This window comes from Camellia sinensis, chromosome 1 (genome assembly GCF_055761805.1).
Source record: "Camellia sinensis isolate YWXY chromosome 1, ASM5576180v1, whole genome shotgun sequence".
Classification (NCBI taxonomy): domain Eukaryota; kingdom Viridiplantae; phylum Streptophyta; class Magnoliopsida; order Ericales; family Theaceae; genus Camellia; species Camellia sinensis.
In genome coordinates this window covers 237049914-237122002 of record NC_138961.1, presented here as the reverse complement: position 1 = coordinate 237122002, position 72089 = coordinate 237049914, and the positions used below count along the sequence as shown (strand labels likewise).

The window sequence follows — 72089 nt, the reverse complement described above, 5'->3', positions numbered from 1 at the left end:
CCTAAATAGCATCACTACCCCGCTGAGTCCTCGGAAGACCTACAATGAAGTCCATAGTGACATGCTCCCACTTCCATTCGGCAATAGGCAAGGGTTGCAACAAACCCGCTGGCATTTGATGCTCGGCCTTCACTTGCTGACAAGTAAGGCACTTAGACACAAACATTGCCACATATTTCTACATACCCCGCCACCAAAAGTGGCGACCCAAATCATGATACATCTTAGTGCCTCCCGGATGCACCGCAAGACGTAAATGGTGAAACTCTCGGAGTACCTCCTCTCGGCAAGACTCCGGCATAAACAAGCGGTCTCGGTATCTCACACTCAAGTCGGGATACACAACCAAACCCTTTTCAACCTTCCCACTGGAGATCTTCTCTCGGAGGGATTTTACTTCAAGGTCACCTCTCTGTGCCTTTAACACTCGAGTCACAAGTGTAGGCTGCGCAACAACAGAAAACAAGGCCGCAGCCTCAATGGATTCGCCCAGAAGCAAATCAAACTCGCCAAGTGCACCCAACATCTCCCACTCCCGGATGGCTATACAAGTTACATCACTGATGGATTTCCTACTAAGGGCATCGGCTACAACATTGGCCTTTCCCGGAGGATAGTGCAACTCGAAATCATAATCCTTAATGAACTCCATCCACCTCATCTGCTTCAAATTCAAGTCTCTTTGAGTAAACAGGTACTTCAAACTCTTATGGTCTGAGAACACCTCGAACCTCTCACCATAAAGGTTGTGCCTCCGAATCTTTAAGGCAAAGATCACTGCTACTAATTCTAGGTCATGGGCAGGGCAATTCCTCTCGTGTATTTTCAACTGCCGCGAGCCATAGGCTACTACTTTCCCCTCTTGCATCAACACACAACCCAAACCCTCTCATGAGGCATCACAGTACACTGCATAACCCAAACCTCTCTCCGGAATAACCAACACTGGAGCGATAGTAAGTCTAACTTTCAACTCTTGGAACAACTTTTCACAAGTCTCACTCCACACAAATTTGACCCCTTTTCGCGTCAATCTAGTCAATGGCAAAGATAGCCTAGAGAAATCCTTCACAAAACGGCAATAACACCCAGCTAATCCCAGAAAACTACTGTAACGCCCTCAAAATAATACATAAAACCCCATATTCTTGACATGCATTGATAGAAGAAAAATAAACACTTTTCCATTTATCAAAGTAGTCCTTACAAATGTATTACATGTTGACAACAAAAGTAAATGCCCAACGGCTTACAACTTTTCAAGCCAACACTTGATTACACAAAAGAGAGTACTAACTCATATCATATTACGCCTTTGGCTTGAATTTACATGTAATACAACAAAAGATAACAAAACAACAAAAAGAGTCTTCAACTCCCAAAACCTTCCAAGCTATGTCCTTGGAGGTGGCATATCACCTGGACCTGAAAGTGATGTCCCATAAAGGGTTGAGCCACAGCTAGTAGAGATTTACTAAACCAAATATAAGCAATGACTAAAACAATAACATTTGATAGATGGTTAACACTCATAAAACCAATTATATCACAATACAGTTCCATGACACTTGTGTCCATGTTACATTTCACTTTACTTTACTTATCAACTCATTTCATAAATGTGGCTCAGAACCTGGCCAGATAATTTAATAACAACTCGTATTAAACACTTCTTATTTCACAATAGATACACATAATCGCTATACCAATCTCAAACAAAACACTTCCATACTTCATATATGATATACAAATTTGCTATATCAATACTTCAATAGATACACATATTTGCTGTATCAATGGAGTACATCCCCTATCTCCTCCCAAACAATGTCCGGTTTAGGAGTCCATCCCCCATCTTCCCCTAAACCGTGGAGTACATCCCTATCTCCTCCCACACAACACAATGTCTATAAACACATATCATATACAAGGACAATCAATACATAAATTTGATGTATTATTCCAACTGTCACATTCGATGACATATTCAATGTGATTAGTTTCGGTTTTCCCTAATCAGCATGCAGTGTCTACAACAATCAAGACTATCCTCCACCGATAGCCCAAAGTAGATATTTCTAAATAGAACATAAATACAACAATAGATATAATATCAACATTTTTCATAGGTGAGTGATAAATTAATCCAACTACACCATTCAATCCCATAATGTCCCAATTTCATTATTCTCAATTCAATTTCACATTTCCCCAAATTAATTATACAAATTAATTATTCATTACAATTAGGACATTTTCTCAATTTTTCCAATAATAGCCCCAAGGCTCATTTTTCATCCATAATCCATAAACAACCTCCATTTCAAGTCTATAACACAAATATGATTCAAACATGGAAAACCCCTCTTTTAGAAATTACAAAGCAAACCCTAACTTTCTCAATATTACCCAACATCACCAACTAATCCAAATGACCAAAATTAAAGGCAAAACTCATAAGATGAAGTAGGTTATCCCTACCTCGAAATGAAGAGCTCAAATGGAGAAGATGGTGAAAACTCAAAGTGCTCCAAATCCAAGATTTTTCAGATTAGAATGTAGCTCACACAACCCTCTACCTCTCTTACAAAGAACTTAGGGTAGAAACACACTCTATGTAGATCAATCCCTAGAGAGAAGATATGTATAGAGAGAGAGAGAGAGAGTCGATTCTAGGGTTTGTATAATGAAGGAGATGAAAAAGTGATGTTCAATCCCGTTGCTGCCTACTGATATAACACAGGCTCGCTCGAGCGAAGGATTGGTCGCTCGAGTGACCAGACACAAAGAACCCTCGTTCGAGCAAAGAAAGTCTCGCTCGAGCCAACAATTCGAAGCTTCAGATCTGCAACCCAGAAGCACGCTCGAGTGACAGAATGCTCGCTTGAGCAAAGAAACTCAAAACATACACCTCGCTCACTCGAGCGAAGAAAAGCTCGCTCGAGCCAAGAAATGCATCTCTCAGGTCCAGAACCAGACGCAGACGCAGACGCAAGCTCGAGCGAAGGACCTCTCGCTCGAGCCACCAGATACAAAACTCAACTCTCGCTCGAGCAAAGGAACCCTGGCTCGAGCGAAGGATCTAAAACAAAGAGCTCGCTCGAGTGACAAAGTCCTCGCTCGAGCGAAGACACCAAAATCTGGGCAGCAATCATTTGCTTCCAAGCACACCAAACCTGTAACAAACCTACCCAATACATCCCATAACTCAAAAATAAGGAATTAAAGGATGACAACAATATATATACAACAACAAGCTCCACAGAACCTAAGTCCGGATACAACAACCAAATGGGGAAAGACCGGGATCGCTATAACTGCGGATCTCAAAAACACTCTTAGGCTGTGCCCAATCCTGCACTGCCTCTATCTTGGATGTATCAACAGACACCCCTTCCCCGGAGACTACATGGCCTAAGAACTTAATCTCTTTTAGCCAGAACTCACACTTCCCAAACTTGGCATATAGCTTATGGGCTCTAAGTAATTCAAGCACCACTCTCAAGTGTTCCTCGTGCTCCTCCTCCAAAGGTGAATAAATCAGAATGTCGTCCACGAAGACGACCACAAAACGATCTAAGAATTCCCAGAATATCCAATTCATCAAATCCATAAATATTGCCGGTGCATTGGTGAGCCTAAATGGCATCACAAGAAACTCATGGTGGCCATACCGCATATGGAATGCCGTCTTCGGAATATCCTCCTTCCTGATCCTCAACTGGTGGTAACCCGGTCTCAAATCTATCTTAGAGAAATAACGGGACCCCTTCAACTGGTCAAACAAATCATCTATACGGGACATAGGGTATTTATTCTTAACCGTAGCACGATTCAACTTCCGGTAATCGATACAAAGTCTCAAGGCACCATCTTTTTTTTTAGCAAAGAGGGCCGGTGCTCCCCACGGCGAAACACTAGGGCGGACAAAACCCTTATCTAGCAACTCCTGGAGTTGAATCTTCAACTCACTCAACTCGAGTAGGGCAAAACGATAAGGTGCCATAGAAATCGGCGCCGTGCCGGGCACTAAATCAATGGAAAACTCCACCTCTGGATGTGGTGACAAACTAACAAGATCCTCGGAAAAAACGTCCGAGTACTCACAAACCACTCTCGGCAATACAGTCTGGGTCTCATCACACTCACTACTCATAAAGCTAGCGATGAGACCACTAAGCTCACTCTGCCCTCGCGGATCATACACTGGTGGCAACACACTACCAACCCGATCTCCCAAGAAATGGAAACAATCCTCGGTCAAGGTACATACCGTGACCCTCTGGCGGTAACAATCAATAACAGCCCGGTATGACGATAACCAGTCCATACCCAAAATCACATCAAAACCCGACATAGCCATAACTACAAAAGAGAATGGAAGACGGCGGTCGGCGACCTCTATGTCACAACCTCTACATCCTTGTTTCAAAATTAATTTGCCCCCAACAGGCGATACAACACATATAGGAGATGCTAACTGTGCCAACTCCAACCCCAAAATAGATGCGAATGCAGCAGATATAAAGGAATGGGATGCACCCGTATCAATCAACACATTGGCAACCGAGTTGCAAAACAAAAAGGTACCTCTCACAACAGATGGAGCCGGTACAAGATCCTGCGCGGTAACAGCATACACGCGCCCAGTAGGTCTCTGGTCAACCTGCTCACCTCTCAAAGCAAAAGACTGCTGCACAGACTGAGACGATGAAGCCCCCTGATTGGCCCTCAAGGCCTGAACAAACTGTGCTGGCTGAGGATTTTGCATCTGTCTCGAACCAGACGCACCGGGTGTGCTACCCAACTGTGGGCAGAACCTCTTCAGGTGCCCCGCCTGACCACACTGGTAATAAGAGGACGACTGGCCTCTGCCCTGACACTGGTTCTAAGGTTGAGCCGAAGATGAAGCTGCTCTCTGACCTCCTCCCCTCTGCGGGCAAGCTGGAGACTTGTGGCCCAGCTGACTACATTTGAAACAGGTAAAGTTTCCCTGGCTGCCTCTCCCAGAACCTGAACTTGGCACTGGAAGGATAGATCTCGCTAAAGTGCCCTGGGACTGCTGAGGGTTAGAACCCCTCTGCCTCCTGCCATCTCCCTGGCCATCCTGACTCCTCTTGGAGCCCCTCATTCTCTCATCTTCCTCCTGCATCATAGTCTCCATATAGGCCGCGGCATGTACAAGACGCCCGTACTCCCAGGTCATGGATCTCCCAACTCTGGTCTTGAGCCCGTATCTCAGCTTCTTCTTGAACTCAAGACAACGACGTTCCTCAGATGCCACAAGCTCAGGTGCAAACCTAGATAAACTGGTAAAAGTGGCCTCAAACTCGGCCACTGGCATACTCAGCTGCTTAAGCTGACAAAACTGATCCCTCAGCTTTTTCCTGACAGCTGGAGATAAGAACTTCTCCTGGAAAGCATCTACAAAGGCCTCCTATGTGCCACCTATACGACCACTCATGAACTTCCACCACTGACCCGCATCCCTCTTAAGCTGGAAAGATGCCAAGGTCACCTTCAATGCCCCGTCTTCGATGCCAAGCATCTCAAACGTCTTAGTCATCTGTTCCAACTACTCATCAGCCTTAAGTGGCTCTTTCGAATCACCGACATACTCATCTGGATTTGACCGAAAAAACTCCCTCTTTAGAAAAGAAGGCCCTGCATCAACAACTTAGGCCGGGACTTGATTCTCAGCTCTGAGAATGCCCATGGATTCCCTCAAAGCTCCTGCTATCTCGCGGGTTAAGGCGCCCATGGCCTGCTGACCTACTGGCTCAACCACATTGACTTGACCTACACCCTCCTGCTGCGCCGGAATCTCATCCGGTATAGGCATCTCTTGCCTCCTAGGCCTACCTCGCCTCCCTCCACGTCCTCGTCCTAACATCTTAATAAAGGTAACACAGAACATTAGCACATTCACAAATGTGTCGAAGCTATGACACTCGCGTCCTAATACATTGGACAACTGTAACTTATTCCACATAAGCACATAATCATATAAGCACTTACGAATTTCATTTCCGAATAAAGTCCCCAGACGTTACTAGAGTTCTGGTTAGAAACAGCATTGATCAAGTGCTTTTCCAACAAGACTCACAGAAACCCAAGGATTCAGTCAACATCCTAGAAATTAAATCTCATACCCAAGTAGTTACATAAACATGTTATCACATAAGCACATAACATTATATCTAAGTCTCTAACAAACGAGACGAACACATTGTGATACTAATCACTTCCCGCGTGCTCAAAGTATTCGAACCCGGTACGCTCTGATACCAAGTTGTAGCGCCCTCAAAATAAACCATAAATCATACATTCTTAACATGATTAAACATAAGAGAGTAAAGCATTATTTCATTCATCAGAATATTCATTTCAAAAGTATTACATGTTGACATCAAAAGTAAATACCCTACGGGCTTACAACTTTCCAAACCAACACTTGGTTACAAAAGAAGAGTACTAACTCTTAATACAAAATAAGCCCTTGGCTTGATTTACATGTAATACACAATTAATCACAAAAAAGAAGCCTTCAGCTCCCATAACCTCCCAAACTACATCCTTGGAGGCGGCATGTCGCCTGTACCTGAAAATAATGTCCTATATAGGGTGAGCCAACGCCCAGTAGAGATATACCAAACATAATATGGGCAATAACTAAAACATTAACATTTGATAAATGTTTAACTAATAAAAACCAACATATAGTACAATCCAGTTCCATAATCCTTTACTTATCCAGTTCTCAACTTATAGACACGGCTCAGAACCTGGCCAAACAACTTAAATGAGACTACATCTCATGCCAACAATACTTCAAACTGCTATTTTACGGAGATTGCATCCGCAGGATTTGGCACCCATGTATAATTATTTTCTAGTTGCCATTTTACGAAAATTCCGTCTGCGGGACTCGGCACCCATGTATAAATATTTTCGAATTTGCTATTTTACATAAATTTCATCCGTGGGACTCGGCACCCATGTCTAATATTTTCAAATTTGCCATTTTACAGAAATTTCATCTGCGGGGCTCGGCACCCATGTCTAATATTTTCAAATTTGCCATTTTAAGAAAATTTCATCCGCAGGACTTGGCACCAATGTCTAATATTTTCAAATTTTCCATTTTACGAAAATTTCAGCTGTGGGACTCAGCACCCATGTATTCGGATACATATCATATACAATGACCAATCAATACACATATTCACTGTATTATTCCAACTGTCATACTCAATGACATACTCAGATTGATTAGTTTTAATTCACCTAATCATCATGTAATGTCTACAATAATCAAGACAATCCTCCACCGATAGCCCAAAACAGTTATTTCTAAATAGATAATAAATGCATCAAGAGATAAAATTATCAACAATTCTCAAAAGTGAGTGATTATTAAATCCAACTCCACCATTCTACTACATAATGAGCCAATTTCATTATTCCAACTTAATTTCATATTTCCATAACATTCCCAAATTAATTATATAAATTAATTCATAACAAAAATTAGGGTTTTCTCCCATCTTTCTCAACATTGACCAAAAGGCTCAAATATCAACAATGACCTCATTTGAGACCCAAAATACACATGTAATGGCCCAAAGAACAAAACCCCTCTTTAAACAATTGCAACCCTAACACCCAAAGTTACCCAACTTCAACATCATATCAAAATGACTAAAAGTTTATATCAAAGACCATAAAAATGAGTAGTTATCCCTACCTCAAATTCGGAGCTCAAAAGAGGAGATGAAGAAATTTGAAAGTGCTCCAAACCCCAATATTTTAGGATCAAAATGTAGCCCTCAACAAGCTCCACACTTTTTACAAAGGCCCAAGGATAGAAGATCACTCCTACTAGATCAAACCCTAGAGAGAAGTTAGAGTTTTAGAGTGAGGTGCTCCCCAATGGAGGTTTTGAAAAAGTAGGAGAGAGAAAGAAAGTCAAAAAGTGATCCAAAATGTCACTTTTTGGACTGATATAAGAGTCGCCCCGCTCGAGCGTCAGACACAGACTCACGCTCGAGAGTGAAAAGCACCGCTCGAGCATCGATTGCACACTTTCAGAAGTTTTACAGACATGGTCCCCGCTCGAGCGTCAGACTCCCTGCTCGAGCGGAGGAACAAAATCAAAAGGGCACGCTCGAGCGTCAAAACTCCCGCTCAATCGTACGACGACCTGTAGAGAAAAATACTTGGAGATGAATATTCACGCTCGAGCGTCAAAACGCCGCTCGAGCGGAGAAGCAAAAATAAAGGGTCCGCTTGAGTGTTAAAAGCCTCGCTCGAGCGTGAAGGCCAAAATCTGGGTAACAACCTTGGGTTTCTAAATACAACCAACCTGTTCCAAACCTGCCTGACACAACCCAAGACTCAAATACAAAGAGTAAAGGATGAAAATGAGAATAAGACAACAACATCACCACAGAATCCAAACCTGCCCAACATCACCGCTCAAGCATGAAGGCCAAAATCCTATCAACAGAGTCTCCAACCCAGTTGGAATCAAAATAGGCCTGAAGAGCAAAGAAGATGGGTGTATAGGTGAGGCCCTCAGAAAGAGTTCCTTAAGATACCTAAGCAACCTTTTTACGCCAGCAAAATGGCCAATAGTAGGATTATGCATATGCTGACAGAGTTGATTGACTGCATAAGACAGGTCAGGCCTGGTAATTGTTAAGTACTGCAATGCCCCAACTATACTTCTATAGAAAAAAGGATTATGAAAAGGAACATCAAAATTGTGAGGCAACCCAGGCTTAACAAATATAGGTGAATCACATGGCTTACAATCCAACATGCCAGCCTTAGTAAGAACATCATGAGCATACTTTTTCTGAGAAAGCACATAGGTGGAGCTAAAGGTTTCAATAGATATACCCAGAAAATATAAAAGATTTCCAAGCTCTTTCATAGAAAATGCCTGATGCATTTTAGTAATAAAAAGCTAAATGTGTGTAACATTATTTCCAGTGAGTAGAATATCATCCACATGAACAAGAAGAGCAATGAAGACTGAATCATGCTGATATATGAAAAGAAAAAAGTCATATTTGCTATTCTTGAACCCTTGAGAGAGCAAAAAAGCTGAAAAAGTAGAGTACCATGCTCTTAGTGCTTGTTTAAGACCATACAAAGCTTTGTGTAGCTTACAAACCTGTTGTGGTTAAGAAGAATGCTCAAATCCTGGTGGTTGCAACTTATAGACTTCTTCCTCAAGAATGCAATGCAGCAAAGTAATAGAGATATCTAGTTGCTTGATAGGCCAATGGTGATGGAGAGCAAGACATAAAAAAAATGCGAATGGTGGGCAATTTAACAACAGGAGTAAAAGTTTCCTAAAAGTCAATGCCTTCTTGTTGAAGATAGCCTTTGGCCACTAATCTGGCTTTATGCCTAGCAATAGTCCCATCAGAATTTCTCTTAACCTTAAACACCCATTTACAACCTATGGCATGCTTCCCAGGAGGAAGAGAAATCTGGGCTTGAAGAGCTTGAAATTCTTCAAACATAACCTGTTTCGAAATAGGGATAACCAAGGCCTCATTGTGAGAGGGAGGTTCAACATCATGAGAAGAAAGAGAAGCAGGTTTAAGAGTGATAAGAGCTGTTTTAGACCTAGTAAGCATAGGATGACAATTAGAAGAAGGCGGCACAGAAGGAAGTGAAACAGAAGTAGAAGGAAAAGGCAAGTGAATAGAAATGGAATTAATAGGTATAGGAGAATAAATGGGAAGAGAAATAAGTGAAAGAGAAGACTGAGCTGAAGAGGTACTGAGAGGTAAACCAACATAATTTGGCAGAAAAGAAGAACTAGATGCTGGTGAAGCAGAGGTAGTGGGTACAGACAAAGACTATAAAGGTATCGAAGAAAAATGAGAAGACCAAAAGAAAGATTGAAGGAAATTGAGCTATAATAAAGAAGAGGACGAGGAGAAAGAAGCTTGACAGGCAAAATGAAACACCTGTTCATGAAACACTACATGACGAGAAAGATAAATAGTTCCAGTTTTGAGATCAAGACACCTATATCCTTTTGCAAAAAAATGATAGCCTAAGAAGACACACTCAACTGATTTAGGTTGCAATTTGGTAGGATGATAAGGCTTGAGCCAAGGAAAACATTGGTAACCAAAAACTTTGAGAAAAGAAAAATCTGGAAGTTTCTGAAACAAAGTTTCAAAAGGTGTCTTATAAGCCAATTTGGAGAAAAGCAGTCTATTAATGAGGTAAGTGGCACAAGCAATAGCATCAAACCAATAATGCACAGGAATATAAGAGTGATGAAGTAAAGCAAAAGCAATTTCAGTGAGATGTCTGTGTTTTCGTTCAACTACACCATTTTGAGATGGTGTATGAGGACAAGAATGTTGATGAACAATTCCTTGTGACTCAGTGAGAGCCTTCATTTTGTTATTAAAGAATTCTGTACCACCATTTGTTCGAAGGATCTCAAGTTGAGTATCAAATTGTTTTTCCACATAAGCTTTGAATTCAAGAAACTTGGCATAAACTTCACTCTTTTAAACCAATAGATACAACTAGGTAAACCTACTAAATTCATCCACAAAGAGAACATAGTATTTATAACAAGAAGTGGATGAAAAAGGCCCCCAAACATCACTGTGAATTAAAGCAAGGGTCTTATTTACAGTGGAATTAGACAAATGGAAAGGTAATCTATGACTTTTGGCAATACAACAGTCCACACAAGCTTGAGATGTTATAGAAGTAGAGGCTTTAAGATGCAAGTGTGATCTAAGATACTTAAACTTCAAAGCAATAGGATGCCCTAGCCTATTATACCAAACATTATTAGAAACAGAAGAAGAACTAGAAGCAGAACTAGATAGCTTTTGAGATGCAAAACTTGTGGGAGCTACTAAAGAAGCATGATCAGCAGGTAGTGAAGTGGACGGAAGAAAGTGATACAAGCCATGAAGATTAGATCCTCTGTGAAGAATTTTCTTCATAAGCTTGTCCTGAATGACATATTTAGTATCATCAAAACTGATAATACCGTTAATCATATTGTTTAATTTTGATGATGTCTACTATATTATTTAAAAAAATTAGATTTTTTTTAATATACATATTCTATATTATTTGACACAAAATATTATCTGTTTAAAATATATATTGTATGATATATTTGTTATAAATATTATTTAAATGGAAATATTTTGAAAATATTACTATTCACTTTTTTGAAAAGTGCGGCTAGTCACTATTCACTTTTTGACAAAATTAATATTGATTTGTTGTATTATTTTGACAAATAAAAAATTAGTGAGTTGTCATCTTTTGACAAATTTAATATACTCACATGAGATGGTTGGTTTATAACAAAAATATTTGATTTATATTTTGCATGCAAAGTGAAACATACTCAAGTGGCGTTTGAAAGCAAATCATACTTTATATATATATATATATATATATATATATATATATATATATATATATTATTGTAAAAAGAAAAATATGGGCAAATCATTTGACAGTGGGTTTTGTATCCTTCACACACGCACACACACGCACACACACACACACACATATATATATATATATATATCACTATAATAAATAGAAAAAGTTAGTGCAAAAGTTTGACAAAATCCTTGCATATATATAATATTATATTCAAAAGGTTTTGAATGAATATTCAAAAAGTTGATTTAACTTGCTTGAGTTTGACAAAGAGAAAAAGTATGCTGAGCTACAAGTTGTCTGTAGGAGCGTTTGAGCATGAAAGGAGCGTCTGCTTCTCTTATAACGGATATATTTTTGTATATAAATAGAAATGTTTTGTATAGAGAAAAATTAAGAATTTAAAGAGAAAAAAAATCTGTGTGCTCCAAAATTTTGAGTGTATTGTATTTTGCTTTTTCATTTTCAGATCTAAGTATAATCTTTGTTCTTCACTTTCATATCTACTCTTTGTGAGCAAAGTATTGTAAAAAAGGGTTAAAGTATCTCTTATTTTTATTCATTATTTTGTGAGAGATTTTTGTAAGGGTAAGGCATTTATTATTGAGTGAGGCTCAATAGATAAAAGTAAGACGTGTAAAATTCACAAGCTTGGTGAAGCCTTGGTGGTATATTGATTCATTTTGATGGTAACAAAATTCTCAAAGAGATTCCTTGGAGAGTGGACGTAGGCCCAACGTGTCGAACCACTATAATCCTTAGTGTTTGATTTTCTCTCCCTATCTTTTTTACTTTTATATTGATAATTTTTGTTCTGTTTTTTATTTGTTAAAATTCTGAATTTTGTGTTTATTATTTTTAATATTGTAAATTTTTTAATAATCCAATTCACCCCTCTCTTGGGTTGCCTACCTGGGATAACAATTGGTATCAGAGCCTAGACTCTAGTTTGTGTGACTTAACCATCTTAGAGTAGATCATGTCAATCCCTAGTTATTCTTTACCTAAGGGACAAGCATCCAATAGGCCATCACTGTTTAGCAGTACAAATTTTAGCTATTGGAAAACTAGGATGACCATACATGTTTAATCTAATGATTATAAATACTGGAAAATTATTTGCAATGGTCCAAAAATTCCTACCAAAACCGTAGATGGCCTTAAGTTACCAAAACCTGAAGATGAGTGGAATGAATCAGATACTAAAATGGCCCAAATTAATGTCAAAGCCACAAACATGTTGTATTATGCCTTAGATGCCAACGAGTTCAACAGAATTTCTACATGTAAAACTGCAAAAGAAATTTGGGATAAGCTTATAGTGACTCATGAGGGAACTAAACAAGTTAAAGAATCTAGAGTTAGTTTGCTAGTCCATGATTATGAACTCCTTAAAATGAAGCCTGATAAAACTATTCCTCAAATGTTTACTCGCTTTACCCGATATTATTAATGGTTTAACTTCTCTTGGAAAAATATATACGAATGCTGAAATTGTAAGAAAAGTGCTTAGTTTATTGCCAAAAAGTTAGGAGACAAAAGTTATTTCCATTACCGAAGCCAAGGATTTATCAAAGCCAAGTCTAGATGAGTTAATGTGATCTCTCTTAACTCATGAGCTCATAATACAAGAAGGAAAGGAAAATGAGAACAACAACAAGAAGAAATGAATAACTTTCAAATCCACCTCGAAACATCAAGAGGATGAGGAAGATGATTCGGATGATGATGAGGAAATGACATTCATAACTAGGAAGTTCAAAAGGTTTGTGAAAAAGAAACAAGGTGTGCGGAATTTTTTTAGAAAATGGTTTAACAACAGGGATTTTCAAAGGGGAGAAATTTACAAAAAATCTAAAGTTACCTACTACGAATTCAACAAACCTGAACACTACAAATCAGAATGTCCAGAACTTAAAAAACAATTCAAGAAAGTTAAGAAAAAAAGCCACGATTGTAGCATGGGGAGAAAATAGCGACGAAAGCGACTTAAAAATTGAAGTTTGCAAAAATGAGGTTGCTAACCTATGCTTAATGGCACTTGGAAACGAAGATGAGGTAAATGACGAATCTTTTACGTTTGATGAATTACATGCTGAATTTATGAAACTTGGTTTGAAAAGTAACTGTCAAATGAAAGTGATTTTAAATTTATCAACAAAAAAAAAATGAATCCTTAACTTCCAAGATAAATGCTTTAGAAAATGAAGCCATGAAAATGAACAAGGAAAATGAGATTTTAATTCGAAAAGAGTCTTCAATTTCTGAGAAAAAATTAGTTGTATTGCAAAAAGAAAATGAGTCTTCAAAAAAGGAGCAAATTATTTTGAAAGAAAATATTGAAGACATGAAAAATACTCTTTCAAAATTCACTCAAGGTAGAAAGATTTTAGATAAAATTCTTAAAAATCAAAATCGTACTTTTGGTAGAGCCGGAATTGGATATAAACCTTTTTCAAAAATAAAAACTATAAAAAATGGTTTTGTGTATGCATCTTCCAGTCACTCTCGTCTCACATGTCATTTTTGTAGTACAAAAGGTCATATTTTACCTTCATGTCCTGTTAAAAGAAATCATTTTGCTAAAATAAAAAAAATGTGAGTTCCTAAGGACATTTTAAGAGTGTCAAATTCTAACTTTTATGAACCTATGAAAATATGGGTACCAATAGAAAAATCAAAATTTTGTAGGTATGTTTCAAGACAAAATCTAGTAATGATAGATGGTATCTCGACAGTGCATGTTCGAGGCACATGACCAGAAATAAAGTTATATTCGCCACACTCCAATCAAAGGATGGCGAATATGTGACTTTCGGCGACAATAGCAAGGGTAAAATCATTGGTGTAAGAAATATTGGTAAAAATTCTTCTCCCATTATTGAAAATGTTTTACTTGTTGAAGGTTTAAAATATAACTTGCTTAGCATTAATCAATTATGTGACCAAAGTTATAAAGTTATTTTTGAGAAAACTCATTGCACTATTGAAAACACCCTAGAAAATAAAACTTTATTTGTAAGTTATAAGCATGAAAATGTATATGTGTTTGATTTTGTCTTCTCATTTTGATTTTAAATGTTTATCTGTAATAAATGAAACTAGTTGGTTATGGCATAGAAGATTAGGACATACTCATTTAGTTTTAATTTCAAAACTTTTAAAAAATGAGTTAGTAATTGGTTTGCCCAAAATTAGTTATGAAAAATGCAAACTTTGTGATGCATGCCAACATGGAACACAAATTAGAATTTCTTTTAAATTCAAAAATATCATTTCAACTACTAGACCGCTTCAACTCTTGCATGTTGATTTATTCGGACCTTCTAGAACATTAAGTTTAGGAGGAAAATCGTATGCTCTTGTTTGTGTTAATGATTATACTAGATATACATGGGTATTATTTTTAACACATAAAAATGAAGCTTTTTATAATTTCTCAAAACTATGTAAAAGAATTCAAAACGAAAAAGTCTTAATATTTGTAGTATTAGAAGTGATCATGGTAGAAAATTTGAAAATGATGATTTTATTATGTTTTATGATGACTTAGGAGTAAATCATAATTTCTTAGCCTCGAGAACTCTTCAACAAAATAGTATAGTTGAAAGAAAAAATAGAACTTTTGAAAAATGGTTTGTACTATGCTTTGTGAGAATAATTTACCTAGATATTTTTGGGCTGAAGCTGTTTTTACTGCATGCTATGTTGTAAACCGTGCTATGATTAGGCCTATTCTTAAGAAAACCCCTAATGAACTTTGAAAATGTAGAAAGCCTAATATTAGCCACTTGCGTACTTTTGGTTGTAAATGCTTTGTATTAAATAACAATAAAGATAACTTAAGAAAATTTGATGCTAAATCGGATGAAACTGTATTTCTTGGTTATTCGAATTCTAGTAAAGCTTATAGAGTATTCAACAAAAGAACGTTACTTGTTGAAGAATCTGTACACGTTGCCTTTGATGAATCTAACCACGTTGTCTCCAAGAATTTTGTAAGTGATGACACTACAGAAACACATCCAAGAATAGACAACATTTACATAACAAATGAAGAAAATCCATCTCTTGAACAAAAAAGGAAATCACAATGAAAATTTTTCAAGAAGAATATGATTGTCTAGAAAACGAATCAAATCTACCAAAGGAATGGAAGTTTGCTCATGGCCACCCTAAAGACCTTATCATAGGTGATGCAGCGGAAGGTGTAAAAACTTATTCCTCTATTAGAAATGTTTGTGGTAACTTAGCATTTGTTTCACAAATGGAACCAAAATTGTTTTTAGATGCTGAAAATGATAAAAATTGGATTTTAGCAATGCAAAAAGATTTAAATCAATTTGAAAGAAATGAAATTTGGTTTTTGACACCTCGGCCTAAGGATCATCCAGTTATTGGAATAAAATGGGTTTTTCGAAACAAAATGGATGAATACGGAATTGTTACTAGAAATAAAGCTAGATTGGTAGCCCAATGTTATAATTAAGAAGTTAGGCATTGATTTTGACGAAACTTTTGCACTGGTTGTAGACTTGAAACTATTAGAATGTTACTTGCTTTTGCATGTTTTGAAATTTTCAAATTGTATCAAATGGATGTTAAAAGTGCTTTCTTAAATAGGTACATTTCGGAAGAAGTTTATGATGAACAACCTCCCGATTTTGAAAATCATAAATACCCGGATCATGTTTTTAAACTTTCAAAAGCCCTATAAGGTTTAAAATAAGCTCCTAGAGCATGGTATAAAAGATTAAACAATTTTCTACTTGACAAAGGATTTTTTAGACGAAAAATTGATACAACATTTTTTATAAAAATAAAAAAGGAAGATATACTAATTGTTCAAATTTATGTTGATGATATTATTTTTGGTGCTACTAATAAAAATTTGTGCAAAGAGTTTGCTAAAGATATGCAGGATGAATTTGAAATGAGTATGATGGGAGAGTTAAATTACTTCCTTGGTTTACAAATTAAACAAACTAATGATAGAATTCATTTAAATCAAACGAAATATATCAAGAATCTACTTAAAAGGTTTGAAATGGAATCGTCAAAGCCTACAATAACTCTAATGAGCACATCAATAAAAATCGACAAAGATGAGCAAGGTAAACGTATAGATGAAAAGAAATATCGAGGTATAATTGGTTCCTTATTTACTGTCACGACCCGCTCCTCGTACCCAAGGGTTAAGCATTGTGATGGCCAGTAACTGAACTTACCTCCGGCCAATTCATAAACAAATAAATAAACACGAGCGGAAGTAATATTTAAGTAAGGGTACCAAAATAATCACTGGAGCTTCTATTTTTATTACAAAATTTATTGACCAAAAAAGTCGATATTTACATAAAAAAATATTAGAAAACTGTTGTGTGTGTCTATTCCGTAACCTCGCATCTAAGACTCCCCAAAAGCTATTTCTGAATTGTATTGTGTCCTGAAAATTGATAAACAACTATAAGCATATGGCAGAGTGAGAAATATTATACTAAGAGTATAAGGGACACGAAATAACCATGGATAGTTAGTTAGGCCAAAACATTTAAGATAACTTAGTCGGAATAAATAATCCTTTAAGTAGCCAAAACCATAACCATGGTAATTTGGTAAACAAATCATTTAAGTAGCAGAAACTGAAATACAGAAATTATGTAAATATATAACCATAACCACGGTACTGAATAGAACAGAACAGAGGTCACAGGTGTGACAATCAGAATAGAGGTACGAATTCAAGAGGTGGCTCCCACAATAGTGTAGCACTTAGCTCCGCACAGAACAGAAGTACAGATTCAAGAGGTGGCTCGTACGGATTCTAGAGGTGGCTCCCACAATAGTGTAGCGCTTAGCTCCGCACAACACTTTGCTCCGCACAGAACAGAGGTCAATGGATCCATGACATACAGAGGCCAATGGTTATTTAAGTTCCCCAAGGCATGGGATTCTCGTAGTGGTACTTACAAAACATAATTGTCTATAAGGTCAAAGTCAAATATTCTTTAAAATATAACCAAAGATATCCATGAGTTTCCTTTTAACAAATAGGGTTCAAAACTAAAACCACGTAACTGAAATGTTTATATAATTTATAAAACATAACTTGTATAAAATAAATATGGTAAGTCAAAACATAAGTAAAATATATTTTGGTAACTTAAGATATAATATAACTCACTTTAACTTTAATACCTTACTATTTCTTCCCACTATCAAAGACCGCTTCCACCATTTTGGCCTTCTTTCTCTCTTTTCTTTCTTTTCGTTCTTTCTTTCTTCTTTCCTTTTCTTTCTTTCTTTCCTTTCTGCAGGTGAAATGCCTTCTCCCTTTTACAGGGAGGAGAGAGCGCGTACGTGGCGTACATGGCCTTCGAATCTTCGAAAGATTCGATTAATAATTTTATAGATTCATACTTATCTTTAATAGATATTTAAGGTAATTATTTTTTGACTTAATATTTTAATATAATTATATAAATAAATTTAATTCTTAATTAAATTACACTTTATCGTATACTAATAGTAAATTAATTATTTATTTTGTTACCACACCCATTATTATTATTCTTATTATTATCTATATTATTATTTATATTGTGACCCCTAAACGTTTAATAATTGTATTATTTTATAAAATTATACATAATAACATATAATAAATTATATATTTTTCTAACTGTGATTAAATAATATTAGTATAAATTCTACAGAATAATTAAAAATATGGATTGTTACAATCTTTTCTCCTTTTAAGATTTCGTCCTCGAAATTTATCATATGTAAGCTATCCGCTGCGCACTCTGATAAATATATATTAGATGATTAATCTGATAGAAAATATTACCTAAAAAAAAAACTTTACCAAAAATAATTCACTGTCTAGTTGTCAAAAATTATTTTGGGCCAAAATAAAAAATAAAGAGCGACTTTAAAAACTTTTCACTCGTTTTATTTACGATAAAAATAAATAAAAATGAGAACACAATGATATAATTATATTCAAGAATTGAAAAATTTGAGATAAACTTTTCATTGATGGAAAATAGTTTCAAAATTAATATCTTTACAATTTGAACCCACTTTTAAAAAACATCAAAATAATTTTTTTTTTTTCAATATTAAACTGAAAATTATATGTATTTAATTATATTATAATTTTGGTGGCCGACACCTTTTGTTTCTTTTTCTTTTTTTACTATAACAAATATAAATTATATCTAATATCCTTCACAAATTAGGCACACTAAAAAAAAAATTATTATATATATATATAATTATATAAAATTATAATATAATTAAACCGACTAACAAAATATAATATTTAGGTACTACTGTAACAGCCCTCATCACTGATCACTGATCAATTATCGATTACTGCTAAACTGAGACTGATTATGACTGGTAATTGACCTGATTGAAATACTGAACTGACTAACTGAAATCTGAAACTGAATCAATTGACTATATTTGTTTAATTGCATGTTTATCTGTTTGACTGTTTAATTATCTGTTCAGTTTTTATGTTTAAACTGTTAATTGAAGGCCTTGTCGGCGGCCGAATCCGAAATCGATTGATGTTCTATAATCGTTAGAATTAGTGTGAAATTATGGCATATTTATTTAAAAACTGAATTGGTATGATTAAATTAGATTAAAATGGGTTAAATTGCATTGTTGACTTAATTACTATTTTGCCATTGTAAGTGGCCACTATCTAAGACCACCTTTGAGCCTCATTACACCTAGATCAAACATTTGCTCAACTCATTTCCCTTGTTCTTGCCGACCAAGAGAGTTAGAGTGAGAGAAAGTGAGTTCTTCCTTGATAATTGCTTGTAGACTTGGAGATTTTAGAAGATAATTGTGAATTTGAGCTCCTACACCTTATAATTCAGATTTAGGTAAGGATTTCACCTTTTCATTGATGTATTTAAGATTGTTCTTGCATGGTTCTTGAGCCTCTAGAGAGCTAAGTCATGTCTTAGTCTAATAATGTTGAGTTGGAGCTCATTCTAGGCATGCATGTTGCATGTTCATCTTGTTCATGAATATTGGTTTGAAAATGAGTTTAATTGATCTTCCTTTGGACTTTGATTTTACAAATTGAGCTTTGAATCATGTTAAACTATGAGTTTTGAAGTGTTTTCCAGAAAATGAGCCTAAGAGGATCGAATTTGGCGTTTGAAACTTGATTTTGAGCTTGAAGTTCGAATCTGGGAATTCTAGATTTTGAACTCACGCTCGAGCGGGGTGACTGGCGCTCGAGCGTGGAAATCGTGCTCCCAATATTTTGTTCTGTTTTTAAGTCAGCTCGAGCGGGGTAATTTACGCTCAAGCGGGACCTTGTGTCTTACGCTCGAGCGGATGTCGAGCGCCCAATCGAGGGTGGATTTCACCTATCTAGCATTTTTGACTGTTTTGAAGTACGCTCGAGCGGTTGAATATGCGCTCGAGTGGAAACCTTTGTCTGCATGTCCCCTTGAGCGGATTAACCTACGCTCGAGCGGGACCCCTGTTTTCTGGAAATTCTGAAAATGCTTTTAAAGTGCATCTTTGCATTCTCATTTCCTCCTAGGCATTCTTAGGCCTAGTTTAAGGCATCTTAATGAGGATATAGATGTAGAACCACACCGAGGCAAACTAGAGATTAAATTATTATCTTTCCCAACTGTGGAGCTTAGTGTGTGTTCAATCTGTAAACTGTGTAGGGTTGGCGATTGGGGACGCGCTCTAGCCTAACTGTAGCCCGGAACTCTGTAAGTAACAACTGTGTAAAGATATGTTCAAAATGATTATCTTCTGAACAATTGAACTGTACTACTTTCTGAACTGATACTGTTAATTGAATGAATGTATGTCCTATATTCTGAACTGTATTGTGGCATCCTTAGCAACTACTGTTTACTGTTACTGTTATAGAGATCTCTGTCGGTTCCCTTGTTGGAACCACTACTGTTTACTGATTGATGGCCATCATTGACTGTTCGGTCTTTCAAGACCTTCTGTTTACTGTACTGTTATGCTAATGGATGTACCACATATGACTGTACTGACTGAACGACTGAAATACTGATTTAATGAATTGTTTTCATTACTGTAAGGACATTCATTCTAAACCCCTTTACGCATTATGTTATTCACTGGGCTTTAGCTCACTGCTCATATATATTTGTAAGTGTACAAGCACCAGACTGTGGCTAGAAGCGTCGGGGTTAAGCTCTAGTTTTGTCAAGCCAACCACTGTGCCTCACTGCGAGGTTCCGAGCTTGTCAAGCTAAGGCTATGGGGTGATTTAGTTTTCCCCCTTCTGTTATGTTTTGTAAACTGTAGACTATTACCGTACTGTTTAATAGGGATTAGGTCCCTGAACTGAATGATTGTATATATGTACATACTGTTTTGTCACTGACTGCATATATGTATGAAAAAGTCTTTTGCATACAGACTGTCACAACTCATTGGACATTGTTTATTTACTGTTTTGGCTTTCGCCATGCCCCTGTACTCTGTTTTACTGTATTACTGTTAAGCAGGCCTTCGGTAATCTCGGATTACAGGCCGGTTACGGTGCTAAACCCATAGAGGCGGGTTTGGGTCGTGACAGAGTGGTATCAGAGCGATACTTACCATGAGTTATACCGCACACACGTGTCCAAATGAGCTATAGGTTGTCCTAGAAAAGCGATTAGGGCATTACATGAGCATGATAAGTGTGTGGCTACGACATGACTGAATATATGCTAATGTGTTAATCTGTTTAAACAAATGACTGACTATGTTGATAACTGTTATAACTGCCTATAGTGAAATTGATAATGCAAGAACTGCAAATGAATCTGAATCCTCATCTTCTGAGGCAAGAATGACAATACTAGAAAGAATGATGGAACTAATAACTGAAAGACTAGATCAACAACAGAATCAACAGCCCCCACCTCCTCCTTCGGTACAGCCGGAACAGAATGTGAATATTAATGATGGGGACATAATTGCTCTCACCCAAAAGTTCAGTAAAATGAAACCGCTGTCCTTTCAGGGAGGCCTTGAACCGTTAAAAGCTGAAGCATGGGTTCTTGAAACAAAAAAGTTATTTGAAGTGTTTCCATGCTCTGAAGCACATAAAGTACTGTTAGTTACCTTTACCTTGCAAGAAGAGGCCAGAAGGTGGTGGATGCTTATCCGCGATGATAATACTGTAATGACTTGGGCTCAATTCAAAGGAACCTTCTTTGAACAGTACTTCCCTCAGTGTGTCAGGGACAGAAAAGTGACTGAATTTGAACAGCTGAGACAGGGCACAATGTCCGTTGCTGAATATGAAACAAAGTTCACCGAGCTTGCTAGATATGCACCACACATAGTGGACACTGATTATAAGAAGGCCAAAAAGTTTGAAGGCGGCCTTAATGTTACAATACTGGACAGAATAAATGTTCTAAAATTACCGAATTATGTAAATGTTCTTGACCAAGCTTTGATGGCTGAATCGAACATCGAGGCACTGAAAACTGAAACACCAGCGTCTGAATGGCGTGGTAAGAGGCAGGGTTTTAAATTCAAGAAAGGCAAGTATAACTCATTGAACAAGAAACAGAATATGGGGTCAACAACTAGCCCTAGCCAAGGGAGTGGTTTCATACCACCCTGTTCTGAGTGTGGCAAGAAGCACAAAGGAGTCTGTTACAAAATATCTGAAGCCTGTTACAGGTGAGGCAAGGTGGGCCACATGGTTAAAGACTGCCCCTCTGCTCCACAAGCTAATAGTAAAGCTGTACCAAGCGGGGCAGCATCAACTGTTGCACCAAAACCGAACCCCAAAGCTATCGGGAAAGAGCCCATGAGGCAAGGCCGAGTGTTCGCCCTAGTATCGGGAGACGTGCAGAACACTGAGACTGTTGTATCAGGTATCCTCTCTATTTGTACTCAAAATGCATATGTACTGATTGATTCGGGGTCTGCACATTCGTATGTATCGCATGCTTTTTCGCGAAAACTGAATAGACCATTAGAACCCATGAATTATCTATTAGTTGTATCATCACCCGTTGGGAGATCTATGACTTGTGCATATATGTACCCTGCTTGTGAAATTATTGTTGGAGATGCACATCTGTATATTGATTTACTGCCACTGAACATTGATCATTTTGATGTAATATTGGGAATGGACTGGTTAACGAAATACCATGCTACCATAGACTGTATAACGAAACAAGTAGTTTTTCGTCCACCGGGTTTACCCGAATTTGTGTTTAATGGGGTTGGAGTAGTACCTCCTTCGTATTTTATTTCATCTGTAAAAGCTGTTAAATTGATTAGAAAGGTGTGTAAAGGATATCTGTGTTCTGTATTGACTGTATCTATTGATGATAATGCTAATGTGAACAGCATTCCCACAGTCAGAGAATTCCCAGATGTTTTTCCAGGTAATTTGCCAGGGGATTTGATTGACAGGGAGATTGAATTCACCGTTGATGTGATTCCGGGTACCCAACCAGTATCTAAAGCTCCTTACCGAATGGCTCCGACTGAATTGAAAGAATTGAAAGTACAACTGCAGGAACTGTTGGATAAGAAGTTCATCAGGCCCAGTACTTCGCCATGGGGCGCTCCTGTTTTGTTTGTGAAAAAGAAAGACGGCTCACTGAGACTGTGTATTGATTACCGTGAACTGAACAAGGTAACTGTGAAAAATAAATACCCATTACCGCGTATTGATGACTTATTTGATCAGTTACAGGGTGCTCAAGTTTTCTCTAAGATTGATCTTAGATCTGGATACCATTAGCTGAAAGTTAAACCAGAAGACATTGACAAAACTGCTTTTCGAACGAGGTATGGACATTACGAATTTTTAGTTATGCCTTTCGGAGTTACCAATGCACATGCTGCATTTATGGACCTCATGAACAGAATCCTTAAACCATACCTTGATGACTTTATTGCTGTATTCATTGATGACATACTGATTTACTTCAAAAGTATAGAAGAACATGAACATCATCTGAGACTTGCCCTACAGACCCTAAGAGAATAGAAACTTTATGCTAAACTATCTAAATGTGAATTTTGGCTTGATCATGTTGGGTATGTTTGGTTTGTGTTTGAGAGATGTGTTTTAGAGATAAAAAGTACGAAAAGTTGTTTGGTTTGGTTTTTTTCAAAAGATGTTTTGGAAAATTATTTTGAGAGAGAGTTTTGGAAAAAGTGATTGATTTGATGTGTGTGAGAGAGAGATTTGTTTGGAAAACTTGCTTGGTTTACAAGTTTTGAAAATTTTTTTTGGGAAAATTTGTTTGGTTTGATTACTTTTAAAAACTTATTTGTAGAGAAAATTTCCCAAAAATTTTTCAGAAATACAAACCAAACGAACCCGTTATGTTTTTGGAACATGTTGTTAGCAAAGATGGAATTTCAGTTGATCCACAGAAAATTGAAGCGGTAGTAAACTGGCCTAGACCAACAAATGTGACAGAAGTCCGAAACTTTTTGGGTTTGGCTGGATATTACAGAAGATTTGTCAAAGATTTCTCCAAAATTGCCTTACCGTTGACTCAGTTAACTCAGAATGGGATATCATTTGACTGGACTGACCAGAAGGAATCAGCATTCCAAGAATTCAAAACTCGACCGATTCTTACCTTACCTTCAGGTATGGATGGTTTTACTGTATTTAGTAATGCTTCTCATGAGGGTTTGGGATGTGTTTTAATGCAGAATGGGAGAGTTATTGCTTATGCTTCCCGACAACTGAGACCGCACGAAAAGAATTACCCAACCCATGATCTAGAACTTGCTGCAGCAGTATTTGCACTGAAAATCTAGCGTCACTACCTATATGGGGCGACATGTGAAGTATATACCGACCACAAGAGTTTGAAATATTTCTTCACATAGAAAGAATTGAACATGAGACAGCGGAGATGGCTAGAACTGATTAAAGACTATGACCTACAGATTTTGTACCATCCGGGAAAAGCTAACACCGTTGCCAATGCACTGAGCCGGAAATCGATTGGAAATTTAGCCTGTTTGCTCACCGGGCAGAAAGAATCGTTTTGTGACCTTGAAAAATCATAAATTGAAATTGTTTTACGAGAACAAGGTGGAACAATAGCTGCTATTTCTGCTCAACCGGCACTGATTGAAGAAATTAAAGAGAAACAACAATCGGATGACTTCTTGAAGAAAATCATCGAAGAAAGGGAAACTAAACCAGGACCGGGTTTCAAATTTGAAAATAATGTACTGAAATTTCAAGAAAGACTGTGTGTACCGAATGATACTGAACTGAAAAGAAGAGTTCTACAAGAAGGCCACAATTCAAAATTTTCCATCCATCCGGGGAATATGAAAATGTACCAAGACCTGAAACTGAATTTCTAGTGGCCGGGAATGAAGAAAGAAATTGCTGATTTTGTATCAAAATGTCTTCATTGCAAACAAGTCAAAGCCAAACATCAACGACCCGCAGGCTTATTGCAGCCCTTATCCATACTGGAGTGGAAATGAGAACAGATCACTATGGATTTCATTGTGGAATTGCCTCTCTCTAGTAAAGGTATGGACTCAATTTGGGTTATTGTTGATAGACTGACTAAATCTGCTCACTTCTTACCTGTTAAGACAATTTATAATCCGGACAAATTGGCTATACTTTATATTGATGAAATTGTTAGACTGCATGGAGTGCCTGTGTCCATTGTTTCTGACAGAGATTCGAAGTTTATATCGAGATTCTGGCAAAGTTTACAGACTGCATTGGGAACTGAATTGAGACTGAGTAGTGCTTACCATCCTCAGACAAATGGCTAGTCAGAAAGGACCATCCAGACTCTGGAGAATTTACTGAGAATGTGTGTCCTTGATTTTTAGGGAAACTGGGAAAGCCATTTGCCTTTAGCTGAATTCGCCTACAATAACAGTTTTCATTCGAGCATTAGTATGGCGCCTTTTGAGGCATTGTATGGCAGAAAATGTAGATCTTCGATTTGCTGGGCAGAAGTTAGAGATGGGCCTTTGTTTGGGCCCAAGATTGTATATGAAACGACTGAGAAAGTGAAACTGATACAACAGAGACTAAAAACTGCACAGAGCAGGCAGAAAAGTTATGCTGATGTCAGAAGACGAGACAGAGAATATAAAGTAGGTGATCACATTTTTGTGAAAGTGACACCGATGAAAGGCCAGACTCGCTTTGGAGTCAAAGGCAAGTTAGCGCCAAGATATGTCGGACCGTATGAAATTATTGAGAAAATCAATCCGGCGGCGTATCAAGTTGTGCTTCCTCCTGAAATAGAGCATATGCACAACGTCTTCCACATTTCTATGTTGAGGGATTACCTCCGGGATCCTTTTCATGTGATAGAGCCTACTCGTGTAGTGCTAAATGATGACTACACTTACGAGGAACGGCCTATTCAGATTGTAAACAGACGGATCAAGAAGTTGAGAAACAAAGAGATCCCGTTAGTGAAAGTCGACTGGTAAAACCATGGTAGCGTATATGCCACTTCGGAAAGGGAAGGTGACATGGCTAAAAGATATCCTGAATTGTTTCCGCTGAATCCTATTTTCTTCCAAAACGAAGGTAACTCGAGTTTAGAGGACTAAACTCTTTTTAAGGAGGGGAGACTGTAATAGCCCTCATCACTGATCACTGATCAATTACCGATTACTACTAAACTGAGACTGATTATGAATGGTAATTGACCTTATTAAAATACTGAACTGACTAACTGAAATCTGAAACTGAATCGATTGACTGTATCTGTTTAATTGCATGTTTATCTGTTTGACTGTTTATTTATCTGTTCAGTTTTTATGTTTAAACTGTTAATTGAAGGCCTTATCGGCGGACGAATCCGAAATCGATTGATGTTCTATGATCGTTAGAATTAGTGTGAAATTATGGCATATTTATCTGAAAACTGAATTGGTATGATTAAATTAGATTAAAATGGGTTAAATTGCATTGTTGACTTAATTACTATTTTGCCATTGTGAGTGGCCACTATCTAAGACCACCTTTGAGCCTCATTACACCTAGATCAAACATTTGCTCAACTCATTTCCCTTGTTCTTGCCGACCAAGAGAGTTAGAGTGAGAGAAGGTGAGTTCCTCCTTGATAATTGCTTGTAGACTTGGAGATTTTAGAAGATAATTGTGAATTTGAGCTCCTACACCTTATAATTCAGACTTAGGTAAGGATTTCACCTTTTCATTGATGTATTTAAGATTGTTCTTGCATGGTTCTTGAGCCTCTAGAGAGCTAAGTCATGTCTTAGTCTAATAATGTTGAGTTGGAGCTCATTCTAGGCATGCATGTTGCATGTTCATCTTGTTCATGGATATTGGTTTGAAAATGAGTTTAATTGATCTTCCTTTGGGCTTTGATTTTACAAATTGAGCTTTGAATCATGTTAAACTATGAGTTTTGAAGTGTTTTCCAGAAAATGAGCCTAAGAGGATCGAATTTGGCGTTTGAAACTTGATTTTGAGCTTGAAGTTCGAATCTGGGAATTCCAGATTTTGAACTCACGCTCGAGCGGGGTGACTGGCGCTCGAGCGTGGAAATCGTGCTCCCAGTATTTTGTTCTGTTTTTAAGTTAGCTCGAGCGGGACCTTGTGTCTTACGCTCGAGCGGATGTCGAGCGCCCAATCGAGCGTGGATTTCACCTATCCAGCATTTTTGACTGTTTTGAAGTACGCTCGAGCGGTTGAGTATGCGCTCGAGCGGAAACCTTTGTCTGCATGTCCCCTTGAGCGGATTAACCTACGCTCGAGCGGGACCCCTGTTTTCTGAAAATTCTGAAAATGCTTTTAAAGTGCATCTTTGCATCCTCATTTCATCCTAGGCATTCTTAAACCTAGTTTAAGGCATCTTAATGAGGATATAGATGTAGAACCACACCGAGGCAAACTAGGGATTAAATTATTATCTTTCCCAACTGTGGAGCATAGTGTGTGTTCAATCTGTAAACTATGTAGGGTTGGCGACTGGGGACGCGCTCTAGCCTAACTGTAACCCAGAACTCTGTGAGTAACAACTGTGTAAAGATATGTTCAAAATGATTATCTTCTAAACAATTGAACTGTACTGCTTTCTGAACTGATACTGTTAATTGAATGAATGTATGTCCTATATTCTGAACTGTATTGTGGCATCCTTAGTAACTACTGTTTACTGTTACTGTTACAGAGATCTCTGTCGGTTCCCTTGTTGGAACCACTACTGTTTACTGATTGATGGCCATCATTGATTGTTCGGTCTTTCAAGACCTTCTGTTTACTGTACTGTTATGCTAATGGATGTACCACATATGACTGTACTGACTGAACGACTGAAATACTGATTTAATGAACTATTTTCATTACTGTAAGGACATTCATTCTAAACCCCTTTACACATTATGTTATTCACTGGGCTTTAGCTCACTGCTCATATATATATGTAGGTGTACAGGCACCAGACCGCGGCTAGAAGCGTCGGGGTTAAGCTCTAGTTTTGTCAAGCCAACCACTGTGCCTCACTGCGAGGTTCCGAGCCTGTCAAGCTAAGGCTATGGGTTGTTTTAGTCTTCCCCCTTCTGTTCTGTTTGTAAACTGTAGACTGTTACCGTACTGTTTAATAGGGATTAGGTCCCTGAACTGAATGATTGTATATATGTACATACTGTTTTGTCACTGACTGCATATATGTATGAAAAAGTTTTTTGCATGCAGACTGTCACAGTTCATTGGACATTGTTTATTTACTGTTTTGGCTTCCGCCATGCCCCTGTACTCTGTTTTACTGTATTACTGTTAAGCAGGCCTTCGGTAATGTCGGATTATTGGCCGGTTATGGTGCTATACCCATAGGGGCGGGTTTGGGTCGTGACAACTACTTACCTGCTACCCTTAAATGTGCGTGTATCCTATGCTCCAATGATGATTTTTTTTTTATTTATAAACCATTACTCTGATACCACTTGTCACGACCCGCTCCTCGTACCTAAGGGTTAAGCATCGTGATGGTCAGTAACTGAAGTTACATCCGGCCAATTCATAAACAAATAAATAAACGCGAGCGGAAATAATATTTAAGTAAGGGTACCAAAATAATCACTGGAGCTTCTCTTTTTATTACAAAATTTATTGACCAAAAAGGTCGATATTTACATAAAAAAAATTAGAAAACTGCTGTGTGTGTTTATTCCGTAGCCTCGCATCTAAGACTCCCCAAAAGCTATTTCTGAATTGCATTGTTTCCTGAAAATTGGTAAACAACTATAAGCACATGGCAGAGTGAGAAATATTATACCAAGAGTATAAGGGATACGAAATAGCCATGGATAGTTAGTTAGGCCAAAATATTTAAGATAACTTAGTCGAAACAAATAATCCTTTAAGTAGCAAAAACCATAACTACGGTAATTTGGTAAACAAATCATTTAAGTAGCAAAAACTGAAATACAGAAATTATGTAAATATATAACCATAACCACGGTGCTGAACAGAATAGAACAGAGGTCACAGGTGTGACAATCAGAACAGAGGCACGGATTCAAGAGGTAGCTCGTATGGATTCTAGAGGTGGCTCCCACAATAGTGTAGCACTTAGCTCCGTACAGAACAGAGGTACGAATTCAAGAGGTGGCTCGTACGGATTCTAGAGGTGGCTCCCATAATAGTGTAACACTTAGCTCCGCATAAAACAGAGGTCAATGGATCTATGATAGACAGAGGCCAATGGTTATTTAAGTCCCCCAAGGCATGGGACTCTCGTGGTGGTACTTACAAAACATAATTGTCTATAAGGTCATAGTCAAATATTCTTTAAAATATAACCAAAGATATCCATGGGTTTCCTTTTAACAAATAGGGTTCAAAACTAAAACCACGTAACTGAAATGTTTATATAATTTATAATAATTTATAAAACATAACTTGAATAAAAAAATATGGTAAGTCAAAACATAAGTATAATATATTTTGGTAACTCAAGGTATAATATAACTCACTTTAACTTTAATGCCTTACTCTTTTTTTTACTATCAAAAACCGCTTCCACCATTTTTTCCTTCCTTTCTTCTCTCTCTTCCCCTCCTTTCTCTTTCTTTTCTTCTTTTCTTCTTTCTTCTTTCTTTTTCTTTCTCTTCCTCTTCCTCCTTCAGGTGAAACGCCTCTCTGGGGGAAGGGATAAGGCGCATATGTAGCGTGCGAATCTCCATCAAATTCAATTAATTCTGGGGGAAGGGATAAGGCGCATATGTAGCGTGCGAATCTCCATCAAATTCAATTAATAATTATATAGATTCGTTCTTACCTTTTATAAATATTTAAGATAATTATATTTTGACATAATATTTTAATATAATTATATAAATTAATTAATTTTTAATTAAATTACACTCTATTTTATACTAACAGAAAATTAATTATTTATTTTATTACCACACTCATTATTATTATTATTATCAATATTATTATTATTTATATTTTGACCCCTAAACTTTTAATAATTATATTATTTTATAAAATTACACATAATAATATATAATAAATTATATATTTTTTTAACTATGATTAAATAATATTAGTATAAATTCTGTAGAATAATTAAAAATCTGGGTTGTTACACTTACTGCAAGTAGACCCGATATAATATTTAGTGTTTGTATATATGCACATTTTCAATTCGCACCTAAAGAGTCACACATTATCACAGTCAAATGTATTTTTAGATATCTTGTTGGCACTCCAAATTTGGGATTATGGTATCCTGAGAGAACCACTTTTGAACTTTTTAGTTACTTGGATGTTGACTTTGCAGGATGTAGACTTGATCGAAAAAACACAAGTTGTACTTTTCATTTTCTTGGACACTCACTCACTCACTTCTTGGTTTTGCAAAATACAAAAATCAGTGGCTCTGTCAATTGCTGAAGCAGAATACATTGCTGCCGCTTAGTGTTGTGCGCAATTGCTTTGGATGAAACAACAACTTCAAGATTTTGGATTTCATTATGATCATATTCCTATAAAATGAGATAACACAAGTGCCATTAACTTTTCAAAAAATCTTATTCAACACTCACGCACTAAATACATTGAAATAAGGCATCATTTTCAAAAAGATCATGTACTTAAAGGTGACATTGAGCTTGAATTTGTACCTACAAATCGTCAATTAGCTGATATATTTATCAAGCCTCTTAATGAAAAACAATTTTGTTATATTAGAACTGAACTTAGTATGATGAATAAATAATAATAATAAATAAATAAAATAATTATAATAATTATTATATATATATATTCTCTCTCACTCACCCATTCTGTCTCTATCTCTCATTCGCTCTCTCCATCACTCTCTATTTTCTCTTTCACTCTTGCTCTTTGTTTCTGTCTTTGTTCTCCTATCTCTTTTTTCACTTTCGCTTCTCCTTCATCATTCAACTTCGGCTCCACCAGCCACAACATCATCCATCACCTTCATCACTACCATCATCCATCCAAATTCCTCACCGACCTACCAAGATCTATCATTGCTCTACATCCATCACCAATCTACAAAAATTCATCACCGATCTATATGATCTTCTCCATTCTTTTCGATCATCAACGTCATCACCGATCAACATGTTAAAATTATTTTTGCACTGTGTTATATTTTTTTATCTTGTTATTTGTGCTCCAAACTCTCTTGGATTTAATAATGATTGCTTCTACCTTGTCTGAAGAAATTATTTTTATTTGTATTTTCTCTTTTTATGCTAGTGCACTTCGTGTAATTGTTTATGGCCGGATCTTAATGGCCCTTAGTATTATAGATCGGTAATTTGTTTCTTCCAATATAAGTAATTTTTAGTGCATTAATTTAGGGGGAGACTCATATTATGTCATATTTTGAGATTAAAACAACTATTACAAAAAAAAAAAGGTGCTTGTATATTCTGCGCATAATTTTAGGGAGAGTATATATATATTTTTACTCCTTATCTGCACCAATTTTTTTTTTTGCAAAGACAAAAATTAAAAAAAAAGAAAAGAAATGCTTGCAATTTTATTTCAGAAGAAGAAAATATTACTCGATTACATGTAAGTTTTCAGAAGGCTTCACAGATTTTTTTCGTTTCACTTCTCTCAACAACTTTTCATGAGCCCCCTTTATATGCCTCTCTCTATTTTCGACTTATGTGTGTCATGGCATTATAACCGTTGCATAATATTGCACCGCATTATCCAACTGAGCATTTTTCCTTTCTAGCTCTTTCTTCTCCTTACGAATATTAGCCAGTTGTTGTTTTAACAAGCACACATCATCTTTCCATTGTTGATTTTCTTGTATTCTTGTTTGTAATCGTCGAGCCATATTGGATACTGCAATCATTGCCTGTGTACTAAGAGCCATAGTGTTATTAATAGCATCGATATCATTCTGATTACCAACAACACTGGGACTCTCATTTACAGGAATAGCGTGTGACTGCACCATTGGTAACCTCTCATTTGCCTGCATTACATGCACCTCATGCATATCCGAACCATTGATGGCTAAGATAAGGAATGACATGATTACACAAGAAGGTAAAACAAATTTTTCTCTTCAAACACTTGACAATTTCGTATCTCTGCCTATCATCCTTGTCACTTTTTATGCACTTCACCGATCCAATACTCGATGCATATCTGCTCAAATCTTCTATTTGTCAACATTTTGTGCGTCCAAGATGCTCCAAAATCCCCACAATAATCCCGAAAAGACATAAGGACCATTATTATATTTTTGGCATCTCAAATTATTTTATCAAATGTGTTTGTTTTCTCTCTTCATGTTTTATTTTGATGATGTCAAAGGGGGAGAAAAAATATGATTTTGAACTGTTTTGCATGCATGTGCTTTAATTATATGTTGCAGAGTCATCAAATATTTTGTTGATTTTAATTTTGTATCAAATTCATACTTGTATTGCCATCATCAAAAAGTGAGAGATTGTTAATCATATTGCTTAATTTTGATGATGTCTACAATATTATTTAAAAATTTTAGATTTTTTTAATATACATATTCTATATTATTTGACACAAAATATTATCTGTTTAAAATATATATTGTATGATACATTTGTTATAAATATTATTTAAATGGAAATATTTTGAAAGCATTACTACTTTCGTTTTTGAAAAGGGAGGCAGGTCACTATTCACTTTTTGACAAAATTAATATTGATTAGTTGTATTATTTTGACAAATGTGATATTAGTGAGTTGTCATTTTTTTGACAAATTTAAAATACTCACATGGGGTGGTTGGTTTATAACAAAAATATTTGATTTATATTTTGCATGCAAAGTGAAACATACTCAAGTGATGTTTGAAAGCAAATCATACTTTATATATATATTCTTGTAAAAAGAAAAAGATGAGCAAATCATTTGACAGTGGGTTTTGCATCATTCACACACACATATATATATATATATATATATATATATATCACTATAATAAATAGAAAAAGTTAGTGCAAAAGTTTGACAAAATCCTTACATATATATAATATTATATTCAAAAAGTTTTGAATGAATATTTAAAAAGTTGATTTAACTTGCTTGAGTTTGACAAAAAGAAAAAGTATGCTGAGCTACAAGCTGTCCGTAAGAGCGTCTGAGCATGAAAGGAGCATCTGCATCTCTCCTAACGGATATATTTTTGTTTATAAATATAAGTGTTTGTATAGAGAAAAATTAAGAACTTGAAGAGTAAAAAAAATCTGTGTGCTCCAAAATTTTGAGCATATTGTATTATGTTCTTTCTCTTTCAGATCTAAGTGTAGTCTTTGCTCTTACACTTTCATATGTATTCTTTGTGAGCAAAGTATTGTAAAAATAGGGTTAAAGTATCTCTTATTTTTATTCATTATTTCGTGAGAGATTTTTTTAAGGGTAAGACATTTATTGTTGAGTGAGACTCAATAGATAAAAGTAAAACCTGTGTAAAATCCACAAGCTTGGTGAAGCTTTGGTGGAGTATTGATTCGTTTTGATAGTAAAGAAATTCTCAATGAGGTTCCTTGGGGAGTGGACATAGGCCCGGCGTGCCGAACCACTATAAATCTCGGTGTTTGATTTTCTCTCTCTATCTTTCTTACTTTTATATTGATAATTTTTGTTCTGTATTTTATTTGTTAAAATTCTGAATATTGTGTTTATTATTTTTAATATTGTAAAATTTTTAATAACCCAATTCACCCCTTCTTGGGTTGCCTACCTGGGATAACAAATACAATTGTTATCTTCAGCCAATTTCTGAACAGAGACAAGATTAGAAGAAATAGAATCTGTATGTTGCACTTTATTCAATTTAAACAAGCGATATGTAGTTGAAAGAAGGCCTTTACCAGTGTGTTGGATAGGAAAACTAACTTTGGTTAAAAATTAAACAAAAATGACACATTGACAATCACGTTGCATAAAAATATTTTATTATATATAACTCACACATCTAACACAAATTCAAACTCCAATATAAATTATATTTTTTATGTTATGTGAAGTTATCGTGACATTTGCTGTCTAATTTTGAACAGAAATTAGCTTTAGGAGTAAACTGAGAAAAACTTGAAACATTAAGGGTTAAAGTTAGAAAAAATAAATTTTAAGAGTCAAAGAAAGAACGTGGTCAAATATAAAGGAGACAAAGTATAATTTATCTTTATTTAAATAGTAAAAGTATAAATTTATACTTAATTACTTAGAAATTATCTAGAATTAACATCTTATAATTTAGATTTATTCTACATATAGATCTCACGCTACACAAATTTAATTTCAACCATACAACTCTCATCCGGGATACATTTAGCTTCGTTTGATTTTAGATTTTTGGTTAAAAAAACATAAAAAGACAAAATTAACTACATAAGTTAATAAGACAAAATATCACATCGAAACCATAATCATTACATTTTTCTTTCACAAAAGTCAAAAAAGTTAAAAAGCCAAACCAAATGAGCCTAAAAAAGCTAATACCAAACGAAGGTTTAAATGATATTTTTCTATAAATCTTATTTCTTAATATTTAGAGTCTACAGTGTATGTTATTTAAAAAGAGTAATGCTAAAGGCTTCGAAAAGAGAGGCGCGAATTTGCCTCGAATAGGTTTTTTTTTTTTTTTTTCCTATGTTGGTTTGGTTTTGTTTTTTTTTTTTTTGGAAGGGTTTTTATGTGTACTCTAAACCTAAACCCTAAAAAAAAAAAAAAAGAATCAAACCAACATAGCCCAACAAAAAAATAATAATAATAATAACAACAACAACAATTTAGCCTAAGTGGTTTGATAAGATGAATGAGTTAGGTTAGACTGATTGGGTGATAAAATTGACTGATCAGTTAGACTGCTGGTTAAAATTTGTTAACTTCATATAATTTTGTATGAGTTTTTACTGTATTTTTATTTCAAATCAGAAAGACTTGGAAGAAATAAAAAACTAAACCTTAAATTCTAAACTCTACAAGCATTCCTACACATAACCATCCGTAAAAAAAAATAAAAAAAAAATAAAATTACAACTGCCCAATAAGTAAATAAATAAATAAAAACAACCAAACTAACATAACCCAACAAATAAATAAAAAATAATAATAAATGCAACGAAATCAGCACAGTTTTAAAGAAGAAGAAGAAAAAAAAAAAAAACCAATTCGAGCCACTCTCGACGCCTCAAATTCCAGGTCTCAATCTTTTTCCATTTAAAAATAAAAAATAATAAGAGTTGGCCTCTGTTCTGCTTTATGTGTTTAATAAACAAAGGATGATTTATTTTTGAAGAAAAAAATAATTTAGTACGTTTGGTTTGAATTTTTTAAATTAAATTTTTTGAAAATTGAGTTTTTTGATTTTCATATGTTTTTGTTTTTAGTGAATATTTTTAAAATTTTAAACATTTTTTTTACTTTTTTAGATGTACCTTATTTAGATGTATCTAAAAAGTAAAAAATTTGTGAAAAAATATTTTTAAAAATTAATAAATACATAAAAATACAAAAAATGTACTAAATTTTCGTATTTGTTTTTGTATTTTTGGTATTTAGTGAATTTTTAAAAGGTTTCTTTCCCAAATTTTTTACTTTTTAGATATATTTATGTTAGGTATGTCTAAAAAGTAAAAAAAAAAAAAAAATTGCTTAAAATATTAAAAAATTCAGTAAAAACAAAAAAATACGGAAAATAACAAAATAAAATTTTCTGAAAAGAGTTTTTGGAAAACTCTAACCAAGCATGCTTAGTGTTTTTTATTTCAGTTTTCTAAAAAATAAGTTTTTTATTTTTTGTATTTTTTTATTTTTATTGAATATTTTTAAATGTTAAGCAATTTTTGTTTTTTTACTTTTTAAGATGTACCTTACTTAGATGTATCTAAATAGTAAATTATTTGTGAAAAATATTTAAAAAATTAATAAATACACAAAAATATGAAAAATGTACTAAATTTTAGTATTTTTTTTATGTATTTTTTATATTTAGTGGATTTTTTAAATATTTTTTTTTCAAATATTATACTTTTTAAGTGTATTTATGTTAGGTGTTTCTAAAAGTTAAAAAATTTAAATATTAAAAAAATTCAGTGAAAACAAAAAAAATACGAAAAACAGAAAAACAAAATTTTTTAAAAAGTAAATTTTGAAAATTAAAAACAAACAGAGTGAATGGATTGTTTTTTCTACATGCCTAATCAATAAATTTTAATAGTTTAAGGACGAACAAAAACAATTTCGTGGTTTGAGATTCCTAAATTTTTTTTTTTAAAGAAAATTACTGCTAATAGCAGAAAGTGTTTGAGACATACACAAACTTTTTATAATTTAAATCATAATGATGTGATATAATAATGTCAACTTTTAATTTGTTATACAATTAATACTAAAAAGACCCAACTCCTTTACCACATAATGTATATTTGAAATTGTGAATCTCTAAAATTAGGATAACTCTATTTACACACCATAATTTATCTTAAGACACACCAGTACTTAATTCACACTTTTAATAATTTAATAAATAATAAATTTGTTCAATACCCACCACAATATTCCATTTTTACCTTTAATCACACACCCCACCACTGCCACTACCTATAACCCAGCTCTGTCGCCGGCGCCGATGTAGCCCATTCCCTTTGTCCTCTCTTCTTCAAGCCACCATTGTGATCTACTCCTCAGCCTCCCCTACTTCAGATCTAGGGTTTTAGAGGCTAGAGATTTAGGATTTCAGAGGCGAAGGAAAGAAGAAGAAGAATGAGGGAAAGAATGGTGAGCGAAGGGTATCAGAGGGAGGGGATTGAAGAGGGAAGTTAACGAGAAAAGTGTTGCAAGGGTGGCGCAAAGGGATAGAGAGGATGACACCAAACCGGTGGGGTGACAGCATCATCACCGGCGCTGGCTAGGGTTTACAGTGGCACCATAGATCTTTCACCCCCTTCTATTGCCACCAAAACCCCCATTTTACAAAAGCAAGCGCGCGCGCGCGCGCGAGAAAGAGAGAGAGAGAAAGAAAGATGTGCAATTTACAGGAAGGAAAAATCCCGAAATCTAAGTGAAAGAGGTGCTGGCGGCTGCTAGAGGATGCGGGAGAGGGGTTGACAGCGGCAGAAGGTGGAAAAGTCACTGGCAGTGGTGACGGTAGAAGGAGGGGCTGCTGGTTAGGGCTTCGGAGGAGAGAGAAAAGAGAGAAAGTAGAAAATGATATTTTGGTAATTCTTTTTATGGACAGAATAGTAATAAAAAAAATTTTAAAAAAAATAGTGTGGGATGAATAAATTAATGGTGTGTAAATAGAAGCACCCCTAAAATTACTTTTCTTCTAGCAAAAGTAAAATTTTACTTTCTTTACTATCTCACATTCAAAATCAATGAAATTACTCACATAAAAGGTGAATTTTTTTTCATTGATTATAGATTTTTTTATGAAAAAATAAAGATATATATATATATATATATATGTATATATGACTTTTAATGTTGTTTTGGTAACATGTCAAAAAAGTCAAAAATCAACTTTTAACCTATTTTGAGTTATATCACCTTTCACATAAAACAGTAAAAAAAATTTAAAAAGTCAAAAAATTAACTTTTAACTATCTTTCCAAAATACACATGTGCAACTATATTAACCTATTGTCAAACGATCCCTTATTTTCAATTATTTTTCTAGACAATAGAGAATTAAAGTTTGAAAAATTACACGTTTATTTTTTAAAAAAAATATTTACACAATCATGAAAATTTTTATAATTTTAATATTTCAATACGTATTGAGTTTATCATTAATATATAATAATTTTTTCAAACTTGGACTGAATTGATATTTTCCAATAAGGAAAATGGGTGGAAGCTCTAATTAGAGCTACCACTAATGATGTGGGAGTAGGTCTTACCCACTGCCACAATATGTGGAGTCCGGATCCTTGGCCGCCCCTTCCTGCGGCTGTTCCTACGGCACCCCCAAAACAACATCGTTTTGGGGGAAATTTCAATTTAAAAAAAAAATAGAACAGAAGCAAAGTAAACCAGAGAGAGGGAGAAGAGGATCTGCAAACCAAACCAGACCAGAGAGGGGAAGAAGGGAATCTGCAAACCAAACCAGACCAGAGAGGGGAAGAAGGGGATCTGCAAACCAAACCAGAGAGGGAGAAGAAGATGTCTAAAAAAAAAACTATCAAACCCACCGTAGCTCTTTACACAAACCCAAATCAACTTTCTCTCCCTCTCAACCACACAAACAACCCCAAGATTGAAGAATTGGTACCGATTGATTAAAACTACAACCAAATAAGGCTTGATCTTCTTGTTTTCCTTTTCCTTCTCCCTCACATTTTTGTCATATGAAATTGTTAAATTTGTAAAAGGAAAATGCAGTTTTGATTTTTTTTTAATTTTAAAATAAGTAAAATTTATTGAAAAACAGGCAACAAAGGGGTGTACAACTCATATGCAGAAGAAGGTGTATAGTAATTATGCATCACAAACCATATCAAAAAGGCTTTACAAAATCCAAAAATTGATCCAAGAAAGAATTAAACCACCTCCGTGGACCAACTATACAAAAATGACTAAAGAATACTCTTCAATTTAAAAATACATCTCTCAACACCATCAACAGATCCCCTATATTGGTCACCCCAAAGTACCCACAACAACGCTAATGGGGAAATTTCAATTTAAAAAAAAAAAAAACAGAACAGAAGCAAAGCAAACCAGAGAGAGGGAGAAGAGGATCTGCAAACCAAACCAAAAAAATTAGTTAATTGTTCAGGCCCCTCTTTCGTCTCTCGCCGCCTAAGTCGCCTCACCGCCACGTCAGTCGCCTCACCGCCGCCTCTCTTCGCCTCGCCTTACCTCCGTAGCCTCTCCATTCGTCGCCTCCACTGCCCTCACCTCGCCTTGCTTCTGCCTCCCTCGCCTCCGTTCGTCGACTCTCTCCCTCTCTCTCGTTGCCTTTTTTGTCTCAGAGGCTAGGGTTCAAAATAAGAAAAGGGAAAAGCAAAGGGGAAAGCAAATAAGGGAAAAAAAATAAAATAAAATACTCCAAAACGACGTCGTTTTGGAGGGCGGTAGGATACTGCGGCCGAGGATCCAGACTCCAATATGTGTTATCACTACTAAAATTTTGACTTTTTACGACGGCAAATGACTTTTTGTGACGGCAAGAGAGGGGTCGCAACTGGGGGCGTTGCAAATGAGTCTTTGCGACGGCACAATGCCGTCACTAATGTTTTGCGACGCCATTTTTTCTTTTTGCGACGGCACTTTGCAGTCACTAATAATGTTTGAAATTTCTTGACTTTTTACGATGACACTATTTTAACGTCGCTAAAAATGTCATTTGAGATGGCAAAAAACGCCGTCGCTAATAGTCTTTTTTTTTTACAACGACAAGAACACTATTTTTGCGACGGTGTGGTGCCGTCACAAAAAGTATTAAAAAAATAATAAAATTTCTATTTTTTGCAACAGTTTAGTGCCGTCGCAAAAAGTAAAACCTGTAACAAAATCAATAAAAATATTAAAATTTTCTGTTTTTTGCAACGGTGTAGTGCCGTCACAAAAAAAAAAAAAAAAAAAATCCTACGATAAAATTATTAAAAAAATTAAATTTTTTCCATAATAACATATAGGGATGGCAATTTGAAACCGGCCCGATGGGGACCCGATCCCCCGACCCCGAATCGAGTGGTTTTTCCCCGAAAAATACCCCCGACGGGACGGGGATGGTATTTAAAAATCAATCCCCGAACAGATTCGGGCCGGGGACGGGGATCAGTGTCCCAGCCCCGTACCCGGCCTGGCCCCGTCCCCGTTCCCGTCCCCGACCCCCGGCCCGATTTATCTCCGATATTAAATTACAATTTTACCCTTATATACACACACATGTATATATATATATATATATATAAATCACTGACTTTACGTTGACCACTCACTTTACAAACCACTGACCTTACCTTTTTTTTGTTTTTTTAATAAGCACTTAACAAACCACTGACCACTCACTTTCACCTCAGATCTCATCTCTTTCTTCTCTACGCCGTCTTCGTCTCTCATCTCCCTCTAGCTCACTGACTTTTCTCTCTCTCTCTCTCTCAGATCCACAGCCACCACACAACGTCTCTCATCCACTCCCTCCCTTCTCGACGTCGCCGACCACCACCGCCGCTCACAGATCAGATCAGATCTTTTTTTTTTTTTTTTTTCAGATCTGTTTCAGATCTATCTCAGATCTGTTTCACATTTTTTTTTTTAGATCTGTTTCAAATCTCATCTGTCTTGGATGATGATGTTGTTGTATTTTCTGAATTTATTTTTTTTTCAGATCTGTTTCATATGTATATATATATATATATTTCTTATATTTGTTTCAGATCTGATCTGTCTCGAATTTTTACAAAAAAAAAAATTTCCAGATCTTTTTCAGATCTGTCTTGGATGATGTTGTTGTTGTATTTTTTGAAATTATTTTTTTTTTTTTAGCCTGGGATTGCTCGGGGTCGGGGAAACCCGATCCCCGTTGGAGACGGGGGTGGGGGCAGTGATAGATTCCCCGTCGGGGATCGGGGCCGGGGCCGGGGGAAATTCGACCATCGGGGATCGGGGACGGGGAGGGTGATCCCCGGCCCCGCCCCGCCCCGTTGCCATTCCTAATAACATAAAAATTCCTATATAAAAATAACAATTTCCCCATAATAAAATGTTCTTCCATTCATAATTACACATCAACAAAATTATCCCACTACATAATTACACATCAAGCTTAAAAACTTCTGGAATTAGCAATACCCAGATACAAAAACAGAGAAAATATACAAGGAAACTATGTCCATTCTCAATCCAACAATGCAAATTCGAGCTATTGTCTGCATTGTTAGCTTAAATCAACAACAACCAATTGAAAAAACAGAGAAAATTTAATTTTGTGGTACTTTTTTCAGAGTAAGTAGAAAATGAACAAATGTTGGAATTTTCAATCTTCTTTCACCTGTTCTGCAATGTTTCCTGCTTCAGAAAGAGCTTCTTTGTTTTGGAAGAGAGCTTAGCTAATGTGGTGGTGTGGACACCTCCAATTACAGCAATGAGAGGAACCAAAGCAAGAGTGACAAGTGCTAATTGCCAAACAGCAGTGAAACCCACCACAAATCCAGACACAAATGTTGCCATATAATGTAAAAAATTCCCCAACTGCACAAAATCATACCCAAAAAAAAACACAAACCTGTTCAGAATAAATTTGCAAAACTTTGACAACAAAACATTGAAACCAAACGGGGTTTTTCTTTTCATTCACCTTCTCGCTAATGGCGTCCTGAACCATCACTGCATCAGTGTTAATGGCGAAAACGACATCGGAAGTTCGGACCTCTGTATCGAAAAATGGAATGTCTTGATTCAGAGCTGCTTCTAAGTACTTAATCCTCATTTTTGTCGATTGTCTCTCTTCAGTCCACATCCAACACGAAATCTCTGTAACCATTTTTCAATTCCTTTCAATTTCATTGCAAATTTATGAAATACAAACCAAGAATTAAATACCCAAATGATCAATCTATATATATATATATAACTCACCTGCCCATGAAGATGCCCATATTGCAGCCCCAACAAGAAGGAAGTAAAACGCATACTGCAAAAATTCACAATCAAAAACACTTTCAAATCCACCAAAAAAACAAAAAACCAATATTGATAACTTCGTGTGTCATCTTATCAATGTTGTTCGCATTAGACCCAAAAGAATTCACAAGATCGGCGAAGAATCGAAGAAACAGAGGCAACGAAGAGCCATGAACAATGGCACCAACAGTCCCAATTGCCATCAAAACATAGTCCAACCCCAAATCCTTGTGAATATAATGAACAGACAACATTTCTGGTAGTTTACCCCAAATCAAACCCAAGGTTAAAATAGCGGGAAAATGAAATGGGGGAATTAAAGAAATGGGGGAATTAAAGAGCAGGAAAATGAAGGCTCCGTTTGGTTATGATTTTTTGAATTTTTTGAATATTTTAAAATATTTTAATTTCAAAATATTATGATTTTAATTTTTTAAATTTTGAAATATTTTATAAAAATAAATTCAAACTCTATTTTATAAAAATATTTTTAAATATTTTAATTTTTTTATTATGTATTTGGTTACGATTTGAGTGTAGAGTTGTGAAAATAGTATGAAGTTTCGACTTATGTGTTTGGTTATGAGTTTTAAAAATAATTTTTTAATTGAGTTTTGTTTTATGTGTTTACAATTTGAGTGTAGAGTTTTTTTAAATTTAAAATATTAACATTTTAAATTATTTCAAATTTTTGAATATTTAAATTATTTAAATTTTTACGATTTAGATTTTTTGAATATTTATTTTAATTTTTTACTTATTAAATTTTTTAGATTATTTAAATTATTTAAATATTTATTATTTAAATTTTTTGAATATTTATTTTGAAAAAAAATTATTTCCTTTGTAGTATTTTCAATTAAAAATTTGATTAATGTTATTTTCTGTTAATAATAATTTTTTTTAATTGAATTTTAACAAGAATTTGGTTATGAGTGTTGATCAGAATTTTTAGTAGTGTGAAAGTAAAGTGTTTTGTTATAAGTTATAATAATTTAAATTAAGTTTTGAAAATTCTTTCTAAAACTCATAACCGAATAAATTTTCTTACTTCATATGTCAAATCAAACTTTCAAAACTCAATTTCTCACTTAATTCAAAAACTCAATTCAACACTCTATTCAAAAACCATAACCAAACAAATTTTCTACACTCAAATCATAATTCCACAACTGACAAACTCAAAATACAACTCATACTCTCAAATCACATTTACAAAACTCTACCAAACGCAACCGAAATATTTTTGGTTAAAATAAATTTATTTTTTTTGTAGTTAATGATTTTTTTTTATTTTCCATTTTTTTAATTACTAAGGTTGAAAATTTATTTGTTTCATTTTTATTTTAATGAAAAAAAATTATTATTTTTTTATTTCGAAGAAGTAGGGGTAATATTTTAATAAAAAATATTTTTTCACGGCTCATTATTTATTTATTTTTTTGTTACTAAAAACCAGGAACTAATTTTTTGTGGTAGAGGAAAGGGAGCGACAGTGAAAGTGGTGGATAAGAGGTGATGGTCATAGTGGTAGTGGTGGTGGTGGCAGTGACGAAGGAGATTAGTGGTGAAGTTGTGGTAGTGGTAGAGGAGATGGAGTGGCGATGGTGGATGAGAGGTAATGGTAGTAGTAGTGGCAGTAGTGGTGGTGGTCATAGTTTCACCCATTGATTTAAGTATGGTGTTTGTTTTGAGCTTTCAAATCATAATTCTACATCCATTTTTCAAAACTCACTTCAAAATATAATCATTACTTTTCAAAACTCATAACCAAACACATAATTCAAAACTCTTTTCAAAACTTAATTCAAATCAATTTTTAAAATATTTAAATATTTAAATATTTTAAAAATATTTTAATTTTGTGAGAGACAGATAAAGAAGAGAGATAGAGAGAAAGACAGAGTGATGAGCGAGAGAGAGACAAAATGGTTGCTAAAAGTGTATTTTCTTATAGTGGATCGATAAATCGAGAAAGAACTCGATAAATAGAGAAGATGGAAGGGAGAGAGTGAGCAAGGCGAACATAGTGAGGGAGAAATAGACAAATAGACAAGCAGACAGAGAGAGAGAGAAGAGCGATGAGTGAGAGAGAGACAGGGGAAAAGAGAGATAGAGAGAAAAAGAGAGAGAGATAGAGAGATAAAAAAAGAGAGAGAAACAAGAGATGAGCAAGAAATAGACAAAAAGAGAGAGAAATAGAGCGAAAAGAGATGAGTGAGAGAGAGGCACAGAAAAATAAAGAGACAGAGAGAGAAGAGAGATGGGCGAGAGAGATAGAAAGATAAGAGAGAAAGAGAGAGAAAAGAAATGAGAGAGAAGAGAGATGAGCGAGAGGGACAAAGAGAGAAGACCGATGAGAGAGATAGAGAGAAGAGACATATGCGAGAGACACAGAGAGAAAATGAAAGAGAGAAACAGACAGACAGAGAAAGAAGAGTAATGAGTGAAAGAGATAAAGAAAAGAGAGAGAGATAGAGACAGAGAGACATGAAGATGAAAAAATGAATGAAAAGAGAAAATGTTATATCAAAAGAGTAAGACGACATCGTTTTTTTTAATTTTTTTTGCGACAGAAAAATACTGTTGCATTTATTCAAACCAGTTTGTAACTGTATATATATGAAATTGTTTCAAAACCACAATCACTATACTAGGTTAGAGTTTTCCAAAAACTCTTTTGAGAAAATTATACTTTCTTGTTTTCTGTGTTATATTGTTTTTACTGAATTTTTTTAAATATTTTAAGTAATTTTTTTAATTTTTAGACACACCTAACATAAATACACCTAAAAAGTAAAAAAAAAAAAATTGTAAAAAAAATCTTTTAAAAATTCACTAAATACCAAAAATACAAAAAAAATATAATAATTCAATACATTTGTTTTTTGTATTTTTATATATTTACTAATTTTTAAAAATATTTTGTCATAAATGTTTTATTTTTTAAATAAATCTAAGTAAGGTGCATCTAAAAAAAATATTTAAAATTTTAAAAATATTCATTAAAAAAAAAACACGAAAGTCACTTTTTACGACTGTAAAAAATGCCGTCGCGAAAAAAAAGAGTATTTGCGACGGTACAATTTGCCGTCTCAAATATTCCCTTTTTCGTGACGACAAACGGTGCCGTCGCAAATACTCTGTTTTTTTGAGACGACATTTTCTACTGTCGCAAAAAGTGACTTTTTGAGACGACAAATATACCGTCGCAAATAGTTCCGTCTTTTAAGTCCCATTTTCTTGTAGGATATGCTTGTTTTTTTTTTTTTTTTTTTTCATCTCATTAGCGGTGGTTTTTTTTTTTTTTTTTCATCTCATTAGCGGTGGGTTTAGACTCACTAAATTAGTGGCCTCCAGCGTAATTATTTCCCATAAAAGTTCTACACAACTTGTCCAGCAAGAAACTTGCGATAGGGTTTAACCACGACTCCTAAAACCCACTTCTTTCACATCCCAATTCTGAGAAACCACAAGACCCAGTTCCGATCTCTCAAAACAATATGAGTTTCTTCAAAGGAAACTCTCTCAACATGATCCAATCCTTGAAGAACCACATCAAATCGGCCAGCAATCATTGCAGACACCTCTCAACTTCATCATCATCATCATCCTTGATCCTCAAGAAACCACCGCCCTCACTACTCTCCGATTATTATCAATCATCGATCCTCACCCCCTTGGCCGTTCGCAACTTCCATTCCTATAAATACAAGATCAGATCTCCCATGAACTTGGGCATCCAATTCGTCCCGGAAAAGAAGGCCTATATAGTCGAACGATTCGGAAAATTCGTCAAAATTCTAAACCCGGGTCTCCACTTCTTGTTTCCCTTCGTTTACAAAATCCCCTATGTTCACTCCCTCAAAGAACAAGCGATCCCGATCTCCGATCAAACCGCCATAACCAAAGACAACGTGCCGATCACCATCGACGGCGTGCTCTACATCAAGATCATCGATCCAATCTTAGCCTCGTACGGCGTCGAGGACCCGATTAACGCCGTGGTACAGCTCGCGCAGACCACCATGCGAAGCGAGCTTGGAAAAATCACCATGGACAAGACGTTCGAAGAGCGAGACGCGCTCAACAAGTGCATTCTAGATTCGATCAACGATCGGCCTCTGCGTACGGATTGGGGATTGGAGTGTCTCCGATACGAAATCAAGGACGTGAATCCGCCGGAAGGGGTGAAGGAGGCGATGGAGTTGCAGGCCGAGGCGGAGAGGAAGAAGAGGGCTAAAATCCTGACTTCGGAAGGGCAGAGACAAGACGACATTAACATTGCGGATGGGAAGAAGAACGCGGTGATTTTGAGATCCGAAGCCTCCAAGATTGCGCAGGAGAATGTTGGGAAAGGAGAAGCGGAAGCCATTTTTATGAACGCGAAAGCTACTGCGAAAGGGATTCAAGAAGTGTCGAAAGCTATTGAAGAAAGCGGAGGGGTTGAGGCGACGAGTTTGAGCATTGCAGAGCAGTACATTGAAGCGTTTGGTAAGATTTTGAAGCAGAGCACCACCGTGTTGGTTCCTGGCACAGCGGCTGATATTTCCAGCGTAGTAGCTCAGGCGGCCACTATTTACAATAAAGTTTCGGAGACGAAGCGGTTTTGAAGGTGGGTGGGCATCCGAGAAGCTTGGTTGGTAGGATACTAGAATATATTGACATATATTGCATATTAGTTGTTTTCAATTCCTACTTAGGACTAGATTGAATTTGAATGCAATAGTCACGCATGCCATATAAAAATATTTTATGATTGTTTTGGTTATTATGTGATTTGAAAAATTGAACCTTCTAAGACACTCTTTAATAGTTCATATTCTTTCATCAAATTTAAATTTGATGAAAAAATAATATTTTTTTTACTCCAATAATTTTATCAAATTGGTATCATATCGAGAACATTAAAAAAAAATCCACCAAATTGAGAACGTCTAGAGCTTCATTAAATCACTGTTAATAGTCGTTGGATTTCCACCACTGGATGTCCCCGGATGACTAACTCTAGGCCGGTTGATCGACCAACATCCACCCGGTTGACCGACCAACATCCACCCAATCGTCTGATATTTTGATGAAAGGTCAAACTCATTCAAATTTGATGAAAAAAGAAAAGAAGATAAAACCAATGGGGATGCCCTAAGTACCATTGCTATGTCACTTGCAATTTTTGAATTGGGTAATTGGATAAAATGAATTCAGATTTAAATTATCTCTTATCTAATTTGTCAAAATTGGATTAAATTATGTCGGAAACTGATCCTCATCTGGACCGGTTATGTGTTTCATTCACCAATTTAGTTGCAAATTCTGGACAAAAACACTTAATTAACCACATTCTTTACATTAGTCTGCACTGCCGCTTGAGAATCATCCAGACAACAACTTTGTCAAACAATATCATCAACGCAGGAAGGCTCTTGAGAGCCATTTGATCACGCTACAGTAATTTCAACCATTAAATTTTAAATTTGAGTCCCATTCACTTCAATCATGAGAGTTACTTTGGAAAACGAAGAAATTTGTACTGTAGATGGGAGACGTTAATAGTAGAAATAATTCACATTTTAGGATAAAGGAATTTTAGCCCTTCAATTCATCCCCAAAAGAGAGGAAAAAATTGTTAGAGACACCCTTAGGTTTCTTACCCTTTCTTTTTTGGGGTCAATATTATCAGCAAACCAATGCAGTTCATCCTACGTACAATGAACTTTAAAACAAGCCAAGTCAGTCTAGAAATTTTAAAACATTACAACTGTAGCAAGACAATTGTTTCCTCGAACAGCAAACTTGCATATCAGATATAAATTTGCAAGCAACCAAGAAAGGAAAGAGTCACACTTTCATGCTCTCACTATATTTAAGCAACAACTTTCAATTCACCCAATAAATTTTTCACATAATAACCCATTCTTACTACCTGTGATTCACTAACAGAAGAGAAACAAACATACAAACATACCAAAAGTCAGAAGAGAAACAAACACACAAACATACCAAAAGTATGATTTCTATGGTTGTTCGAATGATATTATAATCAGCAGCTAATACAATTTCATAAGTAAGGCACATACCAAAGTAATCCCAAGCACAATGGTTAGGATTATTTGGCTGTCATTGTTCATATAACCACCATTTATGGTTGGAGCAGCTGCCGGAGGAAGTACATACCCTTCCACGTTGATGGCCAGTTTCATACCGTGAAAGCAGTAGCCTCCGCTACTGAGGAAGTAATAAGGCCTCGCTTGTTTGAGCTCAAACACATCCCTCCCGCCCCTTGTAATGTTGGTGATGAAGTTCTGGTCATTGCATTTCTCATAGTTCGTCTTGTTTACCTCCAGCACATTGTAGTAGCGCTTGTCAAACACAAAATCTTACAATGAAATACAAAAAATATTGAAGTTAGAACAATACAGTTTTATCATTAGGAAGAAAACTGAGACTAGCAGAGCAGAATTGACACTGTAACTCAGATTTCTCCACACAAATTAATTCAGCATTCAATTGTCAAAGGAAATCGAATTATTTTAAAGTCACTCACTAATTTGAATTTGTTGCATCCCAAATAATGGTTAGCTGGGAAGCCAAATAGCAGCATAATGTTGCTATTTCCGGCTGGAAAATGATGTGTGCCCAGAAATTCTACCCGAATTTTATCCCGAAGCTTATGTGTATGGTGTCGATTTAAAATTGATAGTGTGGATCATACTCCTAATAAATGTGATTCATAGATGTAATTTTTTTTGGTTACTTTTCTAGATAAGTAGTATTGTTGAGTTCTAGTTAGCTGCCATCTTGTACAGCATGAAGATGTGCTTGATTATTGAGGGTAGTAGTGCTTGATTATTGGGGCTCTGTTTGGTTTAATTTTTGGCATAAGATTTCAAATTTTGAGTTATATTTTGAAAGATAAGTTTCTAAAATGAGATTTGACAAGAAAAAATTTGTTTGATTATGAGTTTTGAAATTGTTTTGGGTTTATTTTTTTAATATTTAAAAGTTTTCTTATTTTTATGTTTTCAGGGAAAATATTTTTTATTTAAAATATTTATTTTTTTAATGTACGTTGTATTTACTACATTTATGCGCTATATTTTTTTTAAATATTTAAAAAATTTAAAAAATTATTTTTTATTTAAAATATATCATTTTTATTTTAAATATTTATTTATTTAAATATTTTAATTTTTTAAATGCTCTAAATATTTTTTTTATTTTAGATATTTAATTTTTTTATTATTTAAAAAAAAAATTGGATCACCCATATATATATATATAAATCATAACAAATTATTTGGTTAATACTCAAAAAAATAACAAAATATGTTTCTTCAAAAATAAAAAATATATATTTAAAGAACAAAATAAAAAAAAATCTTTTGATTTTTTTTTTTTTAAATAGAGTTTTGAAAAGAATTTTTGAATTGAATTCTAAAAAAAAAAAAAATTGGTTATGAATTTTGAAAAGAATTTTGAAATTTTTCGATCCAAATTATGATTTAAAAATCAAACCAAACACTACCTTTGAGTTTTAATGTTACCATTTCACCAAATTCAAAATGAGAAAAGAAGAAACAATGTAAAAAACATGTCCTCTACGGATTGTGATCATCTGCCATTGCTAAATTCCATTATAATCAAGATTAGAGGGTAAAAATGCCAACATCAATTCACTAGTTAGAATTTGGATAACCCCTTACACTATTAATTCATTCTAGCATTATTGTGTATATATATTATTAGCACATGTATTCTCCTTAATACTGACAGTGGGCCTTAAAGAATAGTATGTGGGCCACATATGAAAACTACTAGGAAAAATTACACATTAGTAGGAATTTGAAAAAATATTTACAAATTAATAAAAAAAATATTATAGATTCAATTATTAAAATTTATAAAGTTTTTCATTAATTTGAATTTTTTTTTAGAAAACTACACTCATATGTAGTTTCTCCAAACTACTATTAAGCAGGACCCACTCTTGAAGAGGTGAGACTAATTTTGACAGGTGGAATGTGATATACAAGGGTTTAGCAACGCTTAATTAATAATTAGGATTGATTGTGAATAGAAAAATAATTGAGAGTACTAAAAGTGGTACTCTAATAGCACCACTAATAATGTGGCAATAGATATGTCTTGTTTTGTTTGTTTGTTTTTTTTTTAACATTCTCAATGCATTAGTGCTATTAGTGATCTTTTTTTAATGGTATGAATCATTATTGATTGTGAATATTGCCCATTAGTTAATTAGACTAAATTTGCATATTATAAATTAAAAGAAAAAAGAAGTGACTGCACAAAATACAAAACACAAAACACTTGCTTCTCTTTAAAAAATAAATAAATACACTTTGAACTGGTTTTCATGGTATAACTGAATGCTTTGAACTGGTTTTCATGGTATAACTAATGCCTAAACGTATAACGGTAGTGGTCAGTGGACTGGACGGTATTGTTGGATTTGTGGAGTTTATTATAAATTTTATTTTGATAATTTAAATATTTTAATGTATAAAGTTTGTAGATCACTTCATTCTTATAAAAAAATCACATTGATCGGATATTAATAACTATTCGATCAGATCAGATTTTTATCAATAATTTATTTTAAAAATTATATTTATCATTGACTGAAATTTGAATCAAATAACTATTGATATCCAATCAATGTGATATTTTACAAGCACATTGAAAAATTCGAATTATCGAAACAAAACCCGTAGTGATTCACATATTGAACTGGAGAAAAACCTGGCCCTTAAGGCAGCATTTGAATATTTACCTTACGAAATTAAAGAAAAATTAGAGGAATAAATTCCAATCAAGGAAACAGCAACAAAACCCACCAATTAATCGGAGAGAAGGGTAGCGTTTGTTATCTCAGAAAGTTTTGGAAAAAGGAAAAGCCAGAAGTTTCCTTGTCTGGAAAATTTTCTGAAAAGAGGAGATGAAATGAAATCTAGAGCTTGCGTTCAGGTTTTTACGCTAATTTTAATAGAGGGAACTACACAATGAACTTCAAATCCATTTTCCAAATCATAAATTCCATGATACGAAACTCGCAGATAGAAACATACGAAAACGAGAAATGATGAAACTCAGGCCAAAGTAAAATTAGAACAATCAACTCAATTCAAGCATATAAATTACCAACTTCTAATGCATTCACAAACACATTCATTTTCATCAACACAACAATCAAACATATATATATATAGAGAGAGAGATGGAGAGAGAGAGAGATTTACAAAGCCAATCGCCGACGTAAAATTGCTTATGAATCGACCATTCTGTGTAGTTGAAGTCCTTTGTCCAACCCACTCGTCCTCCCACCGTGAGACGCCGCGGTGGCTGACTCACTGCGCAGGTTAGCATCCCCACCACCACCATCAAAACCGTCGTCCACCATACAGAACCACCTTTCCTCAAACCCTCCATCACTGTCAGATTCTCTCTCTCTCTCTCTCTCTCTCTCTCTGTATAGAATAGAAGCATTTATAGCGCCAAATCAACTTTGGTGAGCACCAGAAAGGATGACCACAGCGCAGACATATCTGTATGTATGTATCTATGTTTGTATTGTGAGGCCATTTTTGGAAATGGAGAGGGTGGCGCATTTGCCAACCCGGCGCACTTTAGCAGTAACTATTTGAGTTGCGCCTGAATTCACGCCAAAGTCGAGAAGTCTTCGCACTCTATACGGGAGTCAGGGCCTTATCACCGTACACGTGTGCAGCTTAACCATTCTGATGAGATTTTGCAGCTCACTTCCCATGCATGATTGATTGATTACATGTACGAATCATGAAGGGCACTAAATTTCAGCCCTATTTTACACCTTTATTACGAATCTACCACTATATACATGCGGTGCATCACACATTCATGCATGAAAAGTACTGCGATAAAATCCGCGTGTTCGAAATTACAACAGTGAGGCAAATATTTTGTACGATGAATTTTTATTTATTCGTTATGCATAGTTTGGGAAGTAACTTTTTTTTTAAGTAATTTTTTATAATTTTTTATTAAAATATTAGGTAAAAAATTAATATATTTAAAAATAAAAATTTGAATTTGGACGAAAAGATGTATGAAAGTAAAAATGAGAAATTTTTTTTACTTTTTTATATGAATTGAATTTTTTTTTAACTTTTTACCCTTTTTAAAAAAAAATTAATTTTTTGTAGCTAAAATATTAACTACCCAAAAGAGGCCTTAATGCTTACTGTACGGGAAAGAAATAATTCTTCTCGTATGATCCTGTTGATCAAGTTTGCGCTCCTCCAAACAATGTTGCTTTGCCACCTGAAAACACAAACGTGAGCTAACCGGCGGGTGTGTGCCGGAAACCCCTCCGATGCCTAAGTCAGCAACTAGAGAATAGACAATAAGCTCTGTGTATTCTAGAGTAAGAATTGGGATACCTGTCTATAGGTCTGGTCATGAGCTTTTATAGACTTTACTTTGGCACAATCCTAGTAGGATTCCAACTCTTCCTATGAGAGTCCTCCTAGGAATCACACACCCTACTCACTACCAACCAAGTGAGATGGTTTTGCACAATCTTAGTAGGACTATACTCTCCTTAACAGAGTCCTCCTAGGAGTCATACTCCTACTCACTACCAACCAAGTGAGATGGTTTACACAATCCCAGTAGGACTCTAACTCTCCTTAGCAGAGTCCTACTAGGAGTCTCATCACTGCAAGCCAAGTGAGATGGCTGAACCTTTTACCTCGGTTATACATTCCTGCTCGAACTGATTTATCTTGGTCCCCTGCCCTTCAGACCGTGTGATCGAAAGCCGATCTAACGGATGCCACCCTGCCGAGCTATACACAGCTCGGCCCTCGCCATTGATGCTACCTCCTTTTAATAAGCTGCTGCAACCACACTGAGCTAAGTTACCTCGGTCACACGCTTAAGTAATGATGTAGATGGCGCCCGGCCGAGTTATACCCTGACCGGCGGCCGAGCTGTACCAAGCCCGACATCCTTTCTCACCAATACCTCAGCTAACCACCAGACCCACTTATTTCGGCTGACATCTTTACCTCGGCTAACATTGCGGTCAGCCAAGTTACTTCGACTCTGTGATACTTTAAGCACTACTATCAGTCTTGACTTCGAGATGACGCCTTGTAGAGCTATCGTCTAGCTCAGTCCTCTTTCTATAGATAACTCGGTCCATAGTTCAGCCCAAACCCAAAATATGAGATGTCTTCTTGGCCTAAGACCGAGCTACACCAGCCCTTATCTCGGCCCATTACGCGGTCCAACTCCCAAAGAAGATTCTTCCTAGCTCGGCCCAATTTGTTTACAAATTACCCTCTCAATTGCCCCTTAATTCCATCTGCGTAGCATGATTGGGATTATTTTTCCTCCAGTCGAGCTAAGAAGTTGTTCGGTTTCACGGCTTGTTCGGTCCCAATAAGCCTTGTCAGTTGCTTAGCATGTCCTTCCACTAATCTGGTATGATGTTATGGCGTGCCCCCAACATCCTTGTTCTCCTTGTTACCATCGTCATGCCAAAAATTTGAATAGCCCTGATTTTTTGTCTTTAACGTATGTATCCTTCGAGTTTGTATACGTCGAGTCGTTCTTTCTGTGTCTTGCCGAACAGACTAACTCGGTTTATATGAACCTTGCCAACCTGTTTTGGCCGAGGTAACCATCATCCCGGCCAAAGAGTTTCAGAAATTTTGTTGGACATACCTGCCAACTTCCTGCAGCCTAGATCCTTATCTCAGCTTAGGAGAAGTAAGTGTTGGTTTTTCCAGTCAATCACTCTTTAGCCGATATCCTTACTTTGGCTAAAGAGTACTAAGTGTTGGTTTAATCCAGTCAACCACTCTTTAGCCGATATACTTACTTCGGCTAAAGAGTACCGAGAGTTGGTTTAATCCAGCCAACCACTCTTTAGCCGATGTCCTTACTTCGGCTGAAGAGTACCAAGAGTTGGTTTAATCCAGCCAACCACTCTTTAGCCCGATGTCCTTACTTCGGCTAAAGAGTACCAAGAGTTGGTTTAATCCAGCCAACCACTCTTTAGCCGATATCCTTACTTCGGCTAAAGAGTACCAAGTGTTGGTTTAATCCAGCCAACCACTCTTTAGCCCGATGTCCTTACTTCGGCTAAAGAGTACCAAGAGTTGGTTTAATCCAGCCAACCACTCTTTAGCCCGATGTCCTTACTTCGGCTAAAGAGTACCAAGAGTTGGTTTAATCCAGCCAACCACTCTTTAGCCGATATACTTACTTCGGTTAAAGAGTACCAAGAGTTGGTTTAATCCGGCCAACCACTCTTTAGCCGATATCCTTACTTCGGCTAAAGAGTACCAAGTGTTGGTTTAATCCAGCCAACCACTCTTTAGCTCGATGTCCTTACTTCGGCTAAAGAGTACCAAGAGTTGGTTTAATCCAGCCAACCACTCTTTAGCCCGATGTCCTTACTTCGGCTAAAGAGTACAAAGAGTTGGTTTAATCCAGCCAACCTCTAAGTTGGTTTTTCCAGCCAACCTAGAGTAAAGTGTTTGGTTATTCCGACCAAACGTCCTGCAGCCTGGATCATTATCCTAGGCTTAGGAGGGGTGTTAGTTTTTCCAGCCAACCTCTAAGTTGGTTATTCCAGCCAACCTAGAGTAAAGTGTTTGGTTATTCCGACCAAATGTCCTGCAGCCTGGATCCTTATCCTGGGCTTAGGAGGGGTGTTGGTTTTTTCAGCCAACCTCTAAGTTGGTTTTTCCAGCCAACCTAGAGTAAAGTGTTTGGTTATTCCGACCAAACGTCCTGCAGCCTGGATCCTTATCTTGGGCTTAGGAGAGGTGTTGGTTTATTCCAGCCAACCTCTAGATTGGTTTTTCCAGCCAACCTAGAATAAAGTGTTTGGTTATTTTGACCAAACGTCCTGCGGCCTGAATCCTTATCCTGGGCTTAGGAGAGCTAAATGTTGGTTATTCCGGCCAACATAGAGCTAAGCGTTTGGTTATTCCTGCCAAACTTCTTGATTGCCCCCCAAGTCGGGCAAAGACTTTTCAGAAAGAGTTGGTCAAACCTGCCAACCCACTTTGCCCCTAGTTAGGCAAAGATTTTTGCGCGGTCGGTCCTACTTGTCAACCGTGTTATCTTTTGCCGAAGATGTTTGCTCGGACATCGTTGTTGTGCCAAACTGTTCCTTGGTGCGTGCCCCATCTTCCTCTACCCTGATGTGTTGGTGCATTCTCTCCATCAAGGCTTCCATAGTAAGGGGCAACATCATTGTCATTGAATCCCTCAACTCAGTTCACGATATTCTACTTCAATCAATTTTACACAATCAAATAGATACTGCTCGTCTTCTATATAATCTCTGAGCTCCTTCAGTTTCTTCAAATACTCTTGCCTTGAAACTTTCTTTATAGCTCCAATGCCATCTTCCTCCAAAGCATTAGACCTCTGAACAGCTTCCTTTTCCTCCCTCTGTGTTAATTTTAGCTCAGCTAGCTTCCTTGTTGCTGCTGCATCCCTCTCTTTGGTCATGCAATTGTTCTTCCTCCGACTCAGAACCATCATCATCATCCTGAGAAGTCCGTCTTTTAACTCGTCTTTCTTCTTCACTGCTCTTCTTTTTCTTCAAATATTCCTTCTCTGTTTTCGTCTTCTTCGACTTTCTCTGCTTCGAATCCTGCTTCTCTGTCTTCCGACTCCTTTTTTCTTCCCTTTGCCTTTTATCTGGCTCTTCATAGACTCTATGTCAATCATCATTCTTCTTATTACTTTGTCTTGCTTCCTTACGTGATCTTCGAGAACCTGTGGATCCATCTTCCGCCTTTGTCTATCAGGGCTTTGAGAGCGGTGTGGACTTGAGTCCTATCTTTCTCTTGCTTCTCTCCGCAGATTCCTTCGCTGGGGATCTAATTCCGCCATGGATGGGATAGAAGGTAAACCTTCGCGCCTCCCACCCCCTTCTAGTGTTTGCCCATCAATAGCAGATTGTAGCAAGTTTTCATTGTGCGATATTGCTTTCAACTAGAGAGGAAAACTTGATCAAGAGGTTTTGCTCTTCGTGAAATTCCCACAGACGGCGCCAATTGTACGGGAAAGAAATAATTCTTCTCGTATGATCCTGTTGATCAAGTTTGCGCTCCTCCAAACAATGTTGCTTTGCCACCTGAAAACACAAACGTGAGCTAATCGGCGGGTGTGTGCCGGAAACCCCTCCGATGCCTAAGTCAGCAACTAGAGAATAGACAATAAGCTCTGTGTATTCTAGAGTAAGAATTGGGATACCTGTCCATAGGTCTGGTCATGAGCTTTTATAGACTTTACTTTGGCATAATCCTAGTAGGATTCCAACTCTCCCTATGAGAGTCCTCCTAGGAATCACACACCCTACTCACTACCAACCAAGTGAGATGGTTTTGCATAATCCTAGTAGGACTATACTCTCCTTAGCAGAGTCCTCCTAGGAGTCATACTCCTACTCACTACCAACCAAGTGAGATGGTTTACACAATCCCAGTAGGACTCTAACTCTCCTTAGCAGAGTCCTACTAGGAGTCTCATCACTGCAAGCCAAGTGAGATGGCTGAACCTTTTACCTCGGTTATACATTCTTGCTCGAACTGATTTATCTCGGTCCCCTGCCCTTCAGACCGTGTGATCGAAAGCCGATCTAACGGATGCCACCCTGCCGAGCTATACACAGCTCGGCCCTCGCCATTGATGCTACCTCCTTTTAATAAGCTGCTGCAACCACACTGAGCTAAGTTACCTCGGTCACACGCTTAAGTAATGATGTAGATGGCGCCCGGCCGAGTTATACCCTGACCGGCGGCCGAGCTGTACCAAGCCCGACATCCTTTCTCACCAATACCTCAGCTAACCACCAGACCCACTTATTTCGGCTGACATCTTTACCTCGGCTAACATTGCGGTCAGCCAAGTTACTTCGACTCTGTGATACTTTAAGCACTACTATCAGTCTTGACTTCGAGATGACGCCTTGTAGAGCTATCGTCTAGCTCGGTCCTCTTTCTATCGATAACTCGGTCCATAGTTCAGCCCAAACCCAAAATATGAGATGTCTTCTTGACCTAAGACCGAGCTACACCAGCCCTTATCTCGGCCCATTACGCGGTCCAACTCCCAAAGAAGATTCTTCCTAACTCGGCCCAATTTGTTTACAAATTACCTTCTCACTTACAAAACTTTTAAATAATCTCAAAACTTTTATTTTTTATTCTATTTTATTGAGATGTATTGTAATAATTAATAATAATTAATTAGGTTGAAATCCTTTCCTTGGAATTGTGCCAAATGATGTGAGAAATAAATTATTTAACTATTATTCTATATGAAAACAAAATCTCCGTTGATTCCTTAAATTTTTAAGTTGTTTTGTTCCTGCAATAAATAGAAATAAAGTAATTAATTATCATGCATATGACATGGCAGAAGACATTTTAAGAAAAAAAATGCAGTTAACATTAACAGCACGCGACTCCACATGCCACATCAATGGTAATGGGTCCCATATTTATCGAGATTCATTACAAAAAAAAATTATTTATGCTGTTAATATTTTAGGGGAGTTACGCGTAAATCTTAAAAGGTAAATTTTTTGTCTAATAAATTATGTAATAATTAATGATATTTTTTATTAAATATTATTAAAAATGTCATTAATTCTTAATTTTCAAAGATAATTTAAAATTTGTCACAAAAATGTCATTAATTATAAATTTTAGTGACAATTTAAAAAAATCGTCACAAAAAGTCATTAATTTTCAACTTTCAACAATAGTTTAAAAAATTTGTCATAAAAAAACATTACAAATTATAAGTTTTAGCGACAATTTAAAAAAATTGTGACAAAAAAATCACTAATTGTTAGTTTTTAGCGATATAGGTAAAAAATGGTCACAAAAAATAATTTTAATAATGATTTTATTGTGACATATTTTTAATAGAACTTGATAGAAATTAAGTTCAACTATTAGGATCTATTAATAGTTTACCCATATTTTTTATTGGGGCATTTACATACAAGTCCCATTTTGTGAACTTATACTCCATTAAGTCTTAAATAAAATTATTTGCTCCTTCAAGTCCCATTAATTTTTAATAGCTCAATTTATCCTTCCAAGACCTCCTCATAGCTGCCAAACATCATTGTTGTCTTCATTCTCTCTCTCTTCACAGTTGCAATTTGAAGTTCTACGCATCTTCAGTTCGACGAACGTGGGTGATTCGATCTGGGTCATGATTCGTCGTTGATTGAAGCTTGATCAATCAATTCCGCAGGTCACTCTTCGACTTCAAATCTGGATTTCAATTCGAGACCATGACTTCTACTCTTGAATTCATCCGCGATGGTAAGTTTATGGTAACTTCCAGTTCCATCTGTCCAATAGAATCGCAGAACAATCCCAATCTAACTCACCTTTCCGAAGCTGAAGATTCTTTGCATCTTTCTCTCTCTTTCTCTCTAGCCGCCCTTCCTTCCAGAAACCTCTCAAATTCGCTCTTCTCTTTATATACCCCCACTCCATCTTCACTTGGATCATCAGAACTACAACCAACAATCTCTCACTCATAATTTCCTAAAATATTGTTCTTCTTCTTCCACTCAACTCCAGTAAGTAGTTAAGAGTGACGACTATGTTGATGTCGATTTTCAGAGCCTTCGATGCTCTCTCTGTCAAATCCTTTGGTCAGAAGGTCGGCTTTCTTGGGCTGCAAAAGAGGGAAAAGTGGACGATTCTACGGTGGATCGCAAGGGAGTTTCGTCTTCGAAAAGTCAGATGAAGAAAGACTACATTGTTCTTCTGAATTCTAATTTGAAATTGAGAAATTTCTCAAAATTGATAATTATAAATTTCTTAGTTTTGATAATATTCTTAGTTCATATTAGAAAAAATTGAGAAATTTCTTAGTTTTGATAATTATAAATTGAGAACATTCTCAGTTTTAAAATTAAGAACATTCTCAGTTTTGGGATTAAAGGGCAAAACATCTTTTTATCTATAAATAGGACTTAATGGTTCAAAAACTTTTTGACAAGACTAAAGCTACCACCAAATATGTAGATATGACTTTTTGGTAATTAATCCTTTTTTATTTAATGTAGTTTAATCTCATTAAAAATTAAGAGAACTTATCAAATAATGACAAGTTTAAATCACTTTGTTTGGTTAATGGCTTTTAAATATAACTAGCATATGAACCCGTGTGATGCACAGACTAAATAAATAATTAAAAATAATTTTAAAATTAAATAATAACATAAAGTTTATTTAAAAAATATATAAAAAATTAGAATGAATTAAATTTTAATCATTTTATTAGAATATATATTGCAATTGTTATGTCATTAATTGTATATTCTAAGTTCACAATAAAAAATAGATGTCATAATTTAATTGGTAAAGATAAAAAAAATAGAATAAATTAAAATACATATATATTTATGATAAAATTAAAAATAAATTTTGTTTTATAATTTTTTTAAGTTTTAGTTTTTTCTATGTTAAACCTTGTCATAAAATTTAAACAAACCTTTTAGAAATAAAACAATATATATTTTTTGATAAAATCATTAAAATAGGTCAAAAGACTTATCAATTTACACAAAAATTAATTAATTAAAATTTTTAAATTTTGTTTTATTTTAAAATTTGAACTGTCTTCAACTGTGAAATGCACAACACTACAATATTTAATGGGAACATAGGTTTACTTTATATAAGTAAAACAATTTACTTTTTTCTTTTTTCCAGATATGGGATTGTGTAAAATAAAATTAACAATTATTTGGACAGAAAGTTTATTTTGAATCAAACAATATCAGTCATTTAATTTTTAATTTGGTCAATCTTTAGTTTATTTCGAATCAAATAAATCTAACAATTACCTTTTGATAAAATTGTTAAGATCGCGTTAAACTAGAGAATCAGTTAAACCGAAAATGATTCAGCCTAATTGGCCAGCTCAAAAGATCAATTTATACAAAAATTAATTAATTAAAACTTTTAAATGTTATTTTAATTTTAAAATTTAAACTATCTTAAATTAAAACATGCATAACACTACAATAAGTTGATATAATAATTAAATTATAATCATATATATGGAAAATAAGTATTTCTCAAATAGAATCCATATAAAATTGAAATTGAATTTGTATAGAACTTTATATGTAAATGGAAATAGCATGCTGATGTGAATTTTTTAGAAAAAAAAAGTCCTTAGCTTTTGCCACCTAAGCAAGAGAAACAATTCATTTTTTCCTTCTTTTTTTGATATGAAATTGTGTAAAATAAAAATTAACAATTGTTCGGATTGGAAGTTTATTTTGAATCAAACAATATTAAACATTTAATCTTTAATTAGGTCAATTTGTAGTTTATTTCAAATCAAACAAATCTAACCAATATATTTTGATAAAAATGTTAAGATTGCGGTTAAATCAGGGAATCAGTTAAACCAAAAACGATTTAATCTAATCAGTTAGGTCAAAAGACCAATTAACATATACAAAAATTAATTATTAATTAAAACTATTAAATTTTATTTTAATTTTAAAATTTAAAAATATGAGGTTCATTTTATATAAGTGAAATAACTCATTTTTTTCCTTCTTTTATCGATGTGGGATATCGAGATAATTTTTTTCAAATATCATAATAATTAAATTATAATTATATATATATATATATATGAAAAATAAGTATTTCTCAAATAGAATCCATATAAAGTTGGTTATTATAATAATTAAATTATAATTATATATATAGAAAATAAGTATTTCTCAAATAGAGTCCATATAAAATTAGTTATTATAATTGAAATTGAATTTGTGTAGAACTTTATATGTAAATGGAAATGACATGATGATGTGGATTTTTTTTTAAAAAAGTAAAAGTCTTTAGATTTTGTAACCTAAGTAAGAGAAAAACACTATTTTTAATAATGTATATATGATTGTTGAGTTTTTTTTTAGTGAACGTTTAAATATTTTAAGCATTTTTTTAAAACATTTTAGATCCTCTTAAGTTAAATATATTTAAAAATAAAAATATTTGTATAAAAATCTAAAAAATATTCATTAAATATAAAAATATACAAAAATTAAGTACATATTTATTTTTTTTATGTATCTCTTATTTTTTTATAGATTTTTTTGACAAATATTTTAATTTTTATTAATTTTTAGGTGCATCTAGCTTATGTGCATTTAAAATCAAAATCAAAATAAAAAATTAGACTAAAATATTTGTTAAAAAATATATTAAAAAAATAATAGATACATAAAAAAATGAAAATATACTGAATTTTTAGGTACATTTAGCTTACGTGCTTTTTTTTTTTAAAAAAAAAAAAAACATTTGAATTGCTTTAAAAACTCAAAACCAAATAGAGTAAATGTTGTGCAGTCTTTTTTTTCTTTATAAATTTATGGAACTTAAACTTGTGAAGTGATCCTATCTACAAAAATTTATTGTGTTGCCACTGATAGCACCCCATCAAACCGTTTAATGGGGACGTTATTCGTGTCCCAATGGCACCACATAACTTTGCTAATCGGTGAAAAATGTTAAATTTATAATTTTATATTGAGTAATAAAAGAGTAATATAATTATAATAATTTGTGATTGGTGTGTGACATGTGCCATGTGGTACAATATGAACACCGAATAATTTTCCCAATTACTGGTACTAATTATCTATTGGAAATTTTAGGTTCGTCATCTATTGTTTTACTTACTCGCATCTATTTTTTACTATAAAATTAAAGTCAAAAAGGTAAATCATGTAATAGTAAGACAAAGGTTAACATCTCCTTGTAGGACATTGTTTAATATTCAAATTTATGTAAAAAAAACATTTCAAATATAGTAAAAAAAATACTTGTGTTTTTAATTATATTTTTTTGTTTTTTTGGGTAGCAAAAACGCTTGCTAGTAATAAGATCCTAATAGAAAAATGATTTAAGAGAAAGGAATAGAAAACAGTAAGAACAAAAAAAATTGACTCCTATGCAAATAACAAGGACTCTTCTTGGTTGTTTCACAATAAATTGCTCTAGAGATCAGGTGGTCAATCCCCCCATTATGGGTATCTTTGTTGTATTATTTATTATTTTCTTTATTATGGACCTTTTTATTAAGTTTTTTTTATTTTATATTATAATTGTTAGATTATAATTATTCGGATATAATTCTCTTTATATTGTAAATAATCTCTTTTAAAAATATAAAAAAAAAAAAAAAAAACTAAGAATCTCCTGGCAATAGGGCTGCCCCTTAAAAAAAAAAGGAAAATAAAAAGGTAGACCTCTCTTGCTCTCTTTTTTAAAATGACAATTGTAGCAAAATTTGCATCTTTAGGACATAAACAATCTATTTTTTTGGCTACATTGCTAATACTTAATTAGCTTTCTAAAAATAATTAGTTTCTTCAAAAAAAAAAAATTATTGACGTCAACATAATGATTAATGACAATTCGGATCCATTAAGGTCTAGCATGATGGGTATTCTATTTATTTATAAAGGATGATAATTAAATTACCAAGCCTCTGTTTGGGAAGATAGATTTGGGATGAGACGTTTTTTTGTTAAAATAGTTATAAAAAAATAAAATAAATTTTTTAGTTTAATAAAACAAAATATCACATTTAATCTATAATTATTACATTCTTTCTCTTACAAAAGTTAAAAAAGTCAAAAAATAAAAAAGCAACCCACTTTCCAAACGAATCCTAATATGTTTTAATAGTGAAGTTGCCGATTAGTGATTTTTTTTGTCACAATCTTTATAAATTATCGCTAAAATTTATAATTAGTTATGTGACGAATTTTTTAAACTGTTGCTAAAAATTAAAAATTAATGACATTTTTTGTGACAATTTTTTTAAACAGCTGTTAAAATTTATAATTAGTAATATTTTTGTAACGATTTTTAAACTATCGTTAAAAATTAATAATTAATGATATTTTTTAATAATATTTGATGAAAAACGTCATTAAGGCCTTGTTTGGAAACATGTTATTTTAATAATTTTTTGATTTTTTGACTAAAATATGAGGTAAATTTTTTTTTGTATGTTTGGAATAACTTTTAATTTTTTACGAAAAAGTTTCCAGAAAAGTAGAAAGAAAAATAAATCTTTAACTTTTTGGTATAAATTATTAACTTTTTGATTTTTTTAATAACTTTTTGACTTTTAAACTAAAACAAACACTTACCAAACAAGGCATAATTCTCATATAACGTATTGATTAATAAATCCACTTATTAAGACATGTGCATAACTCTCCCACAAAAATATCATGTCACCAAGTTTTTCTTTGTTCTTTTTCCATTTTTTAATCTCGTTTTGTATATTTTGTAGTATTTAGCCAAAGTTCATTGAAGCTAGGCTTCTACAAGGATCAGGTTAGTGCAGACTATAAAAGTAAGGTACCCTCATGGGTCTAAGGTATGTTTTTTATGTTGGAAAAAAATAATTTTTTAGTGACTTTAATTAAATATTAAAGTGGGTCGCAACCATCTATTGTGTTGGGTCCAAGTGGGCCAAAAACCATTGAGATTTGAATAAGAAACTGTCAAGAAATTGCCTCATGATGTTAGATTCATGAATAAGATTTTAAAGAGTATTTAAATCATTTTTCTTGGCTAAAGGTGTGAATCCTTTGGACATCCAAACTTTTTAACTTTTTGAAAAGAGGCTATAGATGCTGGTTAATGGTATTTTAATGACCAGCTTTAAAGGTTGGAGGCTCTTCTTCTCTCCCCTATACATGTATAAATTGCGACCCTCCTGTCAAGTCTCAATATAGACATTTTTGCTTTCATTTTACAAGTCAGTTTGCCAGAAAATTCCTACAGTGAGAGAGTGCTGCCACAATCTTTGTTCGCTATGCTAGACAGAAAGTGCTTCTGCCGTAGCTGATTTTTGACCGTCGTATCCTGGGAGACAGACGCCGGGATTCCTCAAGCACTCGACCCGTGAGGCGGCGAAATCTGTTTTTAGAAAACTGCTATCATGCAGGCTTTGGTTTGGTTTGGTTTCTTTACCATTTTATTGTATTGTGTATTTCTGTTGTAATTTAGTTGTAATTATCAACATATGTTCTTGGTATATAATTTTGATTTTTTCATAAATCTATTTATTTAATTTCACAATTTAGACAACAAGCTTAAAACAGATTTTTATATATTTTCTATGAAATTGATCGAATAGATTTATATAGACAATTAGGTTAGCTTTGTATAATGTTACTAGGAACTGTTGCGGAATTACTCACTGTTTCAATGATACAAAATATAAATTTGCATGTTTAGAGATTCAAGTAATTTATATGAATAGGCCATTGTTCCGTTTTCTGTAGGTTAATTGCCAGTTTATGATTTTGTTTCTTTGCATGCACATAAAACTATTTTTATGCCTTCTTGCACTCATTCATCATTCTGAGTACATTAATATATTTGTGTTTGCTAGTGAATAGATCCATGTGTATCTTTGACATATTGCATGCTATTGCTTCTGTTATTTAAGTAGACTACATGTACTAAAGAGAAAGTCCATTGTTTGTTTTTCCTTCGGAAATTCAATGATTGTAAATTATGCAATGTTATTCTCTAATTGCTTAGTTTAATTAGAATGCTCTATCATAATTTTCATACTTAATTGTATTAGTATGATCTTATTTTTTGCGTATGGTTTATCATTCCCCTACCATGATTTGCATGAATTTTAAGGTTATAAAATATAATTTATGGATGTTGCAATTTTGACATGTTAATTCTATTCTAGTTTTTAATTTGTTACATGCTTATTATTTTCTAGACTAGATTACATAATTTAATTTTTTTTTTTAATTTTTAGAATTATTTGCATATGTTAATTGCTAAATGGTTATTGGTTTGTAACTCTTGCCTATTAATTTTAGTTTAATGTATTTTGGAGTTATAGAGTTTTATGAATTGTGTACATGATAAATTTGAATTTAATTGGGTGCATTAGTTGAATTATTTAATTGGGTGCATTAATTTGAATTTAATTTGGTGCATTAATTTGAATTATCTAATTGCGTGCATTAATTTTTTGTTTTAATTTATTTATTTGGAGTTACAAGTTTACATGGTTGTTGTGAATTAATAACTCATGACTATTAAATTTTATTTTAAAGTTATAATTTAATTTTGAAGTTACAAATTGTATTTTGTTTTGGTACCTTATATTAATTGGTTACTTGTATAATTAATAGTTAGCTAGATGGTTTCATTTAATTTATTAAATTTACTTTTTTCTTAGATTATTTTTTTGTATTTTGTTGTGGTGTGCTACTAACTTTCTTTGTAGGCATACCAATGCGAAAGGGAATGAAAAAACAAATACAAAACCAAATGAATAGTATTTGGGATGTAAAAATAAAAATATTTGGACTACTAACCTTTGTGCTGAATAGGAATACCTAAGTGTGGAAAGACTTTTGGACTAAATAGAATCCTTATGGATTGACTATTTTATTTAAATGGTTGAAGCATGTTTGCTTGAGATTTAGTTGGTTTGTTTACCAATTTGTAGTAGCAAGTTTTATTTGCTTATATTGTTGTAGCAATTATTTTACATTGCTTGTAAAAGTTTTGGACCTTGGTTTGTTTTAATCTAGTTCATCCCTAAGAAAATTTAATTCTTAAAATTATTTATCACGGATTAGGAGTCAACATGCTCTTGAAAGTTTTGTCAAAAGGTTAACTGGATTTTAAGTGGGACCGATGTGACCCTTCCAGTCTTCCTAGGAACTTTCTTGACCATGTTCGATTCTAGGTTTTGTGGTGAGACTAAACTTTGAATTAACTTTTCATCTGAGGGATTTTCTAAGGGTTAAGTTTAATTTCTGGAAACACAGAAGTGATATTCTGGTGTAATTTTCAGAAATGACAACTATCGCAAATGTTGCTGCTACTGCTAATGTTGGTGGGGATCTGAACCCCGGGGCAACTGGATTGCCAACCCCTACTGCTGTGACCTCTATAGTCAACCCTAGCGTTACTCCGGCCGTTCTGGGAGGACCACTAGTCACCATGAGCGCCTAGAAAAATTTGCTGGGGTAAACTTTAAGAGATGATAGGAAAAGATATTGTTTTACTTGACCACGCTAAACCTTGCAAAGGTTCTAAGAGAGGATCCTCCAGCTGTGGAAGAGAATGAGCCTAACAGGCAGAAAGTCATGGCGTTTAACACATGGAAGCAAACAGACTATCTTTGCTGAAACTATGTGTTCAACAGCTTGGCAGACTCACTCTATAGTGTGTTTTGTACCAAGATCTCAGCAAAAGAGTTATGAGAATCTCTGGATAAAAAGTACATGACTGAGGATGCCAGGGCAAAGAAATTTGTGGTTGGCCGGTTCCTAGATTTTAAAATAGTAGATTTAAAAACTGTGATAAGCCAAGTCTAGGAGTTCCAAGTGATCTTGCATGAAATTCATGCGGAGAGAATGCCTTTGAACGAGTCATTCTAAGTTGCTGTGATCATTGAGAAACTTCCCAATGATTGGAAGGATTTCAAGAACTACTTGAAGCATAAGCGCAAGGAAATGTTAGTTGGAGACCTGATTGTCCGACTCCGAATTGAGGAGGATAATAGAAAGAAAGTAGAGAGTACCTCATCAGTAAAGGCCAATGTCATTGAGCATGGAAAATCTTCTAGGGTAAGGAAGAAGCCCCCTGTGAACAAGGGCTTTAAGCTGGGGCCAAGGGGTAGTGTTGTAAAGAAGTCGGCTTACAAGCCGCAGGAATTTGGTTATCAGTTCTTAGGAAAATGTTACAACTGTGGTAGCGAGGGGAATCGGGCTAGTGATTGCCGTAAACAGAATAAGCCATACAAGACTAAACCTCATGCTCATAAAGCAGATATGCAAAAGCACTCCCATGATGAGGATGACATGCATTTGTCTGCTGTTATCTCTAAGGTGAATATGGTGGGTTCAAATCCAAAAGAATGGTAGATTGATACTAGGGCTACACGCCACATCTGCTCTGAGAAGAAGTTGTTTACACCTTTCGAACCGGTTACAAACGGTGAGAAGTTGTTTATGGGAAATTCTACTACCTTTATTATTGAGGGGAAAAGAAAGGTGGTTCTGAAGTTAACCTCAGGAAAGGAGCTAACCTTGAACGAAGTCCTATATGTTCCGGACATTCGTAAGAATCTTGTCTCAGGGTCTCTTCTCAGTAAACATGGTTTTTGCATGGTTTTTTAGTCCGACAAGGTCATTCTAACCAAGAGCGGAATGTATGTGGGTAAGGGTTATATGTTGGGGGATATGTTTAAACTCAATGTAATGACTATTATCCCAAAGATGAATAAAGGTTCATCTTTTTCTGCTTACATGCTTGAGTCTTCCAATTTGTGGCATGGTAGACAGGGACATGTGAACTTTGAATCTTTACGTAGATTAATCAAGTTAGATCACATACCATCTTTTAAGATTAATCCGAAACACAAGTGTGAAACTTGTGTTGAAGCGAAGTTGACAAGATCTTCGTTTCATTCTATTTAAAGAATTTAGAATCATTGGATTTAATGCATAGTGATGTGTGTGACTTAAAATTTATACAATCACGTAGTGGCAATAAGTACTTCATTACTTTTGTTGATGATTGCACTAAGTGTTGTTATGTCTATTTTCTCAAAAGTAAAGTGTAATAACCCCGATCCACAATTAGCCACTAATCGGTAATTAAAGATGTTAATTAAGTGAATAAAAATAAATTATGGGTTTATTATGTGACTTGCATGATATTTGGTTTACTATCTGTTACCTGTAGAAATATCTGTCTGGAATTTCGCTTTAATATGTAAATTGAAAGCCTTATCGGCATCCGAAAACAAAATTGACTCCACCAATATGTTATTTGGAATTTTTAGAACCATATGGCAAGTTTTATTAAAAAATTGATTCAGAACGATTCATTAATTTGCGTTTGGCAAGCCTTATGTTTTAATTAATGGATTTTAGCATCATAACTATCTATATGAGCCCTTAAGCTCATTTGAGCTCATTTCTCTCATTCTTGAGTGCAAAATTCTGGAGATTCATTTTAGAGAGAGAGAGAGAGAGTGCAATTCTAGAGAGAGAAAGGAAGAGATTAAGGAGAAATTGAAGGCTATAGCTTGAATTGATCAAAGATTGTGCTAGAACAAGAGTAATTCAAGACTCTAGGTAAGATTACAACCTCTAGATTGTGTAACTAAGTCATTTAGCATGAAATTTCTTCAAGATTATGTGTTTAAGGGTGTGTATTGACCTTAGAAGGAAGATTTGAGTGGCAATTCATGCATGCATGTACATTTTCTTACAATTGAGCATGATTTCCATGAATCTTTTCTTGCATGTTTGAAATTCATCTTCATTTGGGGAAATCATCAAGTTTCAAGTTTTTTTGCGGTGTTTGATAATGTTTTGAGAAGTTTGATACAAGAAAAATTCATGCATGTTGTGTTCATGATCATTCATCATGTTTTAAGTTGAAATTGTGAGTTTTTAGCAAATCCTTGGGCCATAATTTTATGAAATGATCCTAAATTCTTCATGTTTTATAAGTTTACTATGTTATCTTAAGTTTTGGGGCCCAAGAGATGTGTTTTGAAGGTTGAAATTCGAGTTTTGAGCTTAGAGGTACAATCTGAAAATTCCAGAACTTGCATCTACGCTCGAGCGTGGGAGTTCACGCTCGAGCGACCAAAAGTCCGTTCAAGCGTGAATTGCAAGATCCCAAAAGTTTTATGTCTTTTACAGATCGCTCAAGCGAAGGAATGTGCGCTCGAGCGAGGAAAGCTACGCTCGAGCGTGGACCTTATTTTCTGAAATTTTGACTAAGTGTTCCAAGGCATATTTTGGCATCCTCATTGCATCTTAGGCATCCCTAAGCCTTAATTAAGCCATAGTAATGAGGTTATGGATTAGAAACACACTAAGAAAAGAATGTACTAAGTTCCAAGCTGCAAGTGTGTGTGTTTTAGGCATTGTGATAAGAAAGAATAAGAACCAATGTATTGAAAGCTAAGCCGTGTTGGCCACATGAATGTGTAATGATAGGACGTGCTTGTGTTATGTATTTTGTGGTTGTAGGTTAAGACTCAAGGACTGATTGACCGCTTGCTAGAACCACTGTGAATAACGTTATTGTAAAGATACGTTCATATGAACTACGTTCCAAATGAAATATGATAAGTTTTGCTTTCTGTAATGATATCTGTTTACGTGAACGAACATCTCAAGTTTGAAATCTATTATGGCATCCATAGATAGTCCCAAGTCATGGAGGACGGCATGAAAATGCGGGTCCATGACATACAAGTTACGAGGTCTCGTTAGCCACTTCATTGTGGTGATATGTGTTTAATCGATATCCCGAACTGATTACTCTAGTCGGAAGACGTTCTGTGATGTGTTCTATGGGATGTATCATTATTATGTTCTGATATGAGGATGATTATGCTATGATCTGTTTTCTGCTTTTGATATGTTCGGATTTCGTTCACTAACTCCTTTACCTTAATGTTATTCATTGGGCTTTAGCTCATTGTGTGTATATAAATGTATAGGTGAGCATTCTGGAGCCCGAGCCTGAAGGCTTTTGTCTGGATCTGTGTTCTGTTGTCAACCTACCATTGTGCCTCACGTGGAGGTTCCCGAAATGTCCTGTGTTCAAGTTCTGTTGGTTCTATGTATATGTATGACTTGTTTTAATTTTGTTGGCTGGACTTAAGATACTATAATGTGTGTGGGTATAATGTATGAATGACTATTGCATACTTGTATATAAAACTTTTAAATATTCCGTTTTATACAAGTCAGCACATCTCATTGGACAACTATATTTATGTATTTGCTTCCGCTAGCCCCTTAATTTGGTTAATCTGTTCAGAGGCCTTCGGTAATCCAAGGATTACTGGCCGGTTACGATGCTAAACCTATAGGGGTGGGTTTGGGTCGTGACATAAAGACGAGACTATTGACAAGTTTGTTCTTTATAAGAATGAAGTTCAGAATCAAGTAGGCCGCAAGATTAAGGCTTTAAGAAGTGTTCGTGGTGGTGAGTATGAATCTCTATTTATTGAGATTTGTGCTCAATTTGGGATTATCCATCAAACCACGGCGCCTTATTCTCCTCAATCTAATGGGATTGCTGAACAGAAGAATAGGACGCTAAAGGAAATGATGAATGCAATGTTGATAAGTTCTGGATTGCCACAGAACATGTGGGGGGAAACAATTCTCTCTGCGAATTACAATTTGAATAAAGTACCCCGGAAGAAGGTAGACAAAACGCCGTATGAGTTATGGAAAGGCGTTAAGCCTTCGTATAAATTCTTACGAATGTGTGGCTGTCTTGCAAAAGTGGCGATTCCTACACCCAAACGGGTTAGGATAGGCCCAAAATTCGTGGATTGTATATTCATTGGTTATACACATAATAGTAGTGCATATCGGTTTCTTATACATAAGTCTGAAATTCCAGACATACACAGAAATACCATCATGGAGTCAAGCAATGCATGTTTCTTTGAAGACATTTTTCCTTGCCGAACCCATGAAGGGGTTCCGAGGTCTTTGGAGCAATTTGATGGGCTTGCTAGTGATGATGATCATGTTGATGATCAAGGTAATGATCAAATTGAGGTTTTAGATGAGCCTAGAAGGAGTAAAAGGGCTAGGATGTCCAAATCTTTTGGTCCAGACTTCTTGACTTATATGGTTGAGAACGAACCTCAAACTTTTCACGAAGCTGTGACTTCTCCTGAGAGTCCTTTATGGAAAGAAGCGATCAAAAGTGAGATTGACTCCATCTTCCAAAACCACACTTGGGAGTTGGTGGATTTATCTCCAGGTTGTAAGCCTTTAGGTTGTAAATGGATTTTTAAAAGAAAGATGAAGGCCGATGGGTCAATTGACAAGTATAAGGCGAGACTCATTATCAAAGGGTATATGCAACGAGAAGGCCTGGATTACTTTGATACGTACTCACCTGTAACTAGGATGACATCCATTCGCATGGTGATTGCGATAGCAGCTTTGCGCAATCTAGAGATACACCAGATGGATGTAAATTAAGCTTTCTTAAATGGGAATTTGAATGAAGGAATCTACATGGAGCAACCTGAAAGGTTTTTAGCTCCAAGGCAAAGCAAGAAAGTCTGTAAACTTGTTAAATCATCGTATAGTTTGAAGCAAGCGCCTAAATAATGGCAGGAGAAGTTTGACAACGTAATGTTGTCAAATGGGTTTAGAATCAACGAATGTGACAAGTGTGTTTATGTCAAAGACACTGATAGAGGTTATGTCATTTTGTGTCTATATGTTAATGATATGCTCATTATAGGCAGTAACGATAAAATGATCAAAACTACCAAGAAGTTGTTAAACTCTAAATTTGACATGAAGGATATGGGCATTGCAGATGTTATTCTGGGAATTAAGATTACCAGAACATCTAGCGGAATTGTACTTTCTCAGTCTCATTATGTTGATAAAATACTTGAGAAGTTTAGTGGATTAGATACGAGTGTGTCATTGACACCTGAAGACTTAAGTCTACATTTTATCAAGAATAATAAAGAGAGTGTCTCTCAGTTAGAATATTCTCGGGTAATTGAAAGTGTAATGTATCTGATGAGTTGTACTAGACTGGATATGGCTTACTCGGTTAGCAGGCTTAGTAGATACACAAGTAATCCCGATCCTTCTCATTGGAAGGGCATTGTGCGGGTGTTAAGGTATTTACGCTACACTCGGGATTATGGGCTGTAGTATACTCGATATCCAGCAGTGCTAGAAGGCTATAGTGATGCGAATCGGATATCAGATATAAAGGACTCGAGTCCACTAGTGGATATGTGTTCACTCTTGGTGGGGCAGCCGTGTCTTGGAAACCTTCCAAGCAAACGTGTATATCTAGATCAACGATGGAATCAGAGTTTATTGCTTTAGATAAAGGCCCCGTTTGGTAGAGCTGTAGGAAAGTGATTATAAATTATAGTTTAACAGATTATAGCTTATAGCTGTGAACATAAGTTGTTAATCTGTTTGGTGCAGCTGTGGGATTATGAATTTAAGCAGCAGAGTAGTGTTTGGTAGATAAGCTGTAAAATAGCTTTTTTTTTGTATAATTATCCCTTTTACCCTTATATGATATAACAATGATAATTTTGTCAATTTTTTTTTCCAATTAACATAATTAGTATTAATTAGTATCAATTTATATAAAAATTGATACATTTGATAAAAATGTAATGGCTTAATTAGTCTCAATTAATACTAAAATTATTAATTAGTATCAATTAATATTAATAATTTTTTTTTCCTTGTTTCTTTTATTTATTTTTTTCTTTTCTTAATTGATACATTTTCCTTGTTTCTTTCTTTTCTTAATTAATATTAATATTAATATTTATAATTTTTTTTCTCT

At 34.9% G+C, this 72089-nt stretch overlaps 1 protein-coding gene and 1 pseudogene across 2 annotated transcripts; one reads left to right on the top strand and one right to left on the bottom strand.

Moving 5' to 3' along the window:
* Positions 1 to 45041: 45041 nt before the first annotated feature.
* LOC114296524 (uncharacterized) lies at positions 45042 to 46368 on the top strand (annotated as a pseudogene). The gene has a single exon (XR_014329701.1). The product of XR_014329701.1 is annotated as an uncharacterized LOC114296524 (transcript).
* A 1105-nt stretch (positions 46369 to 47473) lies between these two features.
* Positions 47474 to 51057, bottom strand: LOC114296541 (early nodulin-like protein 20). The gene is made up of 3 exons (XM_082921077.1): positions 50868 to 51057; positions 47688 to 47986; positions 47474 to 47533 (listed from the first exon to the last, which is right to left on the bottom strand). Exons 1-3 carry the CDS (start codon positions 51055 to 51057, stop codon positions 47474 to 47476), a joined length of 549 nt encoding a protein of 182 aa, XP_082777203.1.
* Between the last annotated feature and the right edge of the window lie 21032 nt (positions 51058 to 72089).

Bases quoted from the DNA above. Each gene is read 5' to 3' on its own strand.
- LOC114296541 (XM_082921077.1), bottom strand. From the start codon at position 51,057: ATGGAGGGTTTGAGGAAAGGTGGTTCTGTATGGTGGACGACGGTTTTG. The intron at 47,987-50,867 runs GTAAATCTCTCT...TTTCATTGTAAG, and splicing joins TTACGTCGGCGATTGGCTTT to ATTTTGTGTTTGACAAGCGC. The intron at 47,534-47,687 runs GTATGTGCCTTA...AGTGAATCACAG, and splicing joins TTGTGCTTGGGATTACTTTG to GTAGTAAGAATGGGTTATTA.